This window comes from Chlorocebus sabaeus, chromosome 5 (assembly GCF_047675955.1).
Source record: "Chlorocebus sabaeus isolate Y175 chromosome 5, mChlSab1.0.hap1, whole genome shotgun sequence".
NCBI classification, from domain to species: domain Eukaryota; kingdom Metazoa; phylum Chordata; class Mammalia; order Primates; family Cercopithecidae; genus Chlorocebus; species Chlorocebus sabaeus.
The window spans coordinates 27367616-27434903 of record NC_132908.1 but is presented as its reverse complement, the minus strand read 5'-3'; the positions used below and the strand labels follow the sequence as shown (position 1 = coordinate 27434903).

At 48.3% G+C, this 67288-nt stretch overlaps 3 protein-coding genes and 1 non-coding gene across 5 annotated transcripts; 3 read left to right on the top strand and 1 right to left on the bottom strand.

Annotated features, from left to right (window-relative positions):
* Positions 1 to 26357: 26357 nt before the first annotated feature.
* Positions 26358 to 28613, top strand: SEPHS2 (selenophosphate synthetase 2). The gene has a single exon (XM_007990065.3). The coding sequence runs from the start codon at positions 26517 to 26519 to the stop codon at positions 27870 to 27872; it is 1356 nt and encodes a 451-aa protein (XP_007988256.2). The 5' UTR covers positions 26358 to 26516; the 3' UTR covers positions 27873 to 28613.
* Positions 28614 to 42367: 13754 nt separating this feature from the next.
* Positions 42368 to 48646, top strand: DCTPP1 (dCTP pyrophosphatase 1). Its single transcript, XM_007990051.3, has 3 exons — positions 42368 to 42531; positions 43249 to 43359; positions 47807 to 48646. The coding sequence occupies exons 1-3, from the start codon at positions 42431 to 42433 to the stop codon at positions 48105 to 48107; spliced, it is 513 nt and encodes a 170-aa protein (XP_007988242.1). The 5' UTR covers positions 42368 to 42430; the 3' UTR covers positions 48108 to 48646.
* Positions 48647 to 52333: 3687 nt separating this feature from the next.
* LOC119621242 (small nucleolar RNA SNORA42/SNORA80 family) lies at positions 52334 to 52469 on the top strand. Its single transcript, XR_005237809.1, has one exon. It is a non-coding gene; the product is annotated as a small nucleolar RNA SNORA42/SNORA80 family (small nucleolar RNA).
* Positions 52470 to 52756: 287 nt separating this feature from the next.
* Positions 52757 to 64074, bottom strand: ZNF771 (zinc finger protein 771). 2 transcript variants are annotated; one of them, XM_007990028.3, is made up of 3 exons: positions 63910 to 64074; positions 63107 to 63256; positions 52757 to 54142 (listed from the first exon to the last, which is right to left on the bottom strand). In XM_007990028.3, the coding sequence occupies exons 2-3, from the start codon at positions 63245 to 63247 to the stop codon at positions 53330 to 53332; spliced, it is 954 nt and encodes a 317-aa protein (XP_007988219.1). In that variant the 5' UTR covers positions 63248 to 63256; positions 63910 to 64074; the 3' UTR covers positions 52757 to 53329. The 2 variants fall into 2 exon arrangements, with proteins under 2 accessions (XP_007988219.1, XP_007988204.1); XM_007990013.3 differs by lacking the exon at positions 63910 to 64074 and adding an exon at positions 63604 to 63881.
* Between the last annotated feature and the right edge of the window lie 3214 nt (positions 64075 to 67288).

Here is a 67288-nt window from a genome sequence, read left to right as displayed (position 1 = left end):
CTCTGACTTCATGGCCCTCTGGCCCTCTCCTCACCAGTCACGCTGCTGCCCTAGACTGTGATCATTCCAGCATGTCTGTTCTCTTGCTTGAATGCTCTTTGCCAAGCAAGCCTCATACATGGCCGGGCGTGGTGGCTGATGCCTGTAATCCCAGCACTTTGGGAGGCCGAGGTGGGCGGATCATGAGGTCAGGAGATTGAGACCATCCTGGCCAACATGATGAAACCCTGTCTCTACTAAAAGTACAAAAATTAGCTGGGCATGGCAGCGCGTGCCTGTAGTCCCAACTGCTTGGGAAGCTGAGGCAGGAGAATCTCTTGAACCCAGGAGGCGGAGGTTGCAGAGAGCCAAGATCACACCACTGCACTCTAGCCTGGTGACAAAGCTAGACTCCATCTCAAAAAACAAAAAAAAAAGAAAGAAAGCCTCATACATGGCTTGTACCCTTGTACCTTCGTGTCCTTTCGGTCTCTGCTTGACCATCAGCTTCTCCTTTGCATTTATAGCCTTCTCCTATACTATCTATTTTATTTTATTTTATTTTTTGATATGGAGTCTCGCTCTTCTGCCCAAGTTGGAGTGCAGTGGCATGATCTTGGCTCACTGCAACTTCCACCTCCGGAGTTCAAGCGATTCTCCTACCTCAGCCTCTTGAGTAGCTAGGATTACAGGTACGCACTGCCATGCCTGGTTAATTTTTGTATTTTTAGTAGAGATAGGGTTTCACCATGTTGGCCAGGCTTGTCTCAAACTCCTGACCTCAGAAGATCCGCTTGCCTTGGCCTCCCAAAGTGCGGCGACTATAGGCCTGAGCCACTGTGCCTGACCCCATACTATCTAATTTACTTAGTTGTACAGTTTATTGTCCATTTTTCCTACTAGAATGTAAACTCCACAGAGGAAGTATTATTATTATTTGTTTTTCTTCACTGTTCTATCCCCAGGACCTAAAACAGTGCCTGGAGCATAGTAGATGCTCAGTAAATATTACTGAATGAGTAAATGTTTGGGGTTGCCCCTGCCCCTAAGGAGAGTTAAGAGGCTTTCTCTTTTGCTGGGTGCAGTGGCTCACCCCTGTAATCCCAGCACTTTGGGAGGCTGAGGCAGGCAGATCACAAGGTCAGGAGTTCAAGACCAGCCTGGCCAACATGGTAAAACCCCATCTCTACTAAAAATACAAAAATTAGCCTGGCATAGTGGCAGGCGCCTGTAATCCCAGCTACTCGGGAGGCTGAGGCAGGAGAATCACTTGAACCCGGGAGTCAGAAGGTGCAGTGAACCGAGATGGTGCCACTGCACTCCAGCCTGGGCAACAGAGCAAGACTGTCTCAAAAAAAAAAAAAAAAGAGCCTTTTGCTTTTGAAGGTCTAGATTCTTAGAAGCAAAGAGCTGTATTGTCCAAAAGGGATGGGTTGTAGGGGTTGAATGAAGAGGGTTAGGCTGGGCCATGGTGGCTCACGCCTGTAACCCCAGCACTTTGGGAGACTGAGGTGGGCGGATCACCTGAGGTCAGGAGTTCGAGACCAGCCTGGCCTACATAGCAAAACCCCGTCTCTACTAAAAAAAAATACATAAAAATTAGCTGGGTAAAAGCCGGGCGCGGTGGCTCACGCCTGTAATCCCAGCACTTTGGGAGGCCGAGACGGGCGAATCACGAGATCAGGAGATCAAGACCACCCTGGCTAACACGGTGAAACCCTGTCTCTACTAAAAGTACAAAAATTAGCCGGGCGTGGTAGCGGGCGCCTGTAGTCCCAGCTACACGGGAGGCTGAGGCAGGAGAATGGTGTGAACCTGGGAGGCGGAGCTTGCAGTGAGTGGAGATCGCGCCACTGCACTCCAGCCTGGGTGACAGAGCGAGACTCCGTCTCAAAAAACAAAACAAAACAAAACAACAACAACAAAAAAATTAGCTGGGTATGGCCAGGCATAGTGGCTCACACCTGTAATCCCAGTACTTTGGGAGGCTGAAGCAGGTGGATCACAAGGTCAGGAGATCGAGACCATCCTGGCTAACACAGTGAAACCCAGTCTCTACTAAAAATACAAAAAAAATTAGCCAGGCGTGGTAGCGTGTGCCTGTAGTCCCAGCTACTCGGGAGACTGAGGCAGGAGAATGGCATGAACTTGTGAGGCAGAGCTTGCAGTGAGCTGAGATGGCGCCACTGCACTCCAGTCTGGGTGACAGAGTGAGACTCCTTCTCAAAAACAAAACAAAACAAAAAATTAGCTGGGTATGGTGGTGCGTGACTGTACTTCCAGCTACTGGGAAGGCTGAGGCAAGAGAATTGTTTGAACCAGGAAGCGGAGGTTGCAGTCAACAGAGTTTGCACCACTGCACTCCAGCCTGGGCAACGGAGCAAGACTCCATCTCAAAAAAAAAAAAAGAAAAACAAGAGGGCTAAATTCCCAGTGACTGGGCCTTGAAGAATGCTTCTGGTTCTGCAAGTGAGGACGATCTGTGTCTGTGACTTTCTATGCTGGAAGAGGCAGTCCTGGAGGGTGATGTATGGAGGTCTGGAGACAGAATCCCAGACCCCTGGATTTAGAGGCTGCAAGGCAGTTTCCAGTGTCCAATCTGGACATGAAGATATGAAATCCCTTGAGTAGAACCATTACTTTAGAATGAAACAGACAGCTTGGACATGAGCATCCCCATAGCCACCAAGACAGGGAAGACCAAAAACCCTCCATCTAATTTTTGAAATACATAAACCTCCCAGGACTCTTTAAAGCCAGATCTAGGGTGGGTGTTGTGGCCCACACCTGTAATCCCAGCACTTTGGGAGGCTGAGGCAGGAGGATCACTTGAGCCCAGGAGTTCGACACCAGCCTGGGCAACATGGTGAGACCTCATCTCTATTTTTAAAAAATAAATTAAATTAAAAACTAAAAGCCAGATTTGTTTATGTATCATTTATACTCATTAACATCCACCCTTTAAAAGAGTATAGTTCATGAGTTTTGACAAATGTATACTGTTGATTAACCACTATGACAATCAAGATATAGAATATTTCCATCGCACTCAAATGCCCCTTTTTTGCTATTTAGTAGTAAATTTCTTCCATTTACCCCAACTCCCTGGCAACTATTGATCTGTTCTCTGTTCTTACAGTTTTGCTTTTTCAGAATATCCTAAAAAGGAATCATGTAGGGTCTTAGTCTGCTTTGTGCTGCTCTGACAGAATACCTGAGACTGGGTAATTTATAAAGAACAGAGATTTATTATTTGGCTTATGGTTCTGGAGGCTGGGAAGTCCAAGGCTAAAGGACCTGCATCTGGTAAGGGCCTTCTTGCTGTGTCATCCCACAGTAGAAGGTGGCACATCACATCTTTTGAAGGAGACAGCATTCCAAAAAAGAACAACAATAAAAAAACAAAACAAACAAACAAACTAACAAGAGCTTGAACTCATAGCATCAAGTCCCTTTTTTTTTTTTTTTTAAGGCAGAGTCTCGCTCTGTAGCCCAGGCTCGAGTACAGTGGCGTGATCTTGGCTCACTGCAACCTCCACTTCCCAGATTCAAGCAATTCTCTGTCTCAGCCTCCCACCAGTCCCTTTATAATCAGCATTAATCTATTTAGGGAAGCAGAGCCCTCATGACCTAAACACCTCCCATTAGGCCCCACCTCCCAACACTGTTGCATTGGGGGTTCATTTTTTTAACATATGCTTTTGGGTGACATATAGTCTATAGCCTTTTTTGCCTGGCTTCATTCACTCAGCATAATGCTATTGAAATTCATCTATGTTGGTGCATTTTTTTTTTTCTTTGAGACACAGTTTTGCTCTTGTTGCCCAGGCTGGAGTGGAATGGCATGGTCTTGGCTCACTGCAAGTTCCACCTCCTGGGTTCAAGTGATTCTCCTGCCTCAGCCTCCCAAGTAGCTGAGATTACAGGCACTCGCCACCATGCCCAGCTAATTTTTGTGTTTTTAGTAGAGACAGGGTTTCACCATGTTTGCCAGGCTTGTCTCGATCTCCTGACCTCAGGTGATCTGCCTGCCTCGGCCTCCCAGAGTGCTGGGATTACGGGCATGAGCCACTGTGCCTAGCTGTTGTTGCAGTTTTTTAAAAAATAGTTTTATTTCAAATTTTGTGGGAATGTAGTAAGTGTATATATTTATGGGGTGCATGAGATGTTTTGACACAGGTATGCAATGTGAAATAATCACACCATGGAGAATGGGGTCTCCATCCCTTCAAGCATTTATGCTTCATGTTTTAAACAATCCAGTTACACTCTTTTAGTTATATTGAAATGTACAGTTAAGCTATTGTGGACTATAGTCACCCTGTTGTGTTAGCAATAATGGGTCTGGTTCATTCTACTCTTTTTTGACAAGGTGACAGGGTCTTGCTCCATCACCCAGGCTGGAATGCAGTGGCACAATCTTGGTTCACTGCAACCTCCACCTCCTGGGTTCAAGCAATTCTCCTCCCTCAGCCTCCCATATAGCTGGGATTACAGGCATCTGCCACCATGACCAGCTAATTTTTGTATTTTTAGTAGGGACAGGGATTCATTATGTTGGCCAGACTGGTCTGAAACACCTGACCTCAAGTGATCCATCTGCCTCGGCCTCCCAAAGTGCTGGGATTACAGGCGTGAGCCACCACGCCCTGCCTGAACCACATTTTCTTTATCCATTCTTCTGCTGATAGACATTTAGGTTGCTTCCAAATCTTAGCTATTGGAAACAGTGCTGCAGCAAACATGTGAGTACACATATCTCTTTGATAGGCTGATTGTCTTTTTTTTTTTTTTGAGATGGAGTCTCCCTCTGTCACCCAGGCTGGAGTGCAATGGCCCAATCTCAGCTTACTGCAACCTCTGCCTCCTGGATTCAAGTGATTCTCCTGCCTCAGCCTTAAGTGATCCGCCTGCCTCAGCCTCCCAGTGTGCTGGGATTACAGGTGTGAACCACCACAACTGGCCCTGATTATCTTTCTTTTGGATATATTCTCAGCATAGGATTGCTGAATTATATGGTAGCTCTATTTTTAGTTTTTGAGGAACCTCCAAACTGTTCTCCATAGTGGTTACACTAACTTACATTCCTATCTCTACTAAAAATACAAAAAAAAAAAAAAAATTAGCCAGGCATGGTGGCTCAAGCCTGCAGTCCCAGCTACTTGGGAGGCTGAGGCACGGGTTCAAGTAGAGACAGGGTTTCATCATGTTGGTCAGGCTAGTCTCGAACTTCTGACCACAGGTGATCCGCCCGCCTTGGCCTCCCAAGTGCTGGGATTACAGGCGTGAGCCATCATGCCAGGCCAAACATGCTTATTATAGATTCTTTTTTTTTGAAAGAACAAAATATCTACAGTTCTGCAAAGCTGGTGGGACCTAATGTTTACCTTAATTCTGACTTGAACTGGAAGCATTTTAAGAAGTCTTCTCATTGCTTTTCTAACAAACTCCAGCTTATTTTGCCTTTGTTGCTACTTTTTCTAGCTAGATTTCAAACTTGCCTGTAGACTTGATAATGCAAATTGCAATTAATTATTTCTGGAGTCATGGGAACACATACCATAGAGGGTAGGTGGGGCCCCCAGATGCTGAATCTAGACATCTGTGGGGTCTCCTGGGTTCAGCAGCTGTTGCTTCAAGGTCAACATCGACCATTGGGGGAGCGGTTTAAGAGTACCAGGCAGGCCGGGCGCAGTGGCTCATGCCTGTAATCCCAGCACTTTGGGAGGCCAAGGCGGGCGGATCACAAGGTCAGGAGATTGAGACCATCCTGGTTAACATGGTGAAACCCCGTCTCTACTAAAAATACAAAAAAATTAGTTGGGCATGGCAGCGTGCACCTGTAGTCTCAGCTACTCAGTAAGCTGAGGCAGGAGAATGGCATGAACCCGGGAGGTGGAGCTTTCAGTGAGCTGAGATGGCGCTACTGCACTTCAAACTGGGCAATAGAGCGAGACTCCGTCTCAAAAAAAAAAAAAGTACCAGGCAAAGGGCAAACTGTAGATCGATCTTTATACTGTTATTACAAGAGAAGTGACATACTTTATATATGTTTATATTAGCAAGGTCTGTTTTTAATACCATATACTTTATATTCTATGCATTTATATTTCTAATAATGTGGTTATCACTGATTCATGTGGAGACTTAGAATTATTAAATCCTTGACCTTGTGCATTATAGCATTCCATTAGCAACAGTTGCGCCCCCTCCCCTTCCCCTTCCTCTTTTTTTTTTTTTTTTTGAGATGGAGTCTCGCTCTGTCACCCAGGCTGGAGTGCAGTGGTGAAATCTCATCCCACTGCAAGCTCGACCTCCCAGGTTCAAGCGATTCCCCTGCCTCAGCCACCTGAATATCTGGGATTACAGGTGCACACCACCATGCCCAGCCTAGCTAATTTTTGTATTTTTAGTAAAGACGGGGTTTCACCATCTTGGTCAGGCTGGTCTTGAACTCCTGACCTCGTGATCCACCCACCTTGGCCTCCCAAAGTGCTGAGATTACAGGTGTGAGCCACCATGCCTGGCCTCTTGTGGCTTTTAAATGAATAAAATGAATAAAATCTAGGGTAAGCCTGGGCAACATGGCAAAACCCCTTCTCTATGAAAAAAATAATAATAATTAGGTGGCTGTGGTGGCATGTGCCTGTGGTCCAGCTACCCAGGAGGCTGAAGTAGGAGGATCTCCTGAGCCTGGGGTGGTCGAGGCTGTGGTGAGCCGAGATAGCGCCACTGCACTCCTTGCTGAGTGACAGAATGAGACCTTGCCTCAAAAAAAGAAAAAAAGGAGTAAGCTGGGGTGTGGCAGTAGGAGGCTGCTGGGCACACTTGGGACAAATGGGCCATGGATATGGAGCCGGCAGCAGGGCTCGGGCTGGAGAACCAGGCTAGGGCTTTCCTGCCCCACACCAGTCTGCCAGGCCTGGCTGCCTCCAGTCCCTGGAGGGCTCAGGGCTAAAGGTCTGTCTGCAACTTCACAGAGGCCTTGCTGGGGCAGGCGCTGCCTCACTGACAGCTGCCACTCTCCCCGCCAGCCTGGCTCCCCACCCACCACTTCCTCCTGGGTTCGTGACAGAGGCCACTTCGGTTAGGATGGCTCTGACAGATGTTTGTGGGTCACCACACTGCTCCTTCCCCTTCTTCCCACCTGCCAAGAGGTTAAGGGGAGTCTGCACCTCAGGGGAGTGGTTTCTAAGGTGGTGGTGGGAGCTTACAATGGGTGAGGCTTGGAGGCCACCATCATATTCCAAGGCCTTTGTGATCTCGTGGTAGGTGGGTCTGGGCATTCCAAAGTTCTAAAAACTCAAGGCCGGGGACAGTGGCTCATGCCTGTAGTCCCAGCACTTTGGGAGGCTGAGGCGGGTGGAACATTTGAGGTCAAGAGTTCCAGACCAGCCTGACCAACATGGTGAAACCCTGTCTATACTAAAAATACAAAAAAAAAAAAAATTAGCCAGGCGTGGTGGTGGGCACCTATAGTCCCACCTACTTGGGAGGCTGAGGCAGGAGAATTGCTTGAATCCGGGAGGCAGAGGTTGCAGTGAGCCGAGATCACGTCACTGCACTCCAGCCTGGGTGACAGAGTGAAACTTCGTCTTAAATAAATAAATAAATAAATAAATACTAAAGTTCTAGAATCTCAACCTGGATTTTCAGAGGAAGGGCTGAGCTAAACGCACCACAGGCAGGATTTTGGAAGGATGGCATCCCTTGGGGGTGTTCACATGCAGTCCGTAGGGTCTGTTGTCACTGGGTGAGCTCACTCCAGGGGCTTCATTTCCAGCCTCTAAGTGGATGGTTGATTTGTGTGTGTGTGTGTGTGTGTGTGTGTGTGTGTGTGTGTGTGTGTGTTTGCAAACAAGTATGTAGTTGAGGGCCAGAGACCTGGGAACCAGATATGGGCAACACTCTCTTGCCTTTAATGTCGATGAATGGGCTGGGCACGGTGGCTCACACCTGTCATCCCAGCACTTTGAGAGGCCAAGAAAGGCGAATCACCTAGGCCGAAAGTTCGAGACCAGCTTGGCCAATATGGTTAAATCCTGTCTCTACTAAAAGTACAAAATTAGCTCAGCATGGTGGCAGATGCCTGTAATCCCAGCTTCTCGGGAGGCTGAGGCATGAGAATTGCTTGAGCCCGGGAGGTGGAGGTTGCAGTGAGCAGAGATCACTTATCTGCACTCCAGCCTGGGAAACAGAGCAAGACTCTGTCTCAAAACAAAAAACAAAAACCAAACAAATAATGTGGATGAAGGTATTCCTCATCTTGACTTCACTGCAACCTGGGCAACACAGCAAGACTCTGTCTCAAAACAAAAAACAAACAAATAATGTGGATGAAGGTATTCCTCTCTCTGGGCCTTGGGCCTCCTTCTCTCTCTATATATAGCTCACACCTCTACAGAACTCACCAACCTGTGAGTTCCAATAGCATCATATTAACTTTCACATACCCATGCTGTGGCCTCATTGCCTCCACCTGCCAGTCCAGGCTCTTTAGCTTCCTGCAAACCCAAGTTCCTGCAGAAAGCCTCCAGTGCTATCTCATTGGTGCTCCACTCCTCTTCCTGGAGTGTGATCTGCTCCAAGCTTTGCCCCTCGGCTGCTGTTCTAAAGCCTGACCTCAGACATAGCCATTCCCCTTGCTTTTGGCCCTGAGCCCCGGACGTGCCAGAGCTGAAGGAGCTGTGGCAGAGCTGGGGAGAAGGGCTCTCTCTGCTTTGCGTCATGCGGAAGGTGTCCCAAAGCTACTGTTTGGGCTCCAGGGTGAACAGCCTAGCGAAGTAGCTCTTCCCGTCTTGTTTGTTTGTTTGTTTGTTTTGAGACGGAGTCTCGCTCTGTCGCCCAGGCTGGAGTGCAGCGGTGCGATCTCAGTTCACTGCAACCTCAGCCTTCCAGGTTCAAGCAATTCTCCTGTCTCAGCCTCCCGAGTAGCAGGGACTACAGGCGTGTGACACCACACCCTCTAATTTTTATATTTTTAGTAGAAACGGGGTTTCACCATGTTGGCCAGGCTGGCCTCGAACTCCTGACATCAAGTGATCCGCCTGCCTCGGCCTCCCAAAGTGCTAGGATTACAGGCATGAGCCACCTCGCCCGGCCAGCTCTTTCAGTTTTTACCGATTCTTCTTTCTCTCTCCCTCTGCCTCTTGAAACCAGATTTATATTCAGGGAGACTGAGCCAGAAACACACTTGAATAATAGCCACCATGCCACAGGTGGTGTCACTACTCCCCAAGGATGACTAAGATTTTGTTCCTGGCTGGGTGCAGTGGCTCATGCCTGTATTCCCAGGGCTTTGGGAGGCCAAGGTGGGAGGATGACTTGAAGCCAGGAGCTCAAGACCCGCCTGGGGGCAATGTAGTGAGTTCTCATTTCTACAAAAAATAAAAATATTAGCCAGGCATGGTGGCACACATTCGTAGTCCCAGCAATTCAGGAGGCTGAGATGAGAGGATCCCTTGAGCCCAGGAGCTCGAGGCTGCCATGAGTGGTGATCCAGCCTGGGCTGAGCAGAGTAAGACCCCATCTAAAAGAAAGAAAGAGAAAGAAAGGAGAAGGGAAGGGAAGGGAAGGGAAATATCAAATAGAAACAGAAAGTGGGGCACCTGTTAGTGACTGATGTGTTTCCATGGTGTAAGGCGCTAAGGTGTTTGGGGAAATTCCTATAGCATCTTTCTAATCATCTCCAATAGCACCTCTAATAGCTGAATGATTAGGAAGGCCTCCTGCTGGCTTCACCAGCTGCTGGACTCCTCTCAGCCCCTTCTGCCACTCCTCCTTCAGCTGAATATTCCTGAAGCTCACTGGGGAGCCATGGATGACTCCCTTCAAAGCTCTGGATGGCTCACTATTATTTTGGAAGTTCTTGGCCAAAGCTCATACTGTGGCAAGTAGGAGGAGCCCCTGAGAGCTGGCTAGAACTAAAAGAATAATTTGTAGCCGCACATGGTGGCATTCGCCTGCAGTCCCAGCTGCTCAGGAGGCTGAGGCAGGAGGAGTACTTGAGCCCAGGAGGCCCAAGGCTGCAGGGAACTAAAATCATACCACCACACTCCAGCCTGGGTGACGAGCCAGAACCTGTCTCAAAAACCAAACAAACAAACAAACAATACCCCCCAATAATTTAAGGTCTATCAAAAAATCCTTAGAGGAACCCAAATACATTAGGTCTTCTGGGAGGCTGGAGGAGGCTGCCACATCCCTCTATTTGCCCTCTCTCTGCAGGTCACCTTCTCCTCTTCAACACACAGTGAAGATAACTGCCCTTCAGTGGCAACGTTAGTTCCCAACTTGGCATTTACTTAATTGAAAGACCATGGACAGCCAGGCGCGGTGGCTCATGCCTGTAATCCCACCACTTTGGTAGGCCAAAATGGGTGGATCATTTGAGGTTAGGAGTTCGAGACCAGCCTGGCCAACATGGTGAAACCTGATCTCTACTAAAAATACAAAAATTAGCAGTGCAGTGGCGCGATGATAGCTCACTGTCACCTTGAACTCCCAGGCTCAAGGGAGGTCCTCCTGTTCTTTTTTTTTGAGATGGAGTCTCCCTCTGTCACCCAGGCTAGAGTACAGTGGTGCAATCTCTGCTCACTGCAACCTTCGCCTCCCGGCTTCAAGTAATCCTCCTGCCTCAGCCTCCTGAGTAGCTGAAATTACAGGCATGCACCACCATGCCCGGCTAATTTTTGTATTTTTAGTAGAGATAAGGTTTTGCCATATTGGTTAGGCTGGTCTCGAACTCCTGACCTCAGGTGATCTGCTCACGTTGGCCTCCCAAAATACTGCTATTACAGGCATGAGCCACTGCGCCCAGTCACAAATAGTAAACATAGCTCAATGGATCTCTCAGTGAGAAAAAGAACAAAAGGAATGCTTCCGGGTGCTGATGCTGCAGCCCTCACACGGTCACCCTGGAGAGGCCCCTATGGGTCACCTGCACGGAGGCACATGCATGTGTCATTCTGAGCACAGCAGGTTGGCGACTGGCCAAGGCAGATTTGTGACTTTCTTTGCATCGGCCCAAGTGAATATTGTTCCAAGTAGAAGCAACATGGAACTGTATGGATGAAAACCTTCCCCCAAAAACCTCTGCTTCCTAGAAGGGCATGGAGTAGAGGTTATGAGTATTATCAAGGAGGCCCCTCAGTCAGGCACAGTGGCTCATGCCTGTTACCCCAGCACTTTGGGAGGCTGAGGCAGGAGGATCACCTGAGGTCAGGAGTTCAAGACCAGCCTGGCCAACATAGTGAAACCCCATCTCTACTAAAAATACAAAAATCAGCCAGGCGTGGTGTCAGGTGCCTATAATCCCAGCTACTCGGAAGGCTGAGGCAGGAGAATCGCTTGAACCTGGGAGGCAGAGGTTGCAGTGAGCTGAGATCAAGCCACTGCACTCCAGCCTGAGTGACAAGAGCAAAACTATCTCAAAACAAAACAAACAAAAACAACAGAGCAACCCCTGCTCTGCGGAGCTTACAAACTAGGGGGCCAGACAGATAGGCATGGCATTATCACATGATTAAAAAATTACAGGGCCGGGCGCGGTGGCTCATGCCTGTAATCCCAGCACTTTGGGAGGCAGACCGGGGCGGATCATGAGGTGAAGAGATCAAGACCATCCTGGCCAACATGGTGCAACCTCATCTCTACTAAAAATACAAAACATTCGTTGGTCATGGTGGCGGGTGCCTGTAATCCCAGCTACTTGGGAGGCTGAAGAAGGAGAACTGCTTGAAGCCGGGAGGTGGAGGTTGCAGTAAGCCGAGATCACACCACTGCATTTCAGCCCGGGTGACAGTGCGAGACTGTCATTTAAAAAAAATTACAAATTGTGCTAAGTGCCGAGAGGGAGAAGTCCAAAGAACTAAGAGAATGTATAACCAGCAGCACCTGACCTAGTCACTTTTTAACTCAGGTGAGGTGATTACAGACGTAATACACTGTTTTCCTCTTTCCCTTAGAGATATGAGGATCCTTTCCCTGTACAATAGGCTGAACATTTTGCAAAACACTTCTCAGCTGAGGTTTCCTGTGGCCCCTCCACTAGCAGAGATTGTGACCCTGGTTTAACAGAAGAGGAGACTAAAGTGCAGAGAGGCTAGATCACTTCCTCAAGGTCAGCCAGCTCACTGAGAACAATGCAGACATCACACAAGGTCTTTTGCTGTCACTCTATTTTCCCACTCCATCATATTTTCTTTATGTTTGTTTTTTAAATTCTGAAATATAGCATACTTACAAAAAGAGTGTGGGAAAATATCCACGTACAGTTTAAAGAACAACCATGTACCATGTACCCACCACCAGCCCAAGGAACAGAATTAAACATAGCCCAGAAGCTCCCGATGTAGCCCTCCCTAGAAATAGCCCCTATGCTAAGTTTTCTATTCTCTTGTCTTTTAAAAAAGTTTTTATTGGCTGGGCATAGTGGCTCATGCCTGTAATCCCAGCACTTTGGGAGGCCGAGGCCAGCAGATCACCTAAGGTCAGCAGTTTGAGACCAGCCTGGCCAACATCATGAAACCCCGTCTCTATTAAAAATACAAAAATTAGCCAGGGGTGGTGGCACGGCCTGTAGTCCCAGCTACTTGGGAGGCTGAGGCAGGAGAATCGCTTGAACCTGGGAGGCAGAAGTTGTAGTGAGCTAAGATCTCACACTGCACCCCAGCCTGGGTGACAGAGTGAGATCATGTCTCAAAAAAAAAAAAAAGAAAGAAAGAAAGACCATGGAGTCTATGGTCTCAATTTCCACAGTCTTAGGTCTTAGGAGGGAGGATCTGATTGGCCCAGTTGGAGTCAAATGTTCAGCCTGCTATAACCTATGGTCAAAGGAACAGGGTCATATCCTACACACAAACCCAGCACCCGGCCACCTCATCTGCATGGGGAAGTAGTTCTCACGTGGAGGTTGTCGCGCTAGGCAGACACAACAAAATTATTTGTCACCTGCGGTGATGTTCAATCTTACGCCATAGCTTGGCCCAGCCTCTCTCTTTGGCCTCACACCCTGCTTCCCTTCCTCAGTCTCTTGATCAGCCTGTTCCCTTTGCCTGGAAAACACACCCCCCCCTCACCACTTGCCAAAATATCCCCATAAGGGAGGAGACCACCTCTCATATCGTCTTATGCCCAATTTCTCCCTCCAAAGAAAGAAGAAGTAAAAACTAAAAGGCAGAAATGAAATCCACAAGCAGCCAGCCCAGCGCCGCACCCTGGGCCTGGTAGTTAAAGATCGACCCCTGACCTAATTGGTTATGTTATCTATAGATTACAGACATCGTATAGAAATGCACTGTGAAAATCCCTGTCCTGTTCTGTTCCAATCTAATTACCAGTGCATGCAGCCCCCAGTCACGTACCCCCTGCTTGCTCAATCAATCACGACCCTCTCACACGCACCCCCTTAGAGTTGTGAGCCCTTAAAAGGAACAGGAATTGCCCACTCGGGGAGCTTGGCTCTTGAGACAGGAGTCTTGCCGATGCCACCGTCCGAATAAACCCCTTCCTTCTTTAACTCAGTGTCTGAGGAGTTTTGTCTGCCACACCTCCTGCTACATTTCTTGGTTCCCTGACCGGAAAGCAAAGGTGAATGGCAGATGATCGAGGCAGCTCCTTAGGTGACTTAAGCCTGCCCTGTGGAACATCCCTGCGGGAGATTCAGACCAGCCCCAGCGATGCGGATCCTGAGAGCACTCCCAGGTAAGCATTTGCCCCAGTTGGACGCCTCACCAGAGCAGTGTGTGGCAGGCCCCCGTGGAGGATCAACACAGTGGCTGAACACCGGGAAGGAACGGACACTTGGAGTCTGGACATCTAAAACTTCATAAGACTAGTCTTTGAAACTTGCCCACTCCATTTAAGTGGAAGCATGGCCTGATCACCCATGGTGTGCCTTTATCGGCACTTTGGTTTTGGTTTTGGCTTTGATTTGGTTTGAATTGCTTGACAGGACAGGTCTTAGGAACTTGCCCACTCCATCTGAGGGGAAGCGTGGCCTGATCACCAACAGCGTGCCTTTATCGGCACTTTGGTTTTGGTTTTGACTTGGTTTGAATTCCTTGACAGGATTGGTCTTGGGAACTTGCCTACTCCATTTGAGTGGAAGTGTGGCCTGATCCCCCATGGTGCGCCTGTACTGGCACTTTGGTTTTTGTTTTTGACTTGACTTGGATTGCTTGACACTTTGGTTTTGGTTTTGACCTGGCTTGGATTTCTGGATACTCTGATTTTGATTTTGATTTTGGTTTGGTGCAAACTGCAAAAGTGTGTGTGTGCCCTTTTGACCCATTCTTTGTTTTGTGGTATGCGTGTGGTGTGAGCGTGGTGTTTTGTCTTGAAGAAGCATAGGTCAGGCACAAATAAGCCCACCCTACTAGGAACTATGTTGAAAATTTTCAGAAAAAAGGTTTAAGGGAGACTGTGGAAGACTATGACACCAGGAAAACTTAAGACTTTGTGTAAGATAGACTGGCCAGCATTAGAGGTAGGTTGGCCATTAGAAGGAAGCCTGGACAGGTCCCTTGTTTCAGAGGTATGGCACAAGATAACCTGTAAGCCAGGAAACCCAGACCAGCTGGTTTTAGACCCCCCCACCCCCAACACACAGTGGTTGAGAGAACAGCAGCATAAGCAGCTGGCAGAGGCAAGGCAAGACCAGCAGAGAGAGAGAAAGGAAAGATACAGAGAGGACAAGAGGCAAAGAGAGACAGGAAGAGACAGAGAGGAAGAGACAGACAAAGAGGGAGTCAAGGAAAGAGAAAGAAAGAAAGAGAGAGGAAGAGAGGGAGAAGAAGAGACAGGCAAAAGGAAAGTCAAAGAGAGAAAGACAAAGTCAAAGAGAGAAAGAAAGAGAGAAGGAGAGAGGTATACAAGTAGTTTAAAAAAAAGTATACGCTATTCTGTTAAAAGCCAAGATAAATTTAAAACCTATAATTGATAATTGAAGGTATTCTCCATAACCCTATAACACTTCAGTACCACTTTGTTGTCAGTGTAAACAAGGGCGTATCCCGAAAGCACTGAGGCCTTCCTATCAAAAATCCTTAACCCACGGATGGCTCAAATGCATTCAATCTGTAGCAGCAACTGCTTTGCTAACAACAACAACAAAAAAAGTGAAAAAAAGTGACTTTTAGAGGAAACCTCATTGTGAGCACACCTCACTAGTTCAGAAGTATCCTAAGAGGGGGGAAGAAAAAAGGAAAAAAAAAAAGGGGGGGCCAAATTTATATAAAAAGAGTATTAAATGGTAAATTCTTGTCCTGAAATAAATTAACTGGTTGTTTAAAGAAAGAAATATTTATAATAAGTCAGAAAGTTGAGGCATGTCGAAGAATTGTCTGCGAAAGTCTTGAAAGAGAAAAAATGTATGTTAAGAAAAGATTTATGCAAAAAATGTTGTATAATTTAAAAGTAACTAGGCCTCCTGAATGTAAAACTATTGGAAAAAAAAGAAAAACAGTTTATGTGCAAGGTGTATAAGAAAAGTAAAATATACCTTTGGTAAAAGGATTATAAGGAGGCATAAGAATGTACATTTTTACCTACATTAAAAAGTTTAAAAAATACTTATTGTTTTGAAGGTTTAAGCAAGTTTTAAAATGTTAATTGTAAAGAAAATTCTGTGTATAAATATATTAGCTGAAAGGATGGACTGCCCCAACTGGTTTTTGTAATTTCCCTAAAACCATATGTTCATTTTACTAGAGGATCACAGAAGCTAAAGACTTAAAACAAACTTTAGCAATTAACACAGGATACCAAGATGCAAATGCCTGCTTAAAATGGATCAAATAGTCCATCTGCACATTAAAAAACCCACTTGTTATGCTTGTGCACATGGCAGGCCAGAGGCCCAGATTGTCCCTTTCCACTAAGGTGGTCCTCCAGTCGACCAGGCAGAGGCTGAATGGTAGCTCTTTCCCAGGATTCTACAGCCTGGAGTAATAAGTCATGCCAAGCTTTCTCTGCTATATCCCAAAGTCCGGCACCCTGCAGTTCAGCCTCCGAAGGCCATCAGCCTCCGTCTCCCAACACTAAGTTCACTTTGTATCTCTCATGACAGAGAGGAACCTTAGCATTCCTTGGAGACCTGAAGGGATGTGAGGAGCTTAAGAATTTTCAAGAGCTTATCAATCAGTCAGCCCTTGTTCATCCCCGAGCGGATGTGTGGCGATATTGTGGTGGACCTTTACTGGGCACTCTGCGGAATAACTGGAGTGGCACTTGTGCTTTAGTCCAATTGTCTATCCCTCTCACCCTGGCATTTCATCAACCAGAGGGAGGAAAAATAAGACATTGTAAAGTGAGAGAAGCCCCTTATGGGTCTTTCAACTCTCACATCCATTTAGACACAACTGGAGTCCCATGGGCAATACCAGATCAATTTAAAGCTTAAAATCAAATAGCTGCAGGATGTGAGTCAATATTTTGGTGGGTAACAGTTAATAAAAACGTAAATTGGAAATTCCAGAAAAAACAAGAAATTTGTTTTTGCAATTAGTTGAGCATGTAGCCCAGTCTCTCAATGTCACTTCATGTTATGTATGTGGAGGAACTGTAATAAGAGATCAATGGCCATGGGAAGCCCAAGAATTAGTACTTGCAGACCCAGTTCCTGATGAATTCCCAGCTCAAAAGAATCACCCTGATAATTTCTGGGTCCTAAAAGCCTCAATTATTGGACAATATTGCAAAGCTAGAGAAGGAAAAGAATTCACTCACCCTGTAAGACAACTTAGTTGTCTGAGACAGAAATTGTACCACAAAACAGTCACTTGGTGGAATTCAAATCACACAGAGAGGAATCCATTTAGTAAATTCCCAAAGTTGTAAACCATGTGGACCCACCCGGAGTCCCACCGGGACTGGACAGCCCCCACTGAATTATACTGGATATGTGGGCATAGAGCTTATGCCAAATTACCTGACCAGTGGGCAGGTAGTTGTGTTATTGGTACTATTAAACCATCTTTCTTCCTACTGCCCCTAAAAACAGGAGAACTCCTGGGCTTCCCTGTCTATGCTTCCCATGAAAAGAGAAGCACAGCCTTGTTGCTCACACAAAGCCTGTTTGGTGGTCTCTTCACATGTACCCGTGAGACATCAACTGGAAGTGTAGTAATAAAACGTCAGATTTGAAAGGACTCCCAAATATCATCTAATCCAATGCTCCCCTGCCTCACACAAGTCCCTTCTCTATTCCCTCCCACTAAGTGTTCAGCCAGCCCCGCTTATGCACCTCCAGACAGGATGCTCACAACTTCCCACAGAGATCCATTGCAGCTCTGCCTATAGGAAATGCTTCCCTGTGACTCCCATGCTGAGAGCTGGCTCAGCCCTGTGGAAATGCCCAGGACGAGTCTGTTCCATTCCACACCTGGAAGCCCCGTCAGAAATTTGGACAGGGCTCACGTCACCTCTTAGTCTTCTCTCTTTCTGGCTGATCATCCTTAGTTATAACTAATATTCCCCCATAAGACAAATTCCCAAGTCCTCTGATCACCACACGGGGAACACGTGCTTCAAATTTTAGGACATCTGATGCCTCAGAATAAAAGTGTAGCAGGACGAGCCGCAGACAAAACTTCTCAGACACCAAGTTGTAGAAGGAAAGGCTTTATTCAGCTGGGAGCGTTGGCAAGCTACTGCCTTAAAATCCGAGCTCTCCGAGTGCACAATTTCTGTCCCTCACAACACTAAAGATTTCATATGAAAGGGTTGTGATTGATTGAGCAGTCTAGGGGATACGTGACAGGGGTTTCATGCACTGGTAGTCAGAGAGAAACAGAACAGGGCCAGGAGTTTCATAATGTTCTTCTACACAATGTAAGGAATATCGGTTTCTAAGTCATGAATTGATTTTTAACTACTGGGTTTAGGCCAGGCAGACCCAGGCCTGGTTCCGTGCCTGGCGCCGGGCTGCCTGTCTTTGGTTTTACTTCATTGTTTTTTCTTAAAACAGGTACTGAGTATAAAACAATATAAAACAACATGAGAGGGTCTCTCTCCTTCCTCAAAAGCAAGAGGGGCTGGCCCAAGTGCAGTGGTGTTTACAGCAATTGATCACAACCAGTTACAGATTCCTGTATCTTTCTCCACTCCCACTGCTTCACCTGACTAGCCTAAAATCAATCAATCAATCAATCAATGCAAATGCATGTTCCAGGAAATCTTTTTTTTTTTTTTAAATGCAGGGTCTTATTCTGTCACCCAGGCTGGAGTGCAGTGGCACAATCTTGGTTCACTGAAGTGATCTTCCTGCCTCAGCCTCCCAAGTAGCTGGGACCAGAGGCAAGTACCACATGCCCAGCTAACTTTATTTTTTGTAGAGACGCGGTCTAGCCACATTGCTCAGGGTGGTCTAGAACTCCTAACTTCTAAAGTGTTGAGATTACTTGGCATGAACCACCACACCTGACCAAGGAAATCTTTTAATTAAAAAAAAGAGGAAGAAGACAAGACAAATGAAATATCCAGCAATAACCAGTTGGTTAAATCAATTAAATATATCAATTTCATAGAATACTATCCAACCTTTAACAAAGTATCGACTGGGCACAGTGACTCATGCCTGTAATCCTAACACTTTGGGAGGCCAAAGTGAGCAGATCGCCTGAGCCCAGGAGTTTGAAACCAGCTTCAGCAACATGACAAAACCCTATCTTTGCAAAAGATACAAAAAGTAGCCGGGTATGGTGGTGCATGCCTGTGGTTCCAGCTACTTGGGAGGCTGAGGTGGGAGGATCATTTCAGCCCAGGAGGCAGAGGTTGCAGTGAGCTGAGGTCACACCACTGCACTCCAGCCTAGGCAACAAAACCAGACCCTGTCCTGAAAATAAAAAGGTAAATTTACATGTGCTAGCATAGAAAGATTGGTATGATAATGTAAGCAGAAAAAAATCAAGTTACAAAACAATGTGTGTCACATCTTATTTATCCATTAGGCAGGAAATCTGTTTTTTCTCAGCCTCTCACTTCCACATCTCTGCCTACTAAACATTTGTTAGGTATACTTTAAAACAAATTGGTGCAAGGAACTCTGCACAGTTATTTCTAGATTTTAGAAATGTATTATTTATAGAGCACAGAAGACATGAGGTTTTAGGAACCTTCCATGTGCAATGATATTGATATTGACATACACAGTCGTCCCTCCCATATCAATGGGGGATTGATTCCAGGAAGCCCTGCAAATAACAAGTTCCGCAGATGCTCAAGTCCCTTATATAAAATGGTATAGTATTCATATGTAACCTACACAAATCATTTCTAGATTACTTATAATACCTAATACAATGTAAATGGCATGTAAATCATTAGTACACTGTATTGTTTAGGAAATAATTACAAGAAAAAAAGTCTGTACATGTTCGGTGCAGAGAAAACCATTCATTCTTTCTTTTATGATCATTTTCAATGTATGATTGGTTGAATCCACGGACATGAAACTCACAGATACAAAGGGCTGTCTGTGTATATATCTCCATAATGTTTGCTTTCAAATAAAGAGCACTTTTAAAATAAAAAAATTAATAATGGATTTGAGATAAGCGTGGCATAGTGGGAAGATAAGGCAGGAGGATCGCTTGAGCCCAGGAGTTTCAGGCTGCAGTGAACTGTGATTGCGCCACTGCACTCCAGCCCGGGTGAGTGCAGCGTGGGTGAGAGACTTAATCTCTTTTTAAAAAAAATAATTGGCTGGGCACAGTGGCTCACGCCTATGATCCTAGCACTTTGGGAGGCCAAGGCAGGTGGATGACCAGAGGTCAGGAGTTCGAGACCAGCCTGGCCAACATGGTGAAACCCCGTCTCTATTAAAAATACAAAAACTAGCTGGGCAAAGTGACAGGCGCCTGTAATCCCAGCTACTCGGGAGGCTGAGGCAGGAGAATCACTTGAACCCAGGAGGCAGAGGCCACAGTGAGATGAGATCATGCCATTGCATTCCAGCCTGGACTACACAGCAAGACTCCGTCTCAAAAAAAATCAATTAATTTTCGGCCAGATGCGGTAGTTCACAACTGTAATCCCATCACTTTGGGAGGCCAAGGCAGGCGGATCCATTGAGGTCAGGAGTTCGAGATCAGCCTGGACAACATGATGAAACCACATCTCTACTAAAAATAGTCCCAGATACTGGGGAGACTGAGGCGGGAGAATCACTTGAACCTGGGAGCCGGAGATTGCAGTGAGCCAAGATTGTGCCATTGCACTCCAGCCTCGGTGACAGAGCAAAACCCTGTCTCAAAAAAATTATAATTTTATTTTATTTTTTTTGAGATAGAATCTTGCTCTGTCACCCAGGCTGGAGTGCAGTGGCGCGATCTCATCTCACTGCAACCTCCGCCCCAGGGTTCAAGTGATTCTCCCACTTCAGCCTCCCGAATAGTTGGGATTACAGACATGCACCACCATGCCTGGCTAGTTTTTGTATTTTTAGTAAAGACAGGGTTTCACCTTGTTGGTCATGCTGGTCTCAAACTCCTGACCTTGCGATCCACTTGCCTCAGCCTCCCAAAGTGCTGGGATTACAGGCATGAGCCACCTTGCCCGGTCAAAAAATTACAATTTTTAAAAAGGATTTGCAATGCTTTGATGACCTCTGAAAGTCAGGGTGTTGCACTGTTTCCTTCTTCACTTTTCTTAGCATTTATTCATTCAACAAACACTGTCTAAGACTTTCTTTGTACCAGACCCCATGCTGAGCCTTGGGCACATGGAGACCACTGAAGAGGGGTTCCAGCTGTAGGAGCTGACAGGTGTCACAGAAAACTCAGCATGGTAAATGCCGGAACAGAGGAAAGACCAAGGTGTGAGATCACAGAGGAGGGACTTCCTCTTGAAGATAATAGTGTTTCTTGGGCAGAGAAACAGCCATTCCAAAGGACAATTGAGAGCAGCCACTGTGTTGCCTGGGCTGGAGTGCAGTGGCCATTCACAGGTGCCATCATCGCACACTATGGCCTTGAACTCCTGGACTCCAGTGATCCTCCTGCCTCAGCCTCCCAACTAGCTGGGACTAAAGGCTGGCCCCAGCACATGTGGCTCTCTTGCTCTTGTGGCAAGAGATGATGCACTAGGGCTTCTCACATTTGCCCCAGATACAAAGCTGAAGCTTTCTGTAGCTTGGGTTGGTGGCAGCTGATGAAGGTGTGAGGGTGGTGGTCATAGGTGTCATCTCTCAAGTTTTCTGAGGCAGAGCCTGATACTGTCAAGTCCCACAGGCAAGTCCAGGGGAAGTGGGGCTTGGGAACTGAGGCCATGCCAGGCCTCGGTCAGGCCCAGGTCAGAGACCGACAAAGGGAGCACTCATTCACTGGGAAGGACGTTTCAGAGGTTCTGAACCTCTTGAATTTTTTTTTTTTTTTTTTTTTGAGACGGAGTTTTGCTCTTGTTGCCCAGGCTGGAGTGCAGTAGCGTGATCTCGGCTCACTGCTGTGAGACAATTTTGTCCGTTGTGTTCACTGCTGTATCCCCAGGTCTATCTAGCACAGTGGCTGGCACAGAGGAGGTCTTCAGTAAATATCTGTGAATGAACCCAGGGAGTGTTAAGCATCTATAACCAGGTATGCCCGGTAATTTTTAACCATTATTTTATTTCTTACTAGACATAAATGAGGCTGGCCACAGTGGCTCACGCCTGTAACCCCAGCACTTTGGGAGCCCAAGGCAGGCAGATCACTTGAGGTCGGGAGTTCAAGACCAGCCTGGCCAACACAGTGAAACCCCATCTCTACTAAAAATACAAAAACTTAGCTGGGCATGATGGCAGGGGCCTGTAATCCCAGCTACTCGCCAGGCTGAGACAGGAGAATTGCTTGAAGTTGGGGGGTGGAGGTTGCAGTGAGTCAAGATTGTGCCACTGCACTCCAGCCTGGGCGACAGTGGGACTCCATCTCACCAAAAAATAATAAAATAAATAAATAAATGAGATTATCCCATTTTTGCTAATTAAAAAAAAAATACATACACAGCACATAGGGCGGGGCTCCCCACAGGGTGGAGGGTGACAGGGCGCCCGCTGGAGTTTGGTGTGAGGTGGTGAAGCGTGTAGGTGGAAAATGTTTAAAACACCATCCATTAAGGTATTAATAGGATTTCTCTTTGGGAAATGGGATTTCAAGTTGTTTTAACATTCCTCCTTTTTACGAAGCTGTATTTTATGATTTTTCTACAATGACAACAGAATGATTTTGCAATAAGAAAAAAAAATGGGACCGGGTGTTGTGGTTCATGCCTGTAATCCCAGCATTTTGGGAGGTTCGGGTGAGTGGATCACTCGAGCCCAGGAGTTGGAGATCAGCCTGGGAAACATATCAAGACCTTATCTCTACAAAATTTAGCAGGAGTGGTGGTGTGCACCTGTAGTCCCAGCTACTTGGGAGGCTGGGGTGGGAGGATTGCTTGAGCCCAGGAGGTCAAGGCTGCAGTAAGCTATGATTAAACCACTGCACTCCAGCTGGGGTGACATAGCAAGACCGTGTCTCAAAAAAAAAAAAAAGAAAAAAAAGAAAGAGAAAATAAAGGGGAAAATGGGACTAGTGTACTAAAGGTATGGATATTTTACCACAGTGAAAAATAAGAATTTCTTAGGTGTACTGATCCTTCAAGTGTAGTGTTATAACCCCAAATGATTATCATAATTGGGCCACATGCCTGACCCAAATGCTTTTGTTGTATGTGAAAAGCAAACCAGGGACTGGGACTCCAAACCTGTTATTCTTTTCCCAGCCTGGAGTGCAGTGGTGCCATCATAGCTCACTGTCACCTTGAACTCCCAGGCTCAAGGGAGGTCCTCTTGTTCTTTTTTTTTTTTGAGATGGAGTCTCCCTCTGTCACCCAGGCTGGAGTACAGTGGCGCAATCTCTGCTCACTGCAACCTTCGCCTCCCGGCTTCAAGTAATCCTCCTGCCTCAGCCTCCTGAGTAGTTGAAATTACAGGCATGCACCACCATGCCCGGCTAATTTTTGTATTTTTAGTAGAGATAGGGTTTCGCCATATTGGTTAGGCTGGTCTCGAACTCCTGACCTCAGGTGATCTGCTCACGTTGGCCTCCCAAAATACTGCTATTACAGGCATGAGCCACTGCGCCCAGTCACAAATAGTAAACATAGCTCAATTGATCTCTCGGTGAGAAAAAGAACAAAAGGAATGCTTCCGGGTGCTGATGCTGCAGCCCTCACACGGTCACCCTGGAGAGGCCCCTATGGGTCACCTGCACGGAGGCACATGCATGTGTCATTCTGAGCACAGCAGGTTGGTGACTGGCCAAGGCAGATTTGTGACTTTCTTTTTTTTTTTTTTTTTTTTTTTTTTTGAGACGGAGTCTTGCTCTGTAGCCCGGGCTGGACTGCAGTGGCCGGATCTCAGCTCACTGCAAGCTCCGCCTCCCGGGTTTACGCCATTCTCCTGCCTCAGCCTCCGGAGTAGCTGGGACTACAGGCGCCCGCCACCTCGCCCGGCTAGTTTTTTGTATTTTTAGTAGAGACGGGGTTTCACCGTGTTAGCCAGGATGGTCTCGATCTCCTGACCTCGTGATCCGCCCGTCTCGGCCTCCCAAAGTGCTGGGATTACAGGCTTGAGCCACCGCGCCCGGCCTAGATTTGTGACTTTCTTTGCATCGGCCCAAGTGAATATTATTCCAAGTAGAAGCAACATGGAACTGTATGGATGAAAATTTTCCCCCAAAGACCTCTGTTTCCTAGAAGGGCACGGAGTAGAGGTTATGAGTATTATCAAGGAGGCCCCTCAGCCAGGCACAGTAGCTCATGCCTGTAACCCCAGCACTTTGGGAGGCTGAGGCAGGAGGATCACCTGAGGTCAGGAGTTCAAGACCAGCCTGGCCAACATGGTGAAACCCCATCTCTACTAAAAATACAAAAATCAGCCAGGCGTGGTGTCAGGTGCCTGTAATCCCAGCTACTCGGAAGGCTGAGGCAGGAGAATCGCTTGAACCTGGGAGGCAGAGGTTGCAGTGAGCTGAGATTAAGCCACTGCACTCCAACCTGAGTGACAAGAGCAAAACCATCTCAAAACAAAACAAAACAAACAAAAACAACAGAGCAGCCCCTGCTCTGCAGAACTTACAAACGAGGGGGCCAGACAGATAGGCATGGCATTATCACATGATTAAAAAATTACAGGGCCGGGCGCCATGGCTCATGCCTGTAATCCCAGCACTTTGGGAGGCAGACCGGGGCGGATCACCAGGTGAAGAGATCAAGACCATCCTGGCCAACATGGTGCAACCTCATCTCTACTAAAAATACAAAACATTCGTTGGTCATGGTGGTGGGTGCCTGTAATCCCAGCTACTTGGGAGGCTGAAGAAGGAGAACTGCTTGAAACCGGGAGGTGGAGGTTGCAGTAAGCCAAGATCGCACCACTGCATTTCAGCCCGGGTAACAGTGTGAGACTGTCATTTAAAAAAAATTACAAATTGTGCTAAGTGCCGAGAGGGAGAAGTCCAAAGAACTAAGAGAATGTATAACCAGTAGCACCTGACCTAGTCACTTTTTAACTCAGGTGAGGTGATTACAGACGTAATACACTGTTTTCCTCTTTCCCTTAGAGATATGAGGATCCTTTCCCTGTACAATAGGCTGAACATTTTGCAAAACACTTCTCAGCTGAGGTTTCCTGTGGCCCCTCCACTAGCAGAGATTGTGACCCTGGTTTAACAGAAGAGGAGACTAAAGTGCAGAGAGGCTAGATCACTTCCTCAAGGTCAGCCAGCTCACTGAGAACAATGCAGACATCACACAAGGTCTTTTGCTTTCACTCTATTTTCCCACTCCATCATATTTTCTTTTTGTTTGTTTTTTAAATTCTGAAATATAGCATACTTACAAAAAGAGTGTGGGAAAATATCCACGTACAATTTAAAGAACAACCATGGGCCGGGCGTGGTGGCTCATGCCTGTAATCCCAGCACTTTGGGAGGCCGGGATGGGTGGATCACAAGGTCAGGAGATCGAGACCATCCTGGCTAACACTGTGAAACCCCAGTCTCTACTAAAAATACAAAAAATTAGCCGGTCGTGGTGGCGGGCGCCTGCAGTCCCAGCTACACGGGAGGCTGAGGCAGGAGAATGGCGTGAACCCGGGAGGCGGAGCTTGCAGTGAGTCGAGATCGCGCCACTGCACTCCAGCCTGGGTGACAGAGTGAGACTCCGTCTCAAAAAAAAAAAAAAAAAAAAAAGAACAACCATGTACTGTGTACCCACCACCAGCCCAAGGAACAGAATTAAACATGGCCCAGAAGCTCCCTATGTAGCCCTCCCTAGAAATGGCCCCTATGCTAAGTTTTCTATTCTCTTGTCTTTTAAAAAGTTTTTATTGACTGGGCGTGGTGGCTCATGCCTGTAATCCCAGCACTTTGGGAGGCCGAGGCCAGCAGATCACCTGAGGTCAGCAGTTTGAGACCAACCTGGTCAACATGGTGAAACGCCGTCTCTACTAAAAATGCAGTAATTAGCCGAGTGTGGTGGTGCATACCTGTAATCCCAGCTATTCAGGAGGCTGAAACAGGAGAATCACTTGAACCCAGGAGGTGGAGTTTTTAATAGATATTGGCAAACTGCCCTTCATGGCTATATATATTTACAGCGATATAGAAATTTTAGAATAGACCAGTCCTGTGTAACCTACTCTGTTCCACAGATGGATGAGTCAACCGATGCTGAAAGTGACTCTACACACAGCTGGTGGGAAGCACCATTAGAATCCATGCAGGTGTCTGGACTTTCAGTCCTAAATCTCTCTCTCTCCCTTTTTTTTTTTTTTTGGTCGGGGGCTGTTTGTTTGTTTGTTATTGTTGTTTGCTTTTTTAGAGTCAGTTTCTCGCTGCGTCGCCCAGACTGGAGTGCAGTGGCTCAGTCACAACTCACTGCAGCCTCGACCTCCTGAGTCCTAGAGTTCTTGAAGTTCATGTTAACATTTCATTATACTGATGCTGCCTGCAGTTTGCTTACTTAATGGTAGTAGTTTAATTTCTAATTTCTCAAGCTTTCTGTTTTTCCCCTTGGGCTATTTTGCTACCCTGGATCGATCATGTGCGCTGTCAAGGGACCCTTGAATCCTGCCGATCATGAGGTTTGTCGAGTGACCAATCTTCCCTCGTCTACAATTTGTTGGACTTGGAAAAGTTACTCGAAAGGAGCAATGTTCCGTCAGCCGCTGCCAAGAAATCATTTACATTACTAGGAGAGCGAAGGAAAACACGTGACGTTCTGCAATCCCTTTGCGATGGGTGTTGCAAGCCTGAGGTTGTTGCGCCTTTTAGAGTCTAGGAAGCCCGCCTCTCGGTGGCGGAGTCGTCATTGGATGTTGCAGCTGTCAATCACCTGGGGTATAAATACGGGAGCCCGGCGGCTCCTCTATCAGGAAGATTGTGCTTGCCGTAGGTCTCTCGGTGTGAGTCGCGCTGGGGAGAATCCCTGCAGGTAATATTTGACTTTTACTTCATATTAACCTGAGTGGAAAATAAAAGGGCCCTCTTCACCCCTCCCTTCCCTGCCGGGCAGGCGCGATGGCGGAAGCCTCGGCGACGGGCGCCTGTGGAGAGGCGATGGCGGCAATGGCAGCAGCGGAAGGCTCCTCGGGCCCGGCGGGCTTGACTGTGGGCCGGGGCTTCTCGAACTACCGGCCCTTCGAGCCCCAGGCGTTGGGCCTCAGCCCGAGCTGGCGGCTGACGGGCTTCTCCGGCATGAAGGGCTGAGGCTGCAAGGTCCCGCAGGAGACGCTGCTCAAACTCCTGGCGGGACTGACGCGGCCGGACGTGCGGCCCCAGCTGGGCCGGGGCCTGGTGGGCGGCCAGGAAGAGGCGTCCCAGGAAGCCGGCATGCCAACAGGAGCGGGCTCCAGCCCCACCTTTCCAGCCCTGGGCATCGGGATGGACTCTTGCGTCATACCCCTGAGGCACGGGGGCCTGTCACTGGTGCAAACCACGGACTTCTTTTACCCCTTGGTGGAAGATCCCTACATGATGGGGCGCATAGCTTGTGCCAACGTGCTGAGTGACCTCTACGCCATGGGGATTACTGAGTGTGACAACATGTTGATGTTACTCAGCGTCAGCCAGAGTATGAGTGAGGAGGAACGCGAAAAGGTAACGCCACTCATGGTCAAAGGCTTTCGGGATGCCGCGGAGGAAGGAGGGACGGCAGTGACTGGTGGGCAAACGGTGGTCAACCCTTGGATTATAATCGGTGGAGTTGCCACTGTGGTATGCCAGCCAAATGAGTTCATAATGCCGGACAGTGCCGTCGTTGGGGACGTGCTGGTGTTAACCAAACCATTAGGAACCCAGGTTGCTGTCAATGCGCACCAATGGCTGGATAATCCTGAAAGATGGAATAAAGTAAAGATGGTAGTCTCCAGAGAAGAGGTGGAGCTGGCCTATCAGGAAGCCATGTTCAATATGGCTACCCTCAACAGAACTGCTGCAGGTTTAATGCACACATTTAATGCCCATGCAGCCACAGATATCACAGGCTTTGGCATTCTGGGACACTCCCAGAACCTTGCAAAACAACAAAGAAATGAAGTGTCTTTTGTTATTCATAATCTGCCGATAATTGCCAAGATGGCTGCCGTCAGCAAGGCCAGTGGACGGTTTGGGCTTCTTCAAGGAACCTCAGCTGAAACCTCTGGGGGATTACTGATTTGTCTGCCAAGAGAACAGGCGGCTCGCTTTTGTTCCGAAATCAAATCCTCCAAGTACGGAGAGGGTCACCAAGCGTGGATCGTTGGCATTGTGGAAAAGGGAAACCGAACGGCCCGGATCATTGACAAGCCGCGAGTTATTGAAGTCCTACCTCGTGGGGCCACAGCTGCTGCTCTTGCTCCTGACAGTTCAAATGCCTCCTCTGAGCCTAGCTCGTGAGATGAAAGAACAGAAGTTGTTTGGACTTTAGAGCCATTGTCCACAATCACGGATGGTTCTCAAGAGTTGATTTTAAGAAATTTCCAAAGAAGGCTGCCTGCATAGTGGTTCTGGCTGCCCTTTCTAGGTGATTGGAATCAGCACATCAAAAGCAGCCTTTAGGTACATTCTGAGGCCAGAGTAACATTTTGAACTTTGGGGGGATGTTTGTTCATCACTTGGGTAGAAGAGGAGCAAAAATACCTCTGTTTTCTCTTTCCAAAGTAAGATGAGGCTATTCCAGGTTGAGGGATTTTTCTTTGCACTGGGTTGATTAATTTCTGCACAGGGAGTGAGATTATTAACACACAAAGTAAATTGCAAAATGAAAAAAATTTAGATCAGAAGCAAATGAGTTTTGGACCAATATTGTTGATAACTAAATTGTCAAGAGAGATCGTATAATGCAACATCAAATTCTTTGTTCAATGTTACTGAAGTACTGGCTCTTTCCTGCTCTGGACAAGAATTGAGCAGCTTGTCTGATGACTGGGAAAGGAGGACCTGCAACCATCTGACTTGGTCTCTGTTAATGACGTCTCTCCCTCTAAACTCCATTAAGGACTGGGAGAGGCAGAGCAAGCCTCAGAGCCCAGGCCTTGGTGGTCATTAAGATGTTAAGTCTTTTGCTGCAAATTCCTGGTGATTTGATCAATAAAGAGTAATTTCTTGCTAAATAAATAAAAGAGACCTTGAAAAACTCTTCTGGCTAATGTTTGGTTGTTTGAAATTCAATACAGTCATAAAACGATACATTGAGTCTGGTATAGCAGAGTGAGTGTTTTCCCTGATCCTGGTGAATTGGGGGATTTAATACCCAGATTTAGGGTTGCACCTTCCCCCTGAGATGACAGAAAAGGACTCAAAGCAGGCATACACCCCAAGGGTTAGAGGATGGGGCAGGAAATAGCAAAAGGAAGGTGTCAACAATTCTTGAAAGATGGAAAGGAGGTGGAAGAGGGGTAACTGACTTAGAGGAATCCTTCACAGTAGGGGAAGACAAGAAGCAAGAAGATTGCTCAGAAGATGGGGTAAGGGCTGGGGATAAAAACATACTGGTTGAGCGTTTATACATGGTAATTAGATCTCTAGCGTTCTCCACACTCTTATTTCACACAGCCAGGTGACTGCCCCTCACCTACGCAGGTAAAGTTGGGAGCATCACACACAGCAGAGGATAGGGAGCCTAACTGAAAAGAGGATAAAAATCTCAAATGAGACTGCCCAGCCCGCTTCCTCAATTAGCTATTAAAAACACTGGCCAGGCCAAGCCCAGTGGCTCACGCCTATAATCCCAGCACTTTGGGAGGCCAAGGTGGACAGATCTGTTGAGCTCAGGAGTTCGAGTTCAGCCTGGCCAATATGGCAAAACTGTCTCTACTAAAACAAACAAAAAAAATACAAAAATACCCAAGCGTGATGGTGTGCCCCTGTAGTCCCAGCTATTCGGGAGGCTGAAGTGGGAGAACTTTGAACCTGCAAGGCAGAGGTTGCAGTGCGCAAACACTGCAGTCCAGCCTGGGCGACGGGAGTGAAACCCTGTCTCAAAAAAATTTAAAAAGCCCAAAATCACTGTACCACAAGGCCTCCTAGGTGAAAGCCTTTATTGAATGATGTTAAACTGTTTTTTTTTTTTCTTTTTTTTTCCAGAGTCACTCTGTTGCCAAGGCTGGAGTGCAGTGGTGTGATCTCAGCTCACTGCAACCTCCACCTCCTGGGTTCAAGTGATTCTCCTGCCTCAGCCTCCCGAGTAGCTGAGATTACAAGTGTGCGCCACCACACCTGGTGAATTTTGTGTTTTTAGGAGAGATGTGGTTTCACCAAATTGGCCAGGCTGGTCTCGAACTCCTAACCTCAATCTACCGACCTCAGCCTCCTGAAGTGCTGGGATTACAGGCGTGAGCCACCACACCCAGCTAATGTTAAGCTTTTTAATGCCTCATTCTTAAATATGAGCAGTCAAGGATCACCAGGCGTGTGAGGAGAGCCTCCAACTTAAACAGAAAAAGGAAACTCAGAGGGACAATACAGGAAATAGGAAAAAAGAATTTAAAAAAATCCACAAAGCAATAATTAAGAGAACCAGCCACTTAGAATATAAAGATAAAGCTAAAACTTGAAAATTTTTAGTAGGGGGCTGTGAGTGGTGGCTCATGCCTGTAATCCCAGCATTTTGGGAGGCCAAAAGGTGGGCGGATCACCAGAGGTTAGGAGTTCGAGACCAGCCTGGCCGACATGGTGAAACCCCACCTTTACTAAAAATATAAAAATTAGCTGGGCTTGGTGGCACGCGCCTGTAATCCCAGCTACTCGGGAGGCTGAGGCAGGAGAATCACTTGAACCCAGGAGGCAGAGGATACAGTGAGCCGAGATCATGCCATTGCACTTCAGCCTGGACAACAAGAGCAAAACTCTGTCTCAAAAAAAAAAAAAAAAAATTTCTAATAGGAGGCATAAAGTTGCAGAAATTTATCAGCAAGTAGCCCCAAAAGGCCAGGCGCAGTAACTCACATCTGTAATAACTCGCACTTTGGGAGGCCAAGGTGGGCTTGAGCCCACGAGTTCAATACCAACCTGGGCAACATAGCAAAAACCTGTCTCTACAAAAAATACAAAAATTAGCAGGGCATGGTTGTGTGCACTTGTAGTCCCAGCTTCTCTGGAGGCTAGGGTGGGAGGATCGCTTGAGCCTGGGAGGTGGAGGCTGCAGTGAGCCGAGACTGCACCACTGCAGTCCAGCCTGGGTGACACAGTGAGACCCTGTCTCAAAAAATAAATAAGCCGGGCGCGGTGACTGACGCTTGTAATCCCAGCACTTTGGGAGGCCGAGGTGGGTGGATCACGAGGTCAGGAGATAGAGACCATCCTGGCTAACACGGTGAAACCCCGTCTCTACTAAAAATACAAAAAAGTAGCTGGGCGTGGTGGCAGGTGCTTGTAGTCCCAGCTACTTGGGAAGCTGAGGCAGGAGAATGGCGTGAACCTGGGAGGCAGAGCTGGCAGTGAGCCAAGACCACGCCACTGCATTCCAGCCTGGGTGACAGAGCAAGACTCTGTCTCAAAAATAAATAAATAAATAAGAAAGTAGACCATGTAGCCATAAAAAAGAATGAGTTCATGTGCTTCGCAGGGATATAGATGAAGCTGGAAGCCATCATTCTTAGCAAACTAACACAGGAACAGAAAACCAAAAAACACAAGTTCTCACTCATAAGTGGGAGTTGAACAAATGAGAACACATAGACACAGGGAGGGGAACATCACACACCGGGACCTACTAGGGGGTTGGGGGCAAGGGGAGGGAGAACATTAGGACAAATAGGTAATGCATGCGGGGCTTAAAACCTAAATGACAGGTTGATAGGTGCAGCAAACCACCATGGCACATGTATACCTATGTAACAGGCCTGTATGTTCTGCACATGTATCCCAGAACTTGAAGTAAAATAAAAACAAAAGAGTAGCCCAAAAAGATGTATAATAAAAGAAAATCTATGAAGATCAAATGAGGCAGGAGGTTCAACATCTAAGTGGAGTTCTAGAATAAGGCAGTAAAGCAGATGGAAGAAAAAATATTATCAAAGTTTTCTAGAACTTAAAAGTTGTAAACCACATACCTCTTGAATTCCTAGCATAGTACATTTTAAAAGACCCATGATAATTTTATTAAATTTCAAAATGCCAGGTATGAAGAAGAGATCCTAATAATAATGATAGCAAATGTTTATATAGCACATACTCTGTGCAGGAAGTAAGTGCTTTATATGTATTAACTCAATCTTCTAACAACCCCAATTTGCATATGAGGAAGCTGAGGTATAGGGAGAATAAGAAATTTGTCCAAGGTTGCATAGTCAGTCTTGTAGGCGGTCTGACTCCAGAACTCATGCTTCTGATCACTATGATCACATCCAAGGTGTGGGAATAATGACACACCTTTGTATGTCATAATGACATCAGACTTCGCAACCTCAAATTGGAAGCTTAAAAACAAGCAGCTAGGTGCAGTGGCTCACACCTGTAATTCCAGCACTTTGGGAAGCCGAGCCAGGAGGATCACTTGAGCCTAGGAGTTTGTGACCAGCCTGGGCAATACAGTGAGATCCTATCTCTACAAAAAAATTATAAAATTAAGTTTAGCCAGGTGTGGTGGCATGTGCCTGAGGTTGAGGCGCGAGGATTGCTTGAGCAACAGAGTGAGACCCTGTCTCAGGAAAAAATATTCAAAAACACAAAAAAACAATAAAGCCATGCCTTCAAAATTCTGAGGGTAAATGATAATCTATGTAGAAGTATACAGCCAGCCACATTTTTCAAATAAGTAGAATAAAGATATCTTGGGGCATGCACGGTATCAAAATGGCTTCATCCCATGTACTTTTTCTCAAGAAACTACCGGAGGATATGGTCCAACAAAACAAGGAAGCAGGCCAGGCGTGGTGGCTCACACCTATAATCCCAGTACTTTGGGAGGCCGAGGCGGGCGGATCATGAGGTCAGGAGATCAAGACCAGCCTGGCCAACATAGTGAAACCCTGTCTCTACTAAAAATACAAAATTTAGCCAGGCGTGGTGGCAGGTGCCTGTAATCCCAGCTACTACTTGGGAGGCTGAGGCAGGAGAACCGCTTGAACCCAGGAGGCAGAGGTTGCAGTGAGCCAAGATTGTGCCACTGTACTACAGCCTGGGTGACAGAGCGAGACCCTGTTTCAAAAAAAAAAAAAAGAAAAGAAAAAGAAAAAAGAAAAAAAAATGAACCCTGTCTCTACTAAAAATACAAAAATTAGCCAGGCGTAGTTGGTGGCGGGTGCCTGCAATCCCAGCTACTTCAGAGGCTGAGGCAGGAGAATCACCTGAACCCGGGAGGCAGAGGTGGCAGTGAGCTGAAATTGCACCACTGTACTCCAGCCTGGGTGACAAAGTGTGATTCTGTCTCAAAAAAACAAAAAACAAAACAAAACAAAAAACAACAAGGAAGCAAACAAACAAAAACATGAGATTCAGGAAATACAACCCAGCACAGGAGAGAGGTGAAGGTAATAGCTTACAGTAGGCTTACAGAGCAACCAACCCATACTGGACAGGGAGTCTGGAAGGCCTTCCAGAAAGGCCTTCCAGAAAAGAAAAATATGAAACTGATATAATATTGATACATTTAATTGTGTGAAAATTCTATTGGCAGGATAATCGAAAATGTGAAAACGATTAGTGGCCAAGCATGGTGGTTCATGCCCGTAATCTCAGCACTTTGGGAGGCTGAGGCAGGAGGACTGCTTGAGGCCAGGAATTCAAAAGCAGCCTGAGCAACAAAATGAGACTCTGTCTCTACCAAAAAAAAAAAAAAAAAAAATTTAGTGATAATCATTTAGAAAATTAGCAAATGACTGCCGGGCGCAGTGGCTCACACCTGTAATCCCAGCACTGTGGGATGCTAAGGCAGGCAGATCACCTGAGGTTGGGAGTTCGAGACCAGCCTTACCAACATGGAGAAACCTTGTCTCTACTAAAAATACAAAATTAGCTGGGAGTGGTGGCAGGCGCCTGTAGTCCCAGCTACTCGGGAGGCTGAGGCAGGAGAATCGCTTGAACCCTGGAGGTGAAGGTTGCAGTGAGCCAAGATCGCGCCATTGCACTCCAGCCTGGCAACAAGAATGAGACTCCGTCTCAAAAAAAAGAAAAAAGAAAGAAAGAAAGCCGGGCGTGCTGGCTGACGCCTGTAATTCCAACACTTTGGGAGGCTGAGGTGGGTGGATCACCTGGGATCAGAAGTTCAAGACCAGCCTGGTCAACATGGTGAAACCCCATCTCTACTAAATATACAAAAATTAGCCGGGCGTGGTTGTGGGTGCCTGTAATCCCAGCTACTCAGGAGGCTGAGGCAGGAGAATCACTTGAACCCGGGAGGAAGAGATTGCAGTGAGCCAAGATCACACCACTGTGCTCCAGCCTGGCAACAAGAGCAAAACTTCATTCCAAAAAAAAAAAAAGAAAATTAGCAAATGATAACAAAAAATGAATCAACCCTGTGAAAAATAACGCTGTAAAACAAACCAACTTACCAACTCGAGCCCAAAACAACTTTATAGAACAAATGAAATGTAGTCATACTATAGCATTGAACATTGAATTTTTTTTTTTTGAGATGGAGTCTCACTGTGTTGCCCAGGCTGGAGTGCAGTGGTATGATAGCAGGTCACTGCAACCTCTGCCTCCTGGCTTCAAGCGATTCTCCCGCCTCAGCCTCCCGAGTAGCTGGGATTATAGGCAGACGCCACCATGCCTGGCTAGTTTTTGTATTTTCAGTAGACAGGGTTTCACCATGTTGGCTAGGCTGGTCTCGAACTCCTAACCTCAAGTGATCCACCTGCCTTGGCCTCCCAAAGTAATCCTGGGATTACAGGTGTAAGTCACTGTGCCCAGCCAACATTGAATATTTACATAGCCAGTTATGCAAATATATTAACATCAACATCAAAAAATAGGTAAATCAATTCAATCCATTTTTCTCCTGCTCAAAGTGCTTAAACAGCTTTTCCAGCAATTTCCCACCCCTGCTACAGATCTCCAACTTCATCTCATGGCACTCTCTCTACCTCTCTCACTACCTGCTGGCCCATCAGCCTTCCCTGGGACTTCAAACAAATCAAGATCCTTTGTGCTTGCAGTTCCCTCTGTCTGGAACCTCACCTCACACTCACCTGGCTGGCTCGTTCTCAGTTCTGTCTCAGTTCAAATAAAACCTCTTCATAAAGGCCCTCTCCCACCTCCCAGCCAACAACCAGCCACTCTCCAATGCATCACCTGGTTTATTTGCTTCGTAGCTCTTATCCTAGCCTACAATTCCCTTGAGAATGTGTTAGTTAGCTTTAGAATTGTCCCCTTCTGGGCCGGGCATGGTGGCTCACGCCTGTAATCCCAGCACTTTGGGAGGCCAAGGTGGGCAGATTACGAGGTCAAGAGATTGAGACCATCCTGGCTAACACTGTGAAACTCCGTCTCTACTAAAAATACAAAAAATTAGCTGGCTGTGGTGGCATGCACCTGTAGTTTCAGCTACTCAGGAAGCTGAGGCAGGAGAATCGCTTGAACCCGGGAGGCAGAGGTTGCAGTGAGCCGAGATCACACCACTGCACTCCAGCCTGGTTGACAAAGACTCCATCTCTAAATAAATAAATAAATAAAAATACAAAAATTAGCCAGGCGTGGTGGCAGGCGCCTGTAATCCCAGCTACTTGGGAAGCTGAGACAGGAGAATTGCTTGAACTGGGAGGCGGAGGTTGCAGTGAGCCAAGATCGTGCCATTGCACTCCAGTCTGGGCAACAGAGTGAGACTTCGTCTCAAAAAAAAAAAAAAAAAAAAAAAAATTGTTCCCTTCTGCTAGTATGTAAGCACCAAGATCGTAGGGATGTTCAGTATCTCCAGCAGCTAGAACAGTGCCTGGTCCATAGGTACTGTCTTTTCACTCTTTTGGGGCTCTTGGCATCTCCTGCAATTGAAACTGGTACCACTTTTTTAATTTGGGACTGTAACCCAGACTAAAATGCAGTGGCACAATCATAGCTCATTGTGGCCTTGACATCCTAGGCTCAAGTGATCCTCCCACCTCAGCCTCCCCTGAACAGCTGGGACCAGAGGCACACACCACCACACCCAGCTAAGTTTAAAAGTGTTTTTGTAGAGATGGGGTCTTGCTACGTTGCCTAGGCTGGTCCCTGGCTTCAGGCCGGGCACGGTGGTCTGTAATCCCAGCACTTTGGGAGGCTGAGGCAGGCGGATCATTGGAGGTGAGGAGTTTAAGACCAACCTGACCAACATGGTGAAACCCTGTCTCTACTAAAAATACAAAAAAAAATTAGCCAGGCGTGGTGGCACAGGCCTGTAATCCCAGCTATTTTGGAAGCTGAGGAAGGAGAATGGCTTGAACCCGGGAGGCTGAGGTTGCATTGAGACAAGATCACAGCACTACACAACATCCTAGGTGACAGAGCAAGACTCTGTCAAAAAAAAAAAAAAAAAAAAAAGGAAAGAAAGAAAGAAAACAAGAAGGAAAGCAAGAAAGAAAGCAAGAAAGCAAGAAAGAAAGGAAGGAAAGGAAGGAAGGAAGGAAGGAAGGAAGGAAGGAAGGAAGGAAGGAAGGAAGGAAGGAAGGAAGGAAGGAAAAAGAAAAGAGAAAGAAAAGGAAGAAAGAAAAGAAAGAAAAAAAGAAGAAAACTCCTGGTTTTTCAAGTGATCCTCCTGCCTTGGCCTCCCAAAGTCCTGGGATTACAGGCATGAGCCACTGCGCCTGACCCTATTTCCTTTCAGGAGGAAGTGTAGGAAGGCTTTTCAGAGGAGGTGGCCTTGAAACGGGGCTCTGCAAGATGGGTGGCATTTGGATTTGGATGTGCACAGAACGGGGCAGGCATTCCAGATGGAGGGAACTGAGGAAGCAAAGGTTGGGAGGGAAGAGCCCAGAACATCTGTCTGGACTTCAGCAAGTGTGTATGGGCACAGGATGGAAAAGCAGGTTGAAAGAAGCCTTCAAAGGGTGTTGGGGACTCTCTGGCCTAAATGAGCTAGGCTGGAGATTCCTAAAAGCCTCTGTCATGACTCCCCCTGAAAAATTTAAGAACAAATATTCTGAATTATAGCAGCACCTTTTCTCCCAGTAGCAGAAGGATGTGCTGCAGGCATGGCCGGCTCGCCTGGCCCAATCCATCCATCCTGTCATTAAACCTTTATTGGCTTGCACTGGAAAAACACCTTTGATTTGAAAAGACTCAGGCATTCCATCTCTTGGGAAGATAGGCTCATAAAGGGCAAGTCACTGTGGCACAGTGGCTGATGCCTGTAACCCCAGCACTTTGGGAGTCTGAGGCAGCAGGATCACTTGAGTCCACGAGTTCGAGGCTGCAGTGAGCTGTGATTACATCACTGTACTCCAGCCTGGCCAATATGGTGAGACCCCATCTCTAATAAAAATACAAAAATTAGCCAAGCATGGTGGCGTGTGCCTGTAGTCCCAGCTACTCAGGAGGCTGAGGCAGGAGAATCACTTGAACAGAGGTTGCAGTGAGCTGAGATCATGCCACTGCACTCCGGCCTGGGTGACACAGCAAGACTCCATCTCAAAAAATAATAATAAAAAAATATAAATAAGTAAGTAAACATTAATAATATAGAAAACATCTCACCATGTTGCCCAGGCTAGTGTCAAACTCCTGCGCTCAAGCAATCCTCCCGCCTCAGCTTCCCAAAGCCCTAGGATTACAGAAGTGAGCCACCATACCTGGCTCCAAATCTTGGTCTTTTCTGCCTAGATTCTTGTGTTAGTTATTCATCTCCAGTTCCTTGACTTTCAGTATTGTCTAAATGATTGAGACTGCCACATCTGAATGTGTAGCCCTGATTGCTCCTCTAAACCTTAGATTCAAAACTTCACTGCCAACTCACCATGCCTCTTCAACTTGCCTTGCCCTAAACCACACGCCTGAGGCCATACGTGTTCAGTCCTGCCCCTCATCTTTTCCATCCCCAAATCAGTCACCATCCACCCACAGGGTTGCCAAACCCTCAAAATCTGTAAGCCATTCTATCCTTTCTCCCATCCCCCATTCAAAACCAACAAAAACCTCCAGATCTACCTTCAAAATACGTCCCCAAGACATCCACTTCTCTCCATCTTCACCCCCCATTACCTGGCTCAAGTCACCATCATCTCTTGCCTGGACAACAGCAGTAACTCATTCCCCTGCTTCTACTCTTGCCTTCTCCAATTCTTTTTTTTTTTTTTTTTTTTTTTTTTTTTTGTGGAGACAGAGTCTCGCTCTGTCACCCAGGCTGGAGTGCAGTGGTGCAATCATAGCTCCCTGCAGCCTCGAACTCCTGGGTTCAAATGATCTGCCCAAAATATGATCACTCTCCTGCTTAAAACCCTCTGAGGCTGGGTGTGGTAGCTCACACTTGTAATCCCAGCACTTTGGGAGGCCAAGGCGGGCAGATCACCTGAGGTCATGAGTTTGAGGCCAGCCTAACCAACATGGTGAAACCCTGTCTCTACTAAAAATACAAAAATTAGTTGGGCGCGGTGGTGCATGCCTGTAGTCCCAGCTACTAGGGAGGCTGAAGCAGGATAATTTCTTGAACCCGGGAAGCAGAGGTTGCAGTGAGCTGAGATCACACCACTGCATTTCAGCCTGAGCGACAGAGGGAGACTACGACTACAAAAAAAAAAAAGGCCGGGCGCGGTGGCTCACGCCTGTAATCCCAGCACTTTGGGAGGCCGAGGCGGGCGGATCACAAGGTTAGGAGATCGAGACCATGGTGAAACCCCGTCTCTACTAAAAAAAAATAGAAAAAATTAGCCAGGCGCAGTGGCGGGCGCCTGTAGTCCCAGCTCCTCGGGAGGCTGAGGCAGGAGAATGGCGTGAACCCGGGAGGCGGAGCTTGCAGTGAGCCGAGATTGCGCCACTGCACTCCAGCCTGGGCGACAGAGCGAGACTCCGTCTCAAAAAAAAAAAAAAAAAAAAAATCTAAAATGAAACTGACGGTGAATTGGTCTGATCTGACCTCTTTTTACTTCTCCTACACCGTACACATGCAACCACTCTCTCTTTTGCTCACTACCTTCCTGCCACACTGCAATATGCCAGGCCTTTCCTGCATTAGGCATTGGTTGTTCCCTCTGCCTAGAACTCTATTCCCCTTGATTTGTCCTCAGCTTAAATGTCACTTTCTAAAAGGCAAGTAACAGAAAACCGAACTAAAAGTAGTTTGGCCATTAAAGGGGTTTATTTTCTTATATAGCCAGAGTCCTAAATTAGGGTATTTCTGGAACTTGTACAATAAGTGGCTCAGCAATGTTAGGAAGGATCAAGTTCCTTTCTATCTGGCTGACTTGCCAATTTCAGCCTGCGGACTAGGTTTCCTCTCAATCCTCTCTTCACATACCAACATCTAGAGGTAGAAACATCCTGTGTCTTTTGGGGTTTTGTTTGTTTGATTTTTTTTTTTTTTTTTTTTTTTTGAGACAAGGTCTCCATCATCCAGGTTGGAGTGCAGCAGGTTGATCATAGCTCACTATAACAAACACTCCTGGGCTCAAGTGATCCTCCCACCTTAGCCTATGAGTAGCTGGGAATACAGGTGCATGCCACCATGCCTGGCTAATTTTTTTTAAATTTTGTGTAGAGTGTTGCCATGTTGCCAGGGCTGGCCTCAATAGACCCTCCTGCCTCGGCCTCTGAAACTGCTGGGTTTACAGGCATGAACAACCATGCCCAGCCTCTGTAATTTCTTTAAAGGACTAAGAAGAACATCTCCCAGAAATTTCCAATAGACTTCCTCCAACTTGGCCAGGCAGTGGCTCATACCTGCAATCCCAGCACTTTGGGAGGCCGAGGCGGGCAGATCACGAGGTCAGGAAATCGAGACCTGACCAACATGGTGAAACCCCGTGTCTACTAAAATACAAAAAATTAACCGGGCGTGGTGACGCGTGCCTGTAGTCCCAGATACTCAGGAGGCTGAGGCAGGGGAATCGCTTGAATCCAGGAGGTGGAGGTTGCAGTGAGCCGAGATTGCGCCACTGCACTCCAGCCTGGTGACAGAGTGAGATTCTGGCTCAAAAAAAAAAAAAAAAGAAAAAAGACTTCCTCCAACTTACTATTCATAACATTGCTCATTCATAAACCAATCAATGGCCAGGGCAATGGGAATACTATGACCAGTCAAGTAGAACAATCAAGTGGAGGAGCGTGGACTCCCGAACAAAATCAAGATTCTATAAGTGGCCAGACGCAGTGGCTCACGCCTGTAATCCCAACACTTTGGGAGGTAGAAGGGGGAGCATCACTTGAGGTCAGGAGTTCAAGACCAGTCTGGCCAACATGGTGAAACCCCATCTCTACTAAAAATACAAAAATCAGCTGCGTGTGGTGGTGTGCATCTGTAATCCCAGCTATTTGGAAGGCTGAGGCAGGAGAATCACGTGAACCCAGGAGACGGAGGTTGCAGTGAGCAGAGATCACACCACAGCACTCCAGCCTGGGTGACAGAGTGAGACTCCTAAAAAAAAAAAAAAAAAATTCTGCAAGAATAGAAGAGGAGCCAGGCATAGTGATGCTGACCTGTAGTCTTTACACAAGTGAGCTGTGATTATGCCACTGCACTCTAGTCTGGACAACAGAGCCAGACCCTGTCTCTTCCTCAAAAAAAAAAAAGACTGGAGAAGAGGAAAAAAAGCAATTAAGTAGGTAACCTACAGTGCTTACTATATATCTTCCTGGACTATGCAATCTAAACATGCCCCCAGTCACTTTTCATAGTATGTATGTAAATATTTATTGAGACAAGGTCTCACTCTGTTGCCCAGGCTGCAGTGCAGTGACGTAATCATGTCTTACTGCAGGCTTGACCTTCCTAGGCTCAGGTGATCCTCCCACCTCAGCCTCCCAAGTAGCTGGGACCACAGGTGTGCACCACCATGCCCAGATTTTTTTTTTTTTTTTTGAGACAGGGTCTTGCTTTGTCACCCAGGCTAGAGAACAGTGGCACAATCTCAGCTCACTGCAACATCCATCTCTCAGGTTCAAGCGATTCTCATTCCTCAGCCTCCCGAGTAGCTGGGACTACAGGCGTGCACCACCACACTCAGCTAAGTTTGTATTTTTAATAGAGACAGGGTTTCACCATATTGCCCAGGCTGGTCTTGACAAACTCCTGACCTCAAGTGATCCACCCACCTTGCCCTCCCAAAGTGCTAGGATTACAAACGTGAGCCACTATGCCCAGCCTTTCATAGTATTTAAAATACAGTCACATTTTTGTTTTCATAATATTTATCGCCATTTCAGGCAATACATCATAGCGTCTAACAACAGACTGTGAAGCCAAACTGCCTGGATTTGACGCTGGCTCTACCACTTTACTAGCTGTCAAGTTATTTAACCTCTCAGTTTCCTTATCTTTAAAATGGGGATGACAACAATATTACCTACCATATCGGGTTGTTGTGAGGATTAAATCAGTTGCTATGAGGATAAATATGTAAAATGCTTAAAACAGCTACCCCAGTTCCAGTTCATTCCTGAGGTCTCACTGTATTCTAAAGACACTCTTGTATCCTTACAATAAATTCCTTTTGGCCGGTGGGGGTGGCTCATGCCTGTAATTCCAGCTCTTTGGGAGGTCGAAGCAGGAGGATTGCTAGAGCCCAATCCAGCAGTCCTGGTTCAAGACCGGCCTAGGCAACATGGTGAAACCCTTTCTCTACAAAAACTTAAAAAAATAAAAATAATAGATTTTTTTTTTTCTCGCTAAAACCAGTTTAAACTTGTTTCTGTTGCATGTATCCAATTTTGACTGCTGGATAATATCATTTGTATAAATATACCTCCATGTACCCATTCTTCCGTTGATAATCATTTTATTTTCAATTGTTTTCACTCTTAGAAACAAAACTGTAATGAACTTCTTGCATGTGTCTCTCTGCACATATTCAATAGTTTCTCTAGGGCATATACCTAGAATTGCAATTGTCACAGCCTTGGGATTTTAATTTCCAAAATCTGACTCTGCCTTTTCCTGCACTTTCTTACGCTTTCACTTCCACCAAGCTGGAAGCCTCTTTAAACATGTGGAAATCAGAGATAGTAGCCCTAATAAGGGTACAATAATAAATCATTCTTTACAAGACTACACCTGTTCTAGGGTTTCATAAAGATCTCTGCTTCTCCCATGGCCAGTAATTCAGTGGTTCTGATTTGAAAGCAGCAACTCTGTGACTCGCCACCTCGCATATTCCCAGGTGTGAGTGAGCCTGGAGTTCTAGTGTGTGGGGTGGAGGAGGTGCTTGGGACCCATGAGGCTGGAGAGGCCGGCACAGGCCAGACCATAACAGGCCATGTGTTTCAGGGCAATGTACTCTGCGCTGGGGCCTATTACTTTCCTTAGGACAGGGATGGGGCGCCCTCCATCGTTTCAACCACAGGACACAGCGATGGCGGGGAGCTGAAGTCCTACTGTGGCCTGATCTTACTCCACTCTTCCCCTTCAATCTCATCCAAATAGTGGGGGGTTGGCCTCGAAGGTTCTCAATGTCCTTAAGCCCTGAGAGATTTAATATCTATGCATAGGGCCTTTCATTTATAGGGTTTTCCACCTGGCAGGCCCTCTTCCGCCGCCATTTCGCTTTGGCGCCCTCTGGATCCCAAAAAGAAGTGACGCGCCTGCGCTTCCCCCGTCCTCTGCCCTTCGTCTCTTCCCCGAGTCGAATTGGTACCTATACCTTTAAGACGCAGGGCCTAGCGGAAGAATTCCAGGGCCTAAGACTAGAGCGCGCGCTTGAAGCTCCCTCAGATTGGTCCAGTGAGGGAAGGGGCGGGCTGTAGCAAACTCCACAAAAGTCACTGGTCTCTTTACTCAGGCTCCGCCCCGTGAGGCAAAAGAGAACGCCCGTAATTGGTCAGAGCTCTGGAGGCGGGGCTTCCAGCGTGGCGCGTGGGTTTCCGTGCAGTGGCGGCTGCAGCGGGTGGGCGGCATGTCTGTGGCCGGTGGGGAGATTCGTGGAGACACGGTGGGAGAGGACACTGCTGCTCCCGGCCGGTTCAGCTTCAGCCCGGAGCCCACGCTCGAGGACATGTAAGCAGGCCTGGCCCAGCTCGGGGTGGGGAAGTCGCCCCTTTCTCCCGCGTTTTGGGGAGGGTTCCTGCATGTGGTCGAGATGCGGGCTGGCAGCGGGGCTCGGGTCCTGGCTCTGCGGGCTGTCCCTGGGCGAGCCTTCTTACCTCATCTGCAAAATGGGCGCAGCGGTGCACACCTGAGGCAAGGGAAATTGGGTGGTGGCCCCGAGTGATCACTAGGAACGCCCTTCAGCCTAGCCCTGGGAAGATACCGGTAGCCGATACCGCCTCTGCTCTTCAGGCGCCGGGCGTACGAGAGGGGCAAATGGTGTGCTGAGAGGTGGGAGAGGTTATTTCTTGCTGGAGGAGGTCAAGAAAGGCTTCTTAGAGGAAGGGCCTGTGGAACTGCCTTCTGTAAGAGAAATTGGATTTTGATGTGCGGTGATTCCAGGTGGAGGAAAGAAACTGCAGAAGTAGCAGCAGGAGATGGAATAATGAAGAGGGTTTTGTTACATTTGGCAAGATGTTAAGGGCAGCTCAGGGGCACGCCCATTTTATAGATGAGGGAACCAAGTTCCGGAAAGAGGAAATGACCTGCACAATACCATCCAATGAATTAGTTGCAGAATCTCCTGGTCCCAGGCCCCCATTACATACTACTGGGGTAGCTGCCTCTGGGCCCTGCATCACTCGCTAACCCTGAGACTTGGGCTTACACGCCTTTGTCCTGTTTCAGTCGCCGCCTCCATGCCGAATTTGCTGCAGAACGAGACTGGGAACAGTTCCATCAGCCTCGGAACCTCCTCCTGGCCTTGGTCGGGGAAGTGGGGGAGCTCGCAGAACTCTTGTAAGTAGATGGAAAGCTTCTTGGTAGAGTCTGAGTTGTGGGGGAGGGGAGGGGAGCATTTATTTGGTCTTCAAACATTCATGGGTTCAATTTCCTCTCCTCATTGCAAGGCTCTTTGCTGTTGTCCGGGGTGCAGAAAGGACTCACGGGTCCCTGCCTTCTAGGGGCACCCAGCCTCCTGGAAGACAGAGGTGTGAGGTGTGAAAGCAGCAGGGTAGGTCCCATCTAGGAAGAAGTAGTGGCAACAACCCTTTTCCTTTTTTTTTTGTTTGAGACGGAGTCTCACTCTGTCGCCCAGGCTGGAGTGCAGTGGTTTGATCTCGGCTCACTGCAACATCGATCTCCCGGGTTTAAACAATTCTGCCTCAGCCTCTTGAGTAGCTGGGACTACAGACGCCTGGCTAATTTTTGTATTTTTAGTGGTTCCACCATATTGGTCAGGCTAGTCTTGAACTCCTGACCTCAGGTGATCCACCTGCCTTGATCTCCCAAAGTGCTGGGATTACAAGGGTGAGCCACCATGCCCCGCCCAACAACCCTTTTCCTCTGCCTCTGGGGCTGAAATGCCTGTGGCATTCCAGACATGGGAACTACATTTGCAGGGGCAGTGAGGCAAGATAGGGCAAGTTCAATTCAGGGAGAATCTGACGCTCCTTCAGTGTAATCTTCTCGGGAAAAATCAGGGATTTGGGATCTGTTTTTTCTGATGTGTCCCAAGTGCCCAGTGCATATTAGGCACTCAACAGGCATGTGTTGGATGAGTGATAGGGCTGTGGAGGAGAGGGGTGGGAGATGAACCCACGAAGATAGGATTAGGGCTAGAGCGTGATGGAGAGTTTGGACAGAAGACCTGACCAGAGATGAGTGTTGGAAAGATCACTGTGTCTACAGGGTGGATTGGATGGATCACTGAGAGAATGGGGCAGGGGACACCAGAGAGTTGGCTGGTGTAGACCAGGCAAGACGCGATGAGCCCTAGACCAGGACAGTCATTTTTTTAAGAGAAAGGGTCTCACTTTGTTGCCGAGGCTGGAGTGTAGTGATGTGATCATAGCTCACTGCAGCCCAAGGAGCTCAAACGATCCTCCCACCTCAGCCTCCCGAGTAGCTGAATCTACAGGCGTGCGCCACTACCCAGCCTGGCTAATTTTTATTTTTTATAGAGGTGGGCTATCTCGCTGTTGTTGCCCAGGCTGGTCTCAAACTCCTAGTCTCAAGTGATTCACTTGCCTCACCCTCCCACAGCACTGGGGTTACAGGTTGAACCACTGCACATGACCTCATGACAGATTTATGAACATCACCTATATGCTAGGTCTTCTAGAATTGAGATATGACCTAGAACAAGGCAGAAGGTTTCCGCCTTCACAGTGGAAGGAGATTGACAGTACATCAGTAATCTCGTATTAGAAGATGTGGAATTACGACAAGTTCTATGAGGAAAAGAACACAACGTGATAACCCAGTCTGGCCAACATGGTGAAACCCAGCCTGGCCAATACCCAGTAGAGACACCCAGCTATTCTCTACTAAAAATACAAAACTTAGCCAGGCATGGTGGCAGGCATCTGTAATCCCAGCTACTCAAGAGGCTGAGGTATTGGCCGGGCGCGGTGGCTCAAGCCTGTAATCCCAGCACTTTGGGAGGCCGAGACGGGCGGATCACGAGGTCAGGAGATCGAGACCATCCTGGCTAACACAGTGAAACCCCGTCTCCACTAAAAAATACAAAAGACTAGCCAGGCGAGATGGCGGGCGCCTGTAGTCCCAGCTACTCGGGAGGCTGAGGCAGGAGAATGGCATGAACCCGGGAGGCGGAGCTTGCAGTGAGCTGAGATCTGGCCACTGCACTCCAGCCTGGGCAAGAGAGCCAGACTCTGCCTCAAAAAAAAAAAAGAGGCTGAGGTACAAGAATCACTTAAACCCGGGAGGCAGAGACTGCAGTTAGCCAAGATCGCACCACTGCACTCCAGCCTGGGCGACAGAGCAAGACTCTGTCTTAAAAAAACAAAAAAGGGCCAGGTGCGGTGACTCACGCCTGTAATCCCAGCATTTTGGGAGGCCAAGGCGGGCAGATCACTTGAGGTCAGGAGTTTAAGACCAGCCTGGCCAACATGGTGAAACCCTGTCTTTACTAAAAAATACAGCCATTAGCTGGGCATGGTGGCATGCCCCTGTAGTCCCAACTCCTCTGGAGGCTGAGGCAGGAGAATCGTTTGAACCCTGGAGGCAGAGGTTGCAGTAAGCCAAGATTGTGCCAGTGCATTCCAGCCAGGGCGACAGAGCAAAACTCCATCTCAAAAAACAAAACAAAACAAAAAAGACCAGCCTGGCCAACATGCCAAAACCCTGTCTCTACTAAAAATGCAAAAATTAGCCAGGTGTGGTTGCAGGTGCCTATAATCCCAGCTAGTTGGGAGGCTGAGGCAGGAGAATCACTTGAACTCGGGAGGCAGAGATGGCAGTGAGCTGAGATCACGCCATTGCACTCCAGCTTGGGCGACAACGAGACTCTGTCTCAAAAAAAAAAAAAAAAAAAACCATCCGGGCACTGTGGCTCATGCCTGTAATCCCAGCATTTCAGGAGGTCGAGGCAGGTGGATCATGAGGTCAGGAGATCAAGACCATCCTGGCTAACACGGTGAAACCCCATCTCTACTAAAAATACAAAAAAATTAGCCAGGCGTGGTGGCGGGCCCCTGTAGTCCCAGCTACTCAGAAGGCTGAGGCAGGAGACTGGCGTGAACCCGGGAGGCGGAACTTGCACAGTGAGCCGAGATCGCACCACTGCACTCCAGCCTGGGTGACAGAGCGAGACTGTCTTAAAAAAAAAAAAAAAAACCAGGAGGTGACATCTAGGCTGAGCCCTAAATAACAGGAAGGAGCTAGCCTGGGGAATGCTGGGGGATGGAGAAGCGTTCAAGGCAGAGGGAGTAGTGAGTGCAAAGGCCCTGTGACAGCTTGGCCTGTGTGCAAGGCAGAACAAGCCAGAGTGGCCTTAGGTGGGGAGTGAGAGTGGTGGGCAGGGGCATTGGAAAAGGCAGGCATCAGCCCATGCAGGACAGGAGGGCTTTGTCGGGAGTTTAGATTATATTCTAAGCACAGTTTGGATTTTAGCAGAGAAGGGGAAAAACGTAATTTGTGGGGTTTTTTGTTTGTTTGTTTACAGACTGAGTTCTGCTCTTGTTGCCCAGTCTGGAGTGTGATGGCGTGAGGGCATGATATCAGGTCACTGCAATCTCCGCCTCCCAGGTTCAGCGATTCTGCTGCCTCAGGCTCCCCAGTAGCTGAGATTATAGGCATGTGCCACCACGCCTGGCTACTTTGTATTTTCAGAAGAGATGGGGTTTCACCATGTTGGCCAGGCGATTCTCGAATTCCTGACCTCATGTGATCTACCCATCTCAGCCTCCCAAAGTGCTGGGATTACAGGCATAAGCCACACCACCCAGCAGATTTTTGTTTTGTTTTGTTTTTGTTTTTGTTTTTTTGAGATGCAGTCTTGCTCTGTCGCCCAGGCTGGAATGCAGTGGTGCAATCTCAGCTCACTGAAACCTCTGCTTCCCGGTTCAAGAATTTATCTGCCTCAGCCTCCCGAGTACCTGGGATTATAGGTGCCCACCACCACGCCCAACTAATTTTTTTGTTTATTTAATAGAGACGGGGTTTCACTGTCTTCGCCAGGCTGGTCTTGAACTCCTGACCTCGTAATCCACCCGCTTCAGCTTCCCAAAATGCTGGGATTACAGGCGTCAGCCACTGCGCCCGGCCTGATTTGTGATTTTAAAAGATGGTCTGTGCTGGGTGCGGTGGCTCATGTCTGTAGTCCCAGCACTTTGAGAGGCCGAGGAGGGCAGATCACCTGAGGTCAGGAGTTCGAGACCAGCCTGGCCAATATGGCAAAACCCTGTCTCTCCTAGAAAAACAAAATTAGCTGGGCATGGCAGCACATGCCTGTAATCCCAGCCACTCGGAAGGCTGAGGCAGGAGAATCGCTTGAACCCAGGAGGTGGAGGTTGCAGTGAGATCGTGCCATTGCACTCCACTCCAGCCTGGGTGACAGAGTGAGACTCTGTCTCAAAAAAAAGAAAAGATGGTCTGGGCAGGAGTAAAAGATGAGTTAGCAGGGAGATGAGTGGGGAGGCTTCTGCAGTGGTCCAGGTCCAAGGTTTGGTCTGGGGTGGTGATGGCTAGGGCTGGGGAGAATTAGAATTGGGCCTCAAAGCTTTGTCTCAACAAATGAAATGTTCTTTTGGCCACTTGTTGGCCCAGGGAGAGACACAGACATCTTGGTATCATCTGTTGGGCTCTCTTCCCCACCTGACTCTTCCCAGGGCCCAGATGGGTTGGGTCATTGTTGGAGGTGGGTGTTATTACTGCAAAGACTGGCAGAGCCCATTGTCCCAGGTTACATCTGAGTGTGTGTCTGTCTGTGTTCTGCCCCTAGTCAGTGGAAAACCGATGGGGAACCTGGCCCCCAAGGCTGGTCCCCCAGGGAACGGTTAGCCCTTCAAGAGGAGCTTAGTGACGTCCTCATCTACCTAGTGGCATTAGCAGCCCGCTGCCGTGTGGATCTGCCGCTAGCAGTGCTCTCCAAAATGGACATCAACCGGCGACGCTACCCAGCCCATCTGGCCCGCAGCTCTTCCCGCAAGTATACAGAATTGCCCCATGGTGCCATCTCTGAAGACCAGGCTGTGGGGCCTGCGGACCTTCCCTGTGACTCCACGGGCCAGACCTCAACCTAGAAAGGTGGCCACAGGACTTGCAACTCAGGGTGGTGTCTGAAGAGCAGAGGGTGGCCTGGCCCTGGAGCCATTTTCCAGTCTTTTCCAAATAGATCATGGGCCTGAGGTCTCCACTTCTTGAGGTCTGAGGCCCAGCAACCTCTAGAAGGTAGCCTCCTGGTGTTTGCTCTCCCAGTAAAATGGTTTTGGGCAATAACTTCTAGATTCTTCCTGGATGGCCAGGGAGGCTCTCTGTCTCTGCAGGTGATGGCGAGGGGACCAGGGGTGCCTCTGAGCCCCATTCTCGTGTTTCCCTGTTTTTACCTTTTGCCTGCAGGGCAGAGAGATCTGGTTTTTAGCAAATTCCCAGTAGGATGTCATGTAAGCTCCTTCCCCCTCCTTTTAGAGATTGGAGGCTATAAGAGTCCAGATGCTGGAGCTAGGCTGTCTGGGTTCAGATGCCATCTTTGACACTTGCAAGCTGGATGACATTACTCAAATTAATCTTTGTGCACTTCAGCTTCCTTGTCTATAAAATAAAAATAATAGTACCTGCCCAATAGGGTTGTGAGGTTTCAATGAGTTACGTGAGTGCTCAGGGTGGGGCCTGGCACGTAGTAAAGGGTAAGTTTGCAGTTATTGTTATTACCTGTTTTCCTTTTTTATTTTTTAAAGACAGAATCCCACTTTTGTTGGCCTGGCTGGAGTGCAGCGGTGTGATCTCGGCTCTCTGCAACCTCTGCCTCCTGAGTTCAAGTGAATCTCATGCCTTAGCCTCCCAGCAGCTGGGATTACAGGCGCCCACCATCACGCCCAGTTTTTTTTGTTTTATTTTTTTGAGATGGAGTCTCACTCTTTCTCCCAGGCTGGAGTGCAGTGGTGCGATCTCAGCTCACTGCAAGCTCTGCCTCCTGGGTTCACACCATTCTCCTGCCTCAACCTCCCAAGTAGCTGGGACTACAGGTGCCCGCCACTACGCCCGGCTAATGTTTTGTATTTTTAGTAGAGATGGGGTTTCACCCTGTTGGCCAGGCTGGTCTTGAACTTCTGACCTTAGGTGATCTGCCCGCTTCAGCCTCCCAGAGTGCTGGGATTACAGGCCCGAGCCACCGCGCCCAGCCATTTGCCTTTTATTATTATTATTATTGTTATTATTTATATATAGTGTTGAGACTGAGTCTCGCTTTGTCACCCAGGCTGGAGTGCAGTGGCGTGATCTCGGCTCACTGCAACCTCTACCTTCTCCGTTCCAGCGATTCTCCTGTCTCAGCCTCCCAAGTAGCTAGGATTACAGGTGCATGCCACCATATCCAGCTAATTTTTGTAATTTTAGTAGAAATGGGGTTTGACTATGTTGGCCAGGCTGGTCTCGATCTGCTGACCTCATGATACGTTCACCTCAGTCTCCCAAAGTGCTGGGACTATAGGCGTGAATGACCGCACCTGGCCTTATTTGCCTTTTTAACTCAACTGTCAGGGGCCTAGAGCAGGAAATCAGGGTCAGGTCTCTGATGTGGGGCGAAACAGGGCTTCCTCCTTGGTAGAAGTAAAGGCTACCCACCCTGCCACACCAAGGCCAGTTTATTGTTTTTCCTCTCCACCTAAAGTTAGTGTTGAGGGTCGAGCGCAGTGGCTCACACCTGTAATCCCAGCACTTTGGGAGGCCGAGGCAGGTGGATCACCTGATGTCAGGAGTTCGAGACCAACCCAGCCAACATGGTGTAACCCCATGTCTACTAAAAATACAAAAGTTAGCTGGGCGTGGTAGTGGGTGGCTGTAATCCTAGCTACTCCAGAGGCTGAGGCAGGGAAAATTGCTTGAACCTGGGAGTCAGAGGTTGCAGTGAGCCAAGATCATGCCACTGCACTCCAGCCTGGGCAACAGAGCAAGACTCTGTCTCAAAAGAAAAAAAAAAGATAGTGTTGAGTGTGTAAGATTTGCCTGTTCTGTGACTTTGGGCACATCACTTTTTTCTGAGATACCTCTGACTGCCTCTGTCAGAGGGTAGGCTAATGCAGGGGAAAGGACTTTTAAACTACAGTTGACCCTTGAACAGCATGGGTTTGAGCTGCGTGAGTCCACATTTGGTTGAATTTTTTTCAACCAAACATGGTTCAATAATACAGTATTTGTGGGATGCAAAACCCATGTGTGTGGAGGACCAGCTTTTCCTATACGTGGGTTCCGCAGGGCTGACAGGGGCTTGAGCATGCATGGATTTGTGAACACGGTGGGGTGTGTCCTGGAAATAGTCCCCCACGTATACCAAAGGACATCTGTGCTTTCAGAATCTACACTGATCGCTGATTTGCTGCCTCTCTGAGCCAGTCTGCACGTCAGTAAAATGAGGCATTCTCCTTTCCTGGCCTCACTCTCTTACGTTTCTTATCCAGTGACCCCCATTCTTATTTCCCAGGTAAAACAGCGCATCAGATTATGTGCCCAAACCCGCCTTTCTTCTGGCTCTCCAGTGATAATGGGATCCACATCCTTACGAAGCCCTGATTCCTTCCTCTCCTTAATTGGGTGTCTGCTTTCCCTTCTGTATGATCAGTTTCTCTTCATTAGCCCTTTCTTCCTGTGCAGAAAGCATATATGAGTCCCTTCCCTGTTGACAAAAGTGAAACCATCAAACCTCGAGCAGCCTCTTCAAAGCCTCTTCAAAGGGTTGGCTGTATTCCCCCACTCTGCTTCCCCACTGTCCCATTTACAACCTTGCCTCCTGGCTGGTTTTCACCCCCCTCCACTGAATCAGCTCTTGCCACTTTCCCCGCCCTCATGACAAATGCAGCGGGCACCAGAGCAGCAGCTGATCGCCTACTCTCCCTGAAACACTTTCCTCTAGATTTCCCAGATAAGATGCTTACCTGGTTTTCTTCCTACCTCTGGCTATTTTTCCTTATTTTTAGTGGAGACAGGGTTTCACCATGTTGCCCAAATTGGTCTTGAACTCCTGGCCTCAAGTGATCCTCCTCCCTTGGCCTCCCAAAGTGCTGGGATTACTGGCGTGAGCCACCGTGCCCAGCCACTTTCAAGACTCGTCTTGAGTGCTTTCTTATGGGCATGGTGTCATGGACTGCAGACCTGATATCTCTAAGCTGTTATTGCCAGTCCCCTCCCTCATGCTGACCTAACGTTCAGCATGTCCAGTCTGGGGTTTCACAATTGCCCCCACTTCAGCTCCTGTCTTGCTCTTCATCCTGCACCCCCATATCAGTGACACTGTCCTGCAGTCACCCAAGCTAAGAAATGAAGTCAGTCCCATCTCCTTTGCCTCAGCTCCAGGTCTACCGCTATGAGTTCCAGCTCCCTACGGATGTCAGCTCCATCCTTCCCCTCTAAGCCCTCAAGGCTTTGCTACCTTGGATACTTTAACCTCACTTCCAAAACCTTTTTGTCCCCTCATTCCACCCCAGGGAACATCTGCAAGCTCTACTGACCCTGGAATGCAGCTTTAGGGGCTCTCTCCACACTTCCCCAACCCCAACTTTACCTTCAAGACCCAACTTAAACATCACCTCTGAGAAGAGCCTATCTTCCCATCATAGCACCAGTTGACACTGGACTGCAAGTGCCTGTTTACTTGTCCCTTGTCTTTGCCATTCATGGGCTGTGGCAAAAATGGACAGAAAGATGGTCCCATCTCCTTTGCCTCAGCCATGGTGAGCCATGGTGGCTCATGCCTAATCTCAGCACTTCAAGAGGCAGAGGTGGAAGGGTTGCTTGAGGCTAGGATGGGGAGACCAGCCTGGGCACCATAGCGAGACCCTGTCTCTACATAAATAAATAAATATTTTTTGTTACTATTTATTTTTATTACTATTTTCATTTATTATTACTATTTTATTACTATTTTTTTGAGACAGTCTCACTCTTGTCACCCAGGCTGGAGTGCAATGGTGTGATCTCGGCTCACTGCAACTTCCACCTCCCATTTCAAGCAATTCTCCTGCCTCAGCCTCCTAAGTAGCTGGGATTACAGGCATCTGCCACCATGCCCGGCTGATTTTTTTTGTTTCTGTTTTTTGTTTTTTTGAGATGGAGTCTCACTCTGTCTCAGCCTTCTGAGTAGCTGGGATTACAGGCCAATTAATTTTTGCATTTTTAGTAGAGACAGGGTTTCACCATGTTGGCCAGGCTGGTCTCGAACTCCTGATCTCAGGTGATCTGCCTGCTTCAGCCTCCCAAAGTGCTGGGATTACAGGCGTGAGCCACCTTGCCCAACCCAAAATAAATTTAAAACAACGCATGGGTTTGGATTTATGATGGGCCGGATTCCCTGGGCCTCTCATAGTACCCCATGCCAGAGCAAACTGTAGCCCCGAACCATTGCCTGGCCTCTATGCCCATAGGCTGCTGGCACTGAAATGGGTTGCACAGTAGAAAACAAGAAAAAATAAATTTTATAACTTTGGAATTTAAATTTTTTTTTTTATTTTTGAGACAGCCTTGCTCTGTCGCCCAGCCTGAAGTACAGTGCCACAGTAGTAGCTCACTGCAGCCTCAACCTCCTGTGCTCAAGTGATCCTCCTATCTCAGCCTCCTCATTTGCTGTGACTACAAGTGTGCGTCACGATGCCCAGCATTTTTTTTTTCCAATAGTGCTGGGATTACAGGCGTGAGTCACCGCGCGCTGGGCTGGGATGTTTTGAGGATGAAAATAAGTAAGTTTACATAACAAAGCAGTTAAAACCTTTAATGTTGTGTTACAGTTTTCTCTCCTTCACTAGACTGAGATCTGAGGGTTGTGCCTTGCTCACTGGAGCTCTGCCGAATGCAGTGCGTGTCTGATGAACATAGTATACTTATGGGCCCTTTCAGATCTAGGGTTTATGAGGACGTAACCAAGGGCCAAGTGTGCGATCACCTCCTACCCCCAACACAAACGGAGATGCCGGGAACCCCTTTTAGGTTTACATCCCCATTTGGTTCCTTGACATCTCACTTGGCACCTGAGCCTGGAGAACCCCAACTTTCTTCCTCTCCCACCCACCCCACTCACAGGCACTGGTGGGGTGAGGATATAATACTTTATTCACTAACACGGGCCAAGGGAATGTAGTGATGGAGGATGGGCACTGTTTCCAGGGACCCCGGCAGGGGATTCTCCCTGTCTTCCAGTTCCAGGGCAGCCGGGCCTGCAGTCCCCTCAATTTTCCAGACCTGGAGGCCGGGGCGCAGGAGCCCGGGTTAGTGCAGCCAGGTCGAAGCCCCAGGGCGCCCCTCCGCAGCCCTGCGGGGCTCAGCTACCCTCGCACTCCGGGCAGCGCTCGGTGGCAGTGGCGGCCGTGGCGCCAGGGGGCAGCTTGAAGTCCCTGCCGCAGCCGGCGCAGATATACAGGCGGCGCCGCATGTGCGCGCGTCGGTGGCGAATGAAGTGCGAGCTTAGGCGGAATCGGCGGCCGCACTCGGCGCAGGGGTAGGGCCGCTCTCCTGTGTGCGTGCGCGCATGCTCCGCCAGGTTGGAGCGGTGGCCGAAGCGACGGCCACACACAGCGCAGCGGTGCGGCTTCTCGCCCGTGTGCACGCGCCGGTGCTTGGCCAGCGCCGAGCTCTGGGCGAAGCGCGTGCCGCAGTCGGCGCATGCGTATGGCCGCTCTCCCGTGTGCGTGCGTCGGTGACGCGCCAGGCACGAGCTGCCGCCGAAGGCGCGTCCGCAGTCCGGGCACGCGTACGGCTTCTCGCCCGTGTGCACGCGCAGGTGCTGTGCGTAGTTGGAGCTCTGCGCGAAGCGGCGGCCGCAGTGCGCGCATGCGTACGGCTTCTCGCCCGTGTGCCGCCGCCGGTGCTGCCGCAGGTTCGAGGCGGCCGAGAAGCGCTTGTCGCACTCGGGGCACTCGTAGGGCCGCTCGCCCGTGTGCGTGCGGCCGTGTTTGGTCAGCGCCGACTTCTGCGAGAAGCGCCGCCCGCACTCGGTGCACGCGAAGGGCCGTTCGCCCGTGTGCGTGCGCGCGTGCTTGGCCAGCGTGGAGCGGCGCGCGAAGGCGCGGCCGCAGTCGGGGCACGCGTGGGGACGCGCCGGGTCGGCGGACGGCGCGGGCGCCTCGCCCGGGACCTGCGGGGAGAGGGGGATAGGTCAGCCCTTAGCGGCAGGCCCCAGAGCCAGAGACCTGGGTCTACACGGGCTGCTCCTTCTGTGAGCCTCAGTTCCTCATCTGTTAAATAGGAAAGGCCACGGTGCTGCCTCGCAGGATGGCTGTGCGCATCCGGTGAGATAATGCGCGTAACGCACACATCACAAAGCCCAGTGGCGTTCTAGCTATTTTTATTAATTCACCCAATATTTACTGAGGGCGTGCAGTGTCCTAGACTGTTCTAGGCATGGGGATTCCGCATTAAATAAAAAGGATTTTTAAAATTACTGCTTTCAGGAATAATGGATAAGGAATGCTGGTATTGGGGATGCTACAGATTTAAAACAGGGTTGTCAAGACACCTTACCGACATGATAATGTGAACAAAGACTTAAAGGAGGTGCTACGTGGATAGCCCTCTGAGGAGCATTGCAGAGGGAACAGCAAGGCGCAGAGGCGGGAGTTGCCTGCTGAGTTCCAGAAATGGCAAGAAAAATTGGTTAAAGCAGAATGCATGATGGGGGAAGTCACCGATGTGGTGGTGGTGGTGGAGGAGATCGCTTGACTTATAGGGCCTTGTATTTGTTATATTTGGCTTTTTTTTTTTTTTTTTTTTTAAGAGACAGGGTCTTGCTGTGGCCCCGGCTTGGTCCCGAACCTCCTGGCTCAAGCAGTTCCTCCTGACTCAGCCTTCTTAGTACCTAGGGTTACAGGCACATACCACTGTGCCTGGCTCTGGCTTTTAATATAAAGGAGACCGGGAACTGTAAGAGATGTCAGAGGGCTTTGAGCAGGGAAGTGACCATATCCTACACATTAAAAAAGGCTTCCTCAGCCTACTGGGGTTGAAACCAAATGAAGGAGTTGGAGCGCGCAGAAGCACAAGCCCAGTGAGGAGGCCACTACAGCCACCTGGCAAGATAGTGGCTCAGACCCAGGTGACAGAAGTGGACGGTGGATGGTGGAGGTGGTGAGAAGTGATTGGCTTCTGGATCTATTTGCAGTGCAAGACAATAGATTTAATAAAACATTAGATATGAGATGTAAAGAAAAAGAGATCAAAATGACTTCAAGGTTTTTGAGCTTAGCAGCTGCAAAGGTGGAGTTGCCATTTACAGAGATAAGGACGGTGGGAGGAGCAAGTTGAGAGAGGAGATCTGTTTTGGATGGTGTCACAGCTTCTTGACATATCTGGAGCTCAGAAGCGACACCTAGACTGAAGATGTTAACTGAGAAGCTGTCAACCTATAGATGGTTTATAAAGCCTTGAGAATTAGTGGATGAGATCATCCAGGGGATGGGCAGAGAGAACCTAGGGCAGCAAGATGGGGAGAAGCCAGGGAGGGAGGAGAGCAGGAGAGGGGCATCCTGGAAGCCAGGCCAGGACCAAGTCCAGGCTCTTAATAAGCTTTGAATAGCAAACACCTATCATTTTTTAAGCAGTGAAGAAAAAGGCAAGAGTAAAACCCAAATGCTATTCTGAGGTGCGAAACGAAAAAATCTGAAAATGAGCGAGTTTCACAAGCTCTGGCCTTCTAGAGATAAATATCAGAAAAAGGAAAGAAATGCTTTGTAAGAGGCACGTGAAGGGAAAACATTCTGGACTAACAGTGAAGAGTAGTGAGGGCACACTGCTCCCTTTAGAAAAAAGAATGCTCAAAACCCCAGCAAAACTGATGTCGAGTATCTACTGTGGTCAAGCAATTAATTCATGACCAAATGAAGTACCTGGGACATATTAAGGACAAGACAGTGTCAGCTTCTCCCATATTTGATCTCCACGAGGTAATTATCATCATCCCCATTTTACAGATGGGGAGACAGGTTAAGAGGGTGACAGCAAGGCCAGGTGCAGCGGCTCACCAGCACTTTGGGAGGCCGAGGCGGGTGGATCACGAGGTCAGGAGTTTGAGCCCAAGATGTTGAAACCCTGTCTCTACTAAAAATACAAAAATTAGCTGGGTGTGGTGGCAGACGCCTGTAATCCCAGCTCCTTGGGAGGCTGAGGCAGGGAACTGCTTGAACCGGGGAGGTGGAGGTTGCAGTGAGCCGAGATCGCACCACTGCACTCCAGCCTGGGTGACAGGGCGAGACTCCATCTCAAAAAAAAAAAAAAAGAGTGACAGCAGAGAATAGTAGGGCCTTCTCTTTCTGAAGCTGCAAGAGGGCATCTTCAAGGCCTTCAAGATTGTTTGTCAAAAGGTAATGGCTTTGTTGTAACCAACTCAGAAATTGGAAAACAAGCCAGGCATGGTGGCTCACGCCTCTAATCCCAGCAATTTGGGAGACTGAAGCAGGCGGATCACTTGAGGTCAGGAGTTCAAGACCAGCCTGGCCAACATGGTGAAACCCTGTCTCTATTAAAAGTACAAAAATCAGCTGGGTGTGGTGGCTCATGCCTGTAATCCCAGCTACTCAGGAGGCTGAGGCAGGAGAATCACTTGAACCCAGGAGGCAGAGGTTGCAGTGAGCTGAGATCGTGCCACTGCACTCCAACCTGGGCAACAGAGTGAGACTCCCTCTCAAAAAAAAAAGAAAGAAATTATTAGAAAACAGGGCAATTTGGGAAATTAGTGACCAACCAAGGGAAATCTGGTTTAAATAGTATATATACTCATAACAATAGCAACAATCAATAGCAAACCATTAAGCTTTGACAACACTATGTATGTTATTGTATTAAATCCTCCTGTCACCCGCCTTGAGCTGGGTGTTGTCTCTTTTGATAGCTGAGAAAGCTGAGGCTGAGGGCGATGAAATTCACATGGCTAGTGGGAGCCAGGATGGACTTAGGGTGCCCATGAGACCATGCCGTTGTTCAGGCTACACTGTTCTGAAGTCATGTGACCAAGATGTGACAGAGGCTGAACTCCAAGTCCCTGGCACACTCCAAGAGGGATTCAAGGTTAAAATACAAGTTGATACTTTAAATGGAGAAACTCCCCAGAACATGTTTGGCACCATCTGAATTCAAGGTCACATTTTCCAGTCTTGCCCTGGTTTTGAAATCTGTTGGTTTATTTCAATACATCAGCCACTGTGGAGAGAACTTGTCCCATCATAGCTACGTTTTTCTGGCCTGTTTTTCCTTGGCACCCTCTTTAAGGTGACTTTGGACAGCCTGAGGGCTTCCTTATGCTGGGATCACTGACTTCTGAAAAAGAAATTCTCCACACAAGCATTGTTGATGTCTCCAGCCCAGGAAAAGGGGCCTTGGGTGCCCGAGGAAAAATCTTGGTAAGAGGAGCTGAATCCAGCTCATTAAGATCCTCCTCTGCCCCAGTGTCCTGAGAAAGGCCAGGTAGGCTAAGTGAGATCAACTTCCCAGTATGAGGCCAGGTGCAGTGACTCACACCTATAATCTCAGCACTTCGGGAGGCCAAGGAAGGAGGATTACATGAGGCCAGGAGTTGGACACCAGCCTGGGCAACACAGTTAGACCTCATCTCTACAAAAAGTGAAAAATTAGCCAGGTGTGGTGAGGTGCACTTGTAGTCCCAACTATTTGGTAGCCTGAGGAAGGAGATCACTTGAGCTCAGGCTGCAGTGAGCTACGATCACGTGCCACTGCACTCCAGCCTGGGTGACAGAGTGAGATCGTGTCTCGAAAAAAAGAAAAAAAGAAAAAAAAAAATTTCCCAGCATGAGGTATAAGGTGGTATGTGGGCAAACTTTAAAAAAGTCTCATTATAATTGTTATGCATTTATTTTCACAAATACTAAAAAACAAGAGATCACATGAAACCCACAGTCTCATCAGTACTATTGTTTAGATGAAGGTAAATTTATTTAACAAAACAATGTGAATCTATTTGAAGAAAAGGATTACTAAATAATATGAGTACAACATATGAGCAATACACATGTGACTGAAACTTGGCAAATACCAGACTAGGTGATCATTAATGACCCAAACGTGTCTTAAATTCTACAACTATTAGATTTAAAAATTAGAAGAAATGGTATTTGCACTATAACAAGAGGTTACTGTGGATATACAATGTAGTGTAATAATATACTAATCCAGGTATTAGAAGTTAGTGATTTTTGTCTTCCTGCTTAAATGTTTTTTTAACCAGGGCAAACATCCCAGTTTCTTCCTTAGCCATTATTTCTCTAATTAATACAATACCTCCCACTTGTTGGGCACTCACCATGTGCCAGGAACTGTGCTAAGTGCTTTTTACCAGTACTCTCTAAATTCTCACCATGACTTCGGTTAGGTGCCTTAGCCCTGTTTTATATATAAGGAAATAAGACTCAGAAGTTAAGTGAGTACACAAGGCTATACAGCTAATAAATGGCAGAGCCAGGGTTTGAACTGAAGTTACTCATTTTCCAGAACACCTATTCTCTTAACCATGATGCAATCCTTTTTTAATTCTCTCTTTTTTGAGAAAAGGTCTCACTGTGTCACCCAGGCTGGATGCAGTGGCATGATCACAGCTCACTGCAGTCTTGGGCTCACTGCAGCCTTGACCTCCCAGGCTTAAGCAATCCTCCTGACTCAACCCCCCAAATAGCTGGGGCTACAGGGGCATGCCACCACACCCGGCTAATTTTTGTATTTTAGTAGAGACGGGGTTTTGCCATGTTGCCCAGGCTGGTCTCAAACTCCTGAGCTCAATCAATCCTCCTGCCTCGGCCTCCAAAAGTGCTGGGATTACAGGCAAGAGCCATCGTGTCCAGCCTCCATGATGCAATTCTAATCTCACTGACTAGAGTTTGAGGCCACTTATGCAGCATGTCTCTTTCCCGTGGCCCCTTTTTGTGGTCACAGTCTTCCTTCTTTTTGGTACAAACTGTTAAACACAATCCCTGTCCTCTAGTTCCTTGCTGGAGGATGTATGGTCCACAGACCAGCAACATCAACATCACTGGGAACTTTTTAGAAATGCAGAATCTCAAATCCCACTCCAGATTTTACTGAATTAAAATCCTCATTTTAACAAGATCCCTGGGTGATCTGTATGCATGTTAAAAATTAAGAAACTGATCTAGAAGAGAAAAGAGCTACTCCTGGAGAAAGCAGGGAGCAAAGGTGAAGAGGGCTTTGCAGGCTGAGACCACAAGGAGGGATGGGATAGGTGTCGAGGGGATGAAGCCAGAATGGCATGAGGTCTGATGGTGAAGAGCTTTGAATGCCAAGTTTAGCAGCTGAGACCTCACCCTGATGGAAGCAGAAAACCACTCAAGGGTTCAAGCCAGGGAAAGATAGGTTTGTATGTGCATGGAGCCCTCTGAGAAAATCTTTCTAAAAGATAGATTGGGTTTTGATGGCAGAGGGAGAATACTCCAGCCCCTGCATGCAGCGTAATTAAGGCCCTTCTGGACAGTGACTGGCCACAGGACTGGCAATAGCTAGGACTCACTGAATGTCACCACTGGAAGGCGCTTTTGAGGTCACCATTTCATAGATGGAGAAATGAGGCTCAGGAAGGCCTAAAGCAAGCTGACGATCGAGCGCTCTTCTGGGCACCGTGCTAACAGTTCATGGGATATGTGTGCATAATCCTCGATTTCACCCATCTCCTCCAAATCCAGTCACCCTGATGACACTTCTCAGATGGGCATTCAAGGGTCTTTTTCTATTACCCCATTTTACAGATGTGAAAGCCAAAGAAAAGCTGGTCAATGGTGGAGTTAGAACCACTGCGTGATACCATTAACAATCTGGCCCTATGTGCCTTTTATGACTAGCCATGCCAAACCTTCACTGCACATACCCCTTGGCTCTAGCCAAGTTCCTAAATGGCACCTTTTCCTCGTCATTGCTGTTACTACCTTAGAGCAGGCCCTACCTGGCCTGGTCTCCCTATAGCAGCCAATAATTCTTCTAAACAGAAAATCCAATCATGTTCCTCCTCTGATTTTTTTTTTTTTTTTTTTTTTTTTTTTTTTTTAAGACAGAATCTTGCTCTATTGCCTAGGCTGGAGTACAGTGTGCAATCTCAGCTCACTGCAATCTCCAAGTCCTGGATTCAAGTGATTCTCCTGCCTCAGCCTCCCGAGTAGCTGGGATTGCAGGCACATGCCACCACACCCGGCTAATTTTTGTATTTTTAGTAGAGATGGGGTTTCGCCATGTTGGCCAGGCTGGTCTCAAATTCCTGACCTTAGCCTCCCAAAGTGCTGGGATTACACACATGAGCCACCATGCCTGGCCTGTTTTTGTTTTTTGACACAGGGTCTCGGTCTGTTGCCCAGGCTGGAGTACAGTGGTGCAGTCATGGCTCACTGCAGCCTTGAACTCCTGGGCTCATTCAGCCTCTAGAGTAGCTAGGACTACAGCCACCATGCCCAGCTAATTAAAAAAATTTTTTTGTAGAGATGAGGTCTCCCTTTGTTGCCCAGGGAGGTCTCGAACTCCTAGGCTCAAGTGATGCTCTCGCCTTGGCTTTCTAAAGTCCTGGGATTACAGGCGTGAGCCACCACATCTGGCTCTTCCCATGATTTAAGGCCTCTGATGTTGCCACAGAACCTAACACAGTACATCCTGCCCTAGCTTTCAAGGCCCCTCTGTCCCCCAACTGCCTTTCCAGTCTCATTTCCTCTGAGTCTTTGCTTTTGCTGTTTCCCCCTCCTGGAATGCCCTTCACCCTCCTCCATGTGCCAAACCCCCACAAAGCCTTCAAGGCCCAAGTCAGAAATTATCTCCTCTGGGAAGCCTTCCCCACTGCCTTGAGTCGTTTGCCTTCAATCCTCTGTGCCCCCACATTCACTTCCCTGATCAACCCCAGTTCTCATGGTTCAGCCCAGGCCTTTGATAAAAATGAGTTGAGCAAGGCATGGTGGCTCACGCCTGTAATCCCAGCACTTTGGGAGGTTGAGGTGGGCGGATCACGAGGTCAGGAGTTCAAGACCAGCCCAACCAATATGGTGAAACCCCATCTCTACTAAAAATACAAAAATTAGCTGGGCATGGTAGCTTGCACCTGTAATCCCAGCTACTCAGGAGGCTGAGGCAGGAGAATTGCTTGAACTTGGTAGGTGGAGGTTGCAGTGACCCAAGATTGCACCACCGCACTCCAGCCTGGGCGACAGAGTGAGACTCCATCAAAAAAAAAAAAAAAAAGTTGAAAAATCTCCAGAAGGATGACCTTGCCCAAGGTCCCGAGCTTTGCGGAGAAGAATAAATGTAACAGCAACTATTTCCATGTTTATTATGTGCCAGACACAGTTCTAACTCTGTGCATGTGTTGACTCATTCATTCCTCACAACTCCAAGATGTAGGTGCTGTTATAATTTGCCTTTTACAAATGAGGAAACTGAGGCATGAAGCAGTTAGGAAACTTGCCCAAGGTCACACAGTGGGTAAGTGATGGAGCTGGAAGTCCACCCTAAGCTCTGGAGCCTGTGTTTGTAACTTAGAGGCCAAAGGTGGAGATCAGGCAATCGCAGGGCTGGAAAAGGCAGGCAGAGCTGGATAATGGGCCAAGGGGGCCCGCAACAAACAGAACCAGATAGTTATTAGACTGGAAGAGGAGGCTTGAGGAGCTTGTCCCCTCCCCCAGCACGCACCACGCCCACTAGGGGGCAGCAGAGCATTCTTTCCCTGGGAACTGGCTCCTGGGCAGGAAGAATCAGAGCCCGGGCCCCTGCAAACTGAGTCCCCTGGAGCCAAGCCCTCTGCTGGGACTCAGGGCTGCGCCGGCTGTGGGCAGACAGAGTCCTCTGGGGTTCTGACAAGTGGAAACATATCTGGTGGCAGTTAGCGTCTCCAGAGGGGAAATTTAACCCATATTCTGATCTCAAAACCTTCAAATACCCTCAGAATAAAAGGTAAGACTCCCTGTGTGGCCTGCCAACCACCCCCATCATCCACACTACTGCATGACCAAAACCACTCACCCTCACTGCTGCAGTGCACTACTCACTCGTCTACAAGGGCCATTTCTGGCTGGATGTGGTGGCTCACACCTAGCTGAGGTGGGAGGATCACCTGAGCTCAGGAGTTTGAGACCAGTCTGGCCAACATGGCAAAACTCCAACTCTACTAAAAATACAAAAAATTAGCCAGGCATTGGTGGCACATGCCTGTAATCCCAGCTACTTGGGAGGCTGAGGCAGGAGAATCACTTGAGGTGGAGGTTGCAGTGAGCCAAGATTGCACCACTGCACTCTAGCCTGGGCGACAGAGCGAAACTATCTCAAAACAAAACAAAAAAAATTAGCCAGGTGTAGTGGTGCATGCCTATAGTCCCAGCTACTGGAGAGGCTCAGGAGGGAGGATCACCTGAGCCCAGGGAAGTCAAAGCTGCAGTGAGCTGTACTGCACTCCAGCCTGGGTGACTGAATGAGACCTTGTCTCAAACAATAACAGCAATAATAATAAAAAGGCTATTTCCTCTGCCTGGGTCCATCACCCCACTTCCGCCCACAGACTCCTACTGGTCTCACATAAGCCATCCTTTTACTAACTTTGAGACCTGTGGCCAGTTACCAAACTGCCCTGGGCCTCAGTCTCCTCATTTGTAAAATGGAATAAATGCTCCAACATCATAGAATCGAGGTGCTTAGAACAGGGCCTGGCACATAGAAAATGCTAGGCAAGGGTTAGCTATTGTTACTGTTGCTGTTGAACTAACCTGTCCTTTCCCCCACCTCTAAATCTAAGTTCCCACTTCCAGGCTTCATCATCTCCCTGTACCTGCAACCATCACGCGGGATTCTAACTGTGTGGTTACCCTTCGGTCTAACATCAAGCTCCATAGGGGATCCAAGGACAGAGTTTAATCTCCTGCACCCAGCAGGAAGCCTGGCACAGTAGGCGTGACTGTATGATGGAAGCCCAGGCAGTGGGGCAGAAGTATGGGCCAACCCTGAGGTTCTAGATCTGAGATTCTGGGAAAAGTAGGGGCAAGATCCCTGGCTTCTATCTGAGGGAGGCTGGGCCTGGACCAGGTTTGAGGACAGTGGGCCCCAGGGTGTGTGTGACACATACCTCCTTGTTGTCCATGGGGATCTTGAGTTTCACCACCTCATACTTCTCCTCACCCTCATCCTCCTCACCCTTCACCAGCAGCACCATCTCCTCCTGCATCTCTTCCTCCTCCTCCTCCTCTGCCTGCTGTTCGCCAGGCATCTTGGTGTCCTGAGGCGGGGAGCTGGATCAGAAGCTCAGGACCCGCCCCCCACCACCCCCCACCGTGGCCCTGGCCCAGCAAGGCGGTGCAGCCGTGGCTTCTCCCGCCCTGCCCTGGTCTCCGAATCTGGTCCTCTCCCGTCCACCCCAGCCCGGCCCCACGCTCTGGCACAGCCCTGGGACCAGCTCATCCCGGCATTCAAGGCCCTGAACAGTTCGAATCTCCAGCCCCCGCAAGTCGCCACCGTCCTGGCGCTGAGTCACTCCCCAGGGCCCGGGTCGGCGACCTGGAGCTCTGGGGCATGGGCTGGAGGCGGGATCGGAGCGGAAACCCTGGGGAGGAGGTGCGCACTCACCAGCCGAAGGTTCCGCGCTTGCGGTGCCCCAGGCCTGGGCGCCGGGCGGTTGGGCACTGAGAGAGGCCGCGGCTCCGGGGGCGGGGAGAGGGCGGGGCCGCAGGGACGGCCGGTCATTGGTCCGAACATATAGCCCCACCCCCTGGGGCGGAGCCCTAAAGGACCCAGGAGTCTGGCCCAAACGGCTCCGAGAGGGCGGCGAGCTCAGACCTGGCTCGGCGTCCTCCGCAGTCCCCCGACTCCCAAGTACCTGGAGCCGCCCCAGCGCCCGGCGTTCAAGGTCCTCGCAGCCGAGTTCCAACCTACCCTCGCGGCCGGTCTCCTGGGGCCGGCTCGGAGGTCTCCGCTGCGCCCAGCGCCTTTGCTCCGCCCGAACTAGGCCACGTGCGCTCCCTTCCCGGCCTGGGCCTCTCGTTGGCGCCTCGCCTAGAGGGCGGACCCTGCTGCCTCCTCACTTCTTCCATTCCCTCTTTCTAGCTCCTCTGCCGTCTTTTCTCCTTCTTTCTCGGCGTCGCCTATTCCGCTGGCCTCTGGGATATCTTGTTCCTTGAATACATCCTAACCAAATCAACATCCACCCAAGCTACCGCTGTCGCGTCATGCGTGGGGTGCTTACCATGCGCCAGCGCTGTTCAGCGTCTTACACACCTGGTCTCATTTGATCCGCACAACGATGGGTCCTGATCCATTTTACAGATTAGCTCACTGAAGTTCAGGGAGGTAAACTGATCTGCCTAAGTTACACAGTAAAGATGTCATAACATCCCTGACAACCAGTAGCCTAGGTGGACAACAGCCCAAAGCTAAATCCAGTCCACAGGGATACCTTGTTTGGGCCTTAGGGTATTTTTACTTTAAAAAAAACCCGTTTCGGCCGGGCGCAGTGGCTCATGCCTGTAATCCCAGCACTTTGGGAGGCCGATGCGGGCGGATCACGAGGTCAGTAGATCGAGACCATCCTGGCTAACACGGTGAAACCCCGTCTCTACTAAACAAAATACAAAAGATCAGCCGGGCGTGGTGGCGGGCGCCTGTAGTCCCAGCTACTCAGGAGGCTGAGGCAGGAGAATGGCGTGAACCTGGGAGGCTGAGCCTCCAGCCTGGGCAACAGAGCGAGACTCCGTCTCAAAAAAAAAAAAAAAAAAAATCATTTCAAGGCCGGGCGCGGTGGTTCATGCCTGTAATCCCAGCGTTTTGGGAGGCGGAGGCCGGTGGATCACTTGAGGTCAGGATTTCGAGACCAGCCTGACCAACATGGTGAATTCCCGTCTCTACTAAAAAGACAAAAATTAGCCCAGCGTGGTGGTGCACGCCTGTAATCCCAGCTACTCCAGAGGCTGAGGCATGAGAATCACTTGAACTCGGGAGGCAGTGGTTACAGTGAGCCGAGATCGTGCCATTGCACTCCAACCTAGGCAATAAGAGCGAAACTCCGTCTCAAGAAAAAAAAATAAATTGGGATATTTAATATAAAAATATATTTTATATGAAAATATACAAATTCCACTTCCTTTGAAAAATAGCCACTTCGTTTGAAAAAGCAAATATTAGCCGGGCGCGGTGGCTCACGCCTGTAATCCCAGCATTTGGGAGGCTGAGACGGGCGGATCACGAGGTCAGGAGATCGAGACCATCCTGGCTAACACGGTAAAACCTCCGTCTCTACTAAAAACACAAAAAAATTAGCCGAGCGTAGTGGCAGGCGCCTATAGTCCCAGCTACTGGGGAGGCTGAGACAGGAGGATGGCGTGAACCCGGGAGGTGGAGCTTGCAGTGAGCTGTGATCCCGTCACTGCACTCCAGCCTGGGCGACTGAGTGAGACTCTGTCTCAAAAAATAAAAATAAAATAAAAAATAAATTAAATTTAAAAAGGAAAAAGCAGATATGTAAGTCTCCCATTTTATGAATGGGGCAACTAAGATTCAGAAATCATGAAGGAAAAGAGAAATAACATTCAGTAAGTGCTTACAAGTCCTATGTTGTCTCTTTACAACAGCCTTGTTGGGATCAATAATATCTCCATTGGACAAAAGAGGAAACTGAAGCTTAGAGAAGTTGAGTAATTTGCTCAAAGTCACACAGCTGGCAAGCAGCAGACGCAAAGCTTGTGCTCTTCTATTGCACCAAATTACCTCTCAGGAATTAAGTTATAAAGTTGGCTCTTTCACAGAGCTGGGAAAAGGAATCAAATGCCTGGATACTCACACACAGGATCCCCAAAAGCCACTTTATTGTGTTCATTCTCTGAGTATTTTTTTTTTTTTTTTTTTTTTTTTTGAGACGGAGTCTTGCTCTGTCAGCCAGGTTGGAGTGCAATGGCACAGTCTAGGCTCACTGCAACCTCCGCTTCCCAGGCTCAAGTGATTCTCCTGCCTCAGCCTCCCAAGTAGGTGGGATTACAGGCACACACCACCACACCCGGCTATTTTTGTATATTTTGTAGAGACAGGGTTTCACCATGTTGGCCAGGCTGGTCTCAAACCACTGACCTCATGATCCACCCGCCTCGGCCTCCCAAAGTGCTGGAATTAAAGGCTTGAGCCACCACCACGCCCAGCCTCTCTGAGTATTTATTGAGTCCTATGTACCTGTCACCATTCTAGATATGGGAGATGTAGTAGTGAACAAAACATAAAAATCTTGGCTCTTGTGGCACTACTAAGGGTGCAAAAAAATTGTAAACATGTAAATAAGGAAGATAATATCAGATAATAATAGGTGCAACGAGGGAAATCTGACAAGATGATCAACAGGGAGCGGCTATGGTAACAGGGGCTTCTTTAATGCAGGCAGGGAAGGCGTCTCAGGATACAATTTTTTTTTTTTTTTGAGATGGAGTCTCACTCTGTCACCTAGGTTGGAGTGCAGTGGCACGATCTTGACTCATTGCAACCTCCACCTCCCAAGTTCAAGGGATTCTCCTGCCTCAGCCTCCGAGTAGCTGAGATTACAGGTGTGCACAACCACACTCAACTAATTTTTTTATATTTTTGGTAGAGACAGGGTTTCTCCATGTTGGCCAGGCTGGTCTTGAACTCCTGACCTCAAGTGATCCACCTGCCTTGGCCTCCCAAAGTGCTGGGATTACAGGCGTGAGCCACTGTGCCCAGTCTGGATACAATATTTTGTTTGTTTGTTTGTTTGAGACAGAGTCTCCAACTGTCGCCCTGGCTGGTGTACAGTGGCAGGATCTTGGCTCGCTGCAACCTCTGCCTCCCGGGTTCAAGTAATTCTCCTGCCTCAGCCTCCCGAGTAGCTAGGATCACAGGCACCTGCCATCACGCCTGGCTAATTTTTTGTATTTTCAGTAGAGACAGGGGTTTCACTATGTGAGCCAGGCTGGTCTCAAACTCCTGACCTCAAGTGATCCACCCGCTTCGGCCTCCCAAAGTGCTGGGATTATAGGTGTGAGCCATCGCATCTGGCCTGGATACAATATTTGAGATGAACCTTTAATGATGAGAAAGGGTTAGCCATTTGAAAATCTGGAAGAAGAGTGTTTGAGACTGAACTGCAGAGGCCTTGGAGAAGAATCTTGGTGTGTTTGGGGAATAGGAAGAAGGCTTGTGTTGCTGGATCTGAGCATCCAAAGGAGTGAACAAGGGGAAATGCAGCAGGGGAGATGGAGGAGAGGTAGGCAGGGGGTAAACTTGGCCAGAACCCAACCTCTAGCGAAAGCAATGC

What these genes read in the sequence shown, in the direction of transcription:
- DCTPP1 (XM_007990051.3), top strand. Translation starts at nt 42,431, where the DNA reads ATGTCTGTGGCCGGTGGGGAGATTCGTGGAGACACGGTGGGAGAGGAC. An exon ending in GAGCCCACGCTCGAGGACAT is followed by an intron (nt 42,532 to 43,248) that starts GTAAGCAGGCCT and finishes GTCCTGTTTCAG; the next exon opens with TCGCCGCCTCCATGCCGAAT. An exon ending in GGGGAGCTCGCAGAACTCTT is followed by an intron (nt 43,360 to 47,806) that starts GTAAGTAGATGG and finishes TTCTGCCCCTAG; the next exon opens with TCAGTGGAAAACCGATGGGG.
- ZNF771 (XM_007990013.3), bottom strand. Translation starts at nt 63,732, where the DNA reads ATGTTCGGACCAATGACCGGCCGTCCCTGCGGCCCCGCCCTCTCCCCG. An exon ending in AAGCGCGGAACCTTCGGCTG is followed by an intron (nt 63,257 to 63,603) that starts GTGAGTGCGCAC and finishes TCCCCGCCTCAG; the next exon opens with GACACCAAGATGCCTGGCGA. An exon ending in TCCCCATGGACAACAAGGAG is followed by an intron (nt 54,143 to 63,106) that starts GTATGTGTCACA and finishes CTCTCCCCGCAG; the next exon opens with GTCCCGGGCGAGGCGCCCGC.